Source organism: Hesperophylax consimilis, chromosome 28 (genome assembly GCF_061612785.1).
Source record: "Hesperophylax consimilis isolate HC1 chromosome 28, BYU_Hcon_1.0, whole genome shotgun sequence".
NCBI lineage: Eukaryota > Metazoa > Arthropoda > Insecta > Trichoptera > Limnephilidae > Hesperophylax > Hesperophylax consimilis.
Genome location: NC_142863.1, coordinates 21,473,363 through 21,539,100, shown reverse-complemented (window position 1 = coordinate 21,539,100; position 65,738 = coordinate 21,473,363). Strand labels below are relative to the sequence as shown.

General features: G+C 34.7%; 2 protein-coding genes and 1 long non-coding RNA gene across 3 annotated transcripts; all 3 read right to left on the bottom strand.

Moving 5' to 3' along the window:
* Positions 1-15,700: 15,700 nt before the first annotated feature.
* Positions 15,701-24,728, bottom strand: LOC149410363 (ionotropic receptor 75a-like). The gene is made up of 5 exons (XM_089649001.1): positions 24,512-24,728; positions 22,615-22,826; positions 18,279-18,414; positions 16,676-16,835; positions 15,701-15,899 (listed from the first exon to the last, which is right to left on the bottom strand). The coding sequence occupies exons 1-5, from the start codon at positions 24,726-24,728 to the stop codon at positions 15,701-15,703; spliced, it is 924 nt and encodes a 307-aa protein (XP_089505127.1).
* Positions 24,729-25,240: 512 nt separating this feature from the next.
* LOC149410362 (uncharacterized) lies at positions 25,241-27,439 on the bottom strand. The gene is made up of 3 exons (XR_016305060.1): positions 27,379-27,439; positions 26,584-26,641; positions 25,241-25,271 (listed from the first exon to the last, which is right to left on the bottom strand). It is a non-coding gene; the product is annotated as an uncharacterized LOC149410362 (long non-coding RNA).
* A 12,929-nt stretch (positions 27,440-40,368) lies between these two features.
* On the bottom strand, positions 40,369-53,866 carry LOC149410361 (trehalose transporter 1-like protein). The gene is made up of 6 exons (XM_089649000.1): positions 53,716-53,866; positions 52,462-52,691; positions 49,966-50,179; positions 43,883-44,100; positions 42,324-42,524; positions 40,369-40,719 (listed from the first exon to the last, which is right to left on the bottom strand). Exons 1-6 carry the CDS (start codon positions 53,864-53,866, stop codon positions 40,369-40,371), a joined length of 1,365 nt encoding a protein of 454 aa, XP_089505126.1.
* Positions 53,867-65,738: the final 11,872 nt, after the last annotated feature.

Genomic DNA, 65,738 nt, shown 5'->3' with positions numbered 1-65,738 from the left:
TTTTTTTTTGTCCGGGTTAAATCTTCCCCGCAGGAAAAACTAAACCCTTCCATACACTTTTCCACAAATGATCATCTAGTCAATCCACATTATGCAAGTGCATTATATAAGCATAATAATACAAGAACAACACGTCAAATAACCAAAGATTAAATGGGAAAATAATTCACCGAATCCAGATATTTTCATATCCAAGGGTTCGGCTCGGTAGAACTTCTAATTTGACCTGTAAATCCTACTGTTCCCTCAATATAAATATTTAAAAAATCTTTCGTAATCCTACATGTATATAAAACGAATGATTTTTGCATTTGTATGTATAAATTCTTTGACAGATCTACTAGCCCTAAATTTTGAATGAGAGAGCTAGGTATAATGCCAGTAGCCGAAATAAAAAAATGGTAATATTTTTATAGTCGGAGAATGTCAAATTCTTTTAATTTCATTTCTTAAATCTGTAGGATAATGTTTTATCAATAATAATTTAATAATTTTGTAATACATTATCACTTAAATTTAAAAATAAATTAAAAGTGCTCTGAGTGAAAAAAATGTTGTTTTGCATTCTCTAAGTTATGTAGATTCACGAGTTTTCCGCTTGTATTACGAGTTGCCGGATGCCGTGTATATTATTAGTGGGTGGTATGAAATGAAAAACATAATTCCTTCGCGTAGATACAGCATAGGTTGTACATCTAATAATATAATTTATCTCAAGAAATAAGGGTTCGTGATGATATGGGCAGAAGCGCATTTAGTTGCTAAAGCTGCTCACCAAGGAAGCTTATAATAATGCAACACTAGTATAGTAGCTATATATAACGATAATAATTGTTTTCTATTTATTTAACCCATCAAGCTAAATTGTTCGCTTTTGGGAACAGATCATACGGTCTCGTGGAAATCGCTTTGTCTCCCTTACTGACATTGTTAGAAATATTATCTAAGCATTGTTAGAAAGAAAAAATATCACGATTTTTATTCAATTAATAAATTTTAGAAGTTAACAACAGAATAATTAAAATTTACACCTATATAAAACCAAAGATTCCGACCGCAAATTGAGAAAAAGAAAAAAAATTAGGTGACAATAATGTTTTATAATACATTTGTATAATAAAATGTGTGTTTTTTCGTTATCAGTAATTGTAGTTGAGTGTTCAGACTAAAGATATTAGAGTTCAGACGAATAAAACAAGGTGAGCCATTATTAAAACTTTTTTATTTACATTCAAAATTTTAATATATTTCAAAATCTATGTTTATTTCTAATAATTAAATTTGAAAGGGTATTTCATCACCTTTCAAAAATTGTTTTTAGTTTTCGAAAACATTCAGAATTATTCCTTTATTTGGATTTTATAGCAAAGCGGAAATACTCCCATCTTCTGTTAAAATATGCCAGAGGCCATTAAGTTATTGCTATATATAATTTTATGTAAAATGTTCGATCGCCATAAATTTTGCCGTGGCCGTTAGTCAATGGCCGTGGCAAATAAAATAAATACTGATGTGGCCATTGATGTGTTGTATTTTTATATATATAGTCAATGGCCGTGGCAAATAAAAACACAATGTCTTCCTTGAGAGTCTCAATACACTGCGACAGTAATTTTAAATGTTAAATATATCGACCGTTTGGCATTCGTCTGTACATTAGTTTTGAACTTTCCGTTTAATTTTCAATAATCCAAACAGAAGTACAAACTATGAGAATTAATAAATTACAATATATATTAGATAGACACTCGTACGGATTGTATACAATAACATAATAACTTTTGAAACTACACGAGATTTTAAGTACCAAGTGTATCTACATTGTTGTGTACTCTCATTTCCCAAGAGATTCGTAAAGTGGTTCGTGAGAGTACCAACGTAACATTTTATCATTAAAATAAGATATGAATCTGATAATAAAACTGTGTAATAAAGTAATCCATTAAGCTATTTGATAACATTAATGTCACAATGCCTTGTCCAGTGTCTCCAGTTAAACCTGATGATGATTTACCTGGTGATGGTTAATGTGGTATTATAGAGAGCCAACGTTACGGTGAATGGAGATAAACCTTTTAGAAGATGGTACCGCGTGATTTCTACGTGATGATGTCCATCTCATGACGTCAAGACAGTCGATTCAAAGGGACTCACTCCATCCAGACATCAATAGCAGTTGATGGTATTTTTGGATTGGCGTAGTCTGTGGCATAAGCTTCCCATTTGGTGGAGAAGTGCTCAGAAAGAGTGCACTCATCCTCTGTGAAACATTTCAGGACAGGACTTGACATATTGCGGTCAATGAAGGTAGCTTTGTTTCATATAACACCCCCATACACACAAGCCCTGCTTATTTATGGGGGTACATCAAATACTAATATTATGTAATTAATAACTGTACTATATTGTGTAATTATATTATGTAATTGTTATATTATGTAATTCGTGTATCTTTTTTTACTAATAAAAAAAAAAAAAAAAAAAACATCTCTCAATGACCAGAATCAAAAAGTAAACTATAAATCTTTCTCACAATTTTACCGGTATTCATACTTCGTGTACCCTATTCCTTATTATTACGTAGAATCGTGTATAAAGTAGTTAATTTTAAGGTTAAGAACCATTCCACATCCTTAAGTAGAAACAGAATCGTTCCTAAGAATTGTGGAGATTGTTGCGAATTTAGTCCTGTCTCTTTTTCCTGATCCTCTTTACAGTCATTTTACAAAGTAAGGGATACCTTCAATGGCTGTGGTTGCGATTGAAAATTTGTGTCACAAATTTAAAACTTTCACAAACCAAATTACAATGCATTAATAATTTTGACAAAATTAAATTAATTAATTGAGCAAAAGCGTCTCTGGTGAGACTCACAATATCTGGAACAATGCAGATGAAGACAAGTGACCCTCAGCGCAGATTGTATGGGCCAATGTATCGCTTGCCGGTATCGGTAAGGAGTTGAGGAGAATAACACAAGGCAGACGTCACCACGGATACAACGTCACGTGCCATACTGGTTTTATCTTTTTTTAATGTTTTATTTATTATAGCGACTATTTAAACATTGTACATACAAAATATACATAATTTATAGTAAATTGTATTTCTTAATCCTCCTCACTGGGGTGATGTGTGCTAAGGCGGAATAAAGTTATTAATTTCTGTTTTATTAGTTTTCTGTATCGTTTTTAATGTTTTTTTTTTAGAGTTTTTTCATTTATCTCTTTCAGCCAGATTTTATTCTTAATTTAAAATCATTCAAATTTTCTATTCGCTTTATACCAGATAGAAGGATGTTGCGGATTTTCGTCGCAAAATAAATATATAATCCAAATATAATAAAATATCCTTGCCAAAGCATAAAGCAGGACGAGGCGTTCTATATTACCTGATGCCTGATGGAGGGAAGGAAATGGAATGTATTAATAATTCACGAAACTAATGCATAATTCCTTTAGTGTATTAATGTAATGTAACGTGTAAATTTATGAATGTATTTATGTAACATTTTTCTGCAATGCATATTCAACCATCTATCAGTCACTATCAGACACACTCTCTAACCAATAGGATCCATGAACTGAGCAATAAGTTTGGTGGTACTATTGATATATTTACTGACACCATTTATAGAAATAATTGCTGAATCTTACAAATTATAGTAGTTGTAGGTAATGTAGTTTAAGTGATTTGTCTTATAGTACATTTTTAGTTTACACTATATTTTATGTCACTTCGACATCTTTTGATAATATTATTTCATATTTAGTTTCATTGACATTTTTACATTACTGCATGCTTTAAAAAAAAATTGTATGATTTTCGGTAGCTCATTAGGTATATTCTGTTCTTATCTCTACGTAAAAGCACTGCTGAGCGTAAAATCACAAACCAATCAACAAAATAAAATGTTCAGTATTTATATAGTGGATATTGTTGAGTGAAAACTCAAATTGTAACTCAAACGAAAAAAGTCAAACTGAAAAATCAGAAAAGGATTCGATGGCATCTTGGAAATGAAGATGAATGTAGAATTAAAAACCTAGATGCAACCTATTTTGTTCTGATTTTTCGGTTTCACATGTTCTAAGTTATCTTCAATTAATAAATTAAATGTGTTAATGTATTTATGTGAATATATATTGTACTAATGCGTTAGTGCAGAGTTACTTTTTAAATTGTGTGGTTTATTTTTAATACTCATACACCACAATATATTATTGTGCTTTAATCAAGAAACGTAAATGAACAAAAAAAACATCTTCACGAGCGACTTAATTTTTTGCAACGTAATTAATTTTTCAAAGTTTTTTTTACGATTTGTAATTGTTCCATTATTCGTATGCTGTACGGACGAAACGACTATCGGTGGAGTCATCGATGTTGTCATGATCGTGTGTTTACGGATATGAAAAAGACCGCGTGCCTGAGGGAGACAGCATGAATGGCTGTATAAAAGGACGTACGTTGTCCATTGTGTATCTCTTGTCTTAGATTTCAACGGAACACCAACCTTACATTTTACACCTTGCAGAATAAACGAACGTAAAAAGGAGTAATTCGTCAGCCACGACTCACAATTTGTTTATTTATTGGACAATTTGTATAGCGCCGCTTTTGTGAGATATCACCTCGGGAGCGCTTTAAAGTTGATGTAGATTTGCAAAAAATATAAATATTTTAAAAATAAAGTAAAGTTAAGTTAAGTAAAATGAAGAACAGGAACAGGTGACACGAAGATAGAATATGGAGACTCTGCAGCAAGAATCCTAGGTGGTGAAGAAACTGGACCAGCTGCTGCAGAGAAAGAGTCCACCAACAGTGCCAGCACGAGGTTCGTCATCCATCCAGGTATGTGTCTGCTGTTAATAAAGCGCTGACACAATATCCTCTCATAGATACCAGACCTTGGCAGCATCGCTGTGACATTCGACGAAGATAGATGATGGAGACTCTGCAGTAGAATTATTACAGATGTTTCCAAAAAAACACCCAAAAAAGAAAAGAATGCTTTTAAATTGAAATATTTTATCTGGAAGAACAAAACTTCTGGTAAAAGTTTATTAAAGTAGGCAATTCATGTAAATAATATGTGTGTTTGAATGTACCGGTCTGATAATAATTACAAATCAAATCATTTATTATGTCTAATGGAAAAAATAAACCGGTCGCGATTTTGTTATCAATATAATGGTTGTTGTTATGAACAAAACTGTGACATTTTACAAAACATTTGTCATACAGTTTCAACAGCCTTTTCATTTTGTTAAAATAATTCACCTAAAAATAATAATAATAATAAATATTTTATTATCTTAATTTTTTGTGACAAATATAGAAAACGATATCCTCACTGGAATCTCCTGTTCTTGGTCCGGTGAATTCTGAGGTTCTCATTTACATATTATTAAAATGTAATTATTGAAGATAATATAGGTGATTCTAAAACTAAAATTTGAAAAAGAAAAAGATACGGTCGCATCTAGGACTTGAACCAAAACTACTCCTAGATCACAAGACTATTTAACAAAAAATATATAAATATTCATCCTAGACTTGCAGAAAAGACGATAGATGTCACACATTAACATAAAAATAGGATATGATTATCCAAGACACTATCTAGATTTCATTAGATTACATAAAGATAGCAGTCAGTAAATAATGTTAGTAGTTCTTATTCAAAGTATGATATAGTTAAATTTGACTGAAGGAAATAGGGTCCCACTAGCGCAGTTAGAAGAGCAGCACCCCGGAAAGGCGAAGGTCCTGTGAGATGTTGGATCATATCTATTGCTATGTACACACGTATATTCATGGTCAAAGGCTTGGCTTCGTCAAACATGTTAACTCGGAACTATGTTCGTCGTTGTCCACAAACATCGCTGTCCACACACATCATTGTCCACACAGGTCGTTGTATACACCCTCGAGCAGCTCGACAAAATATGCCAGGTATACCACCAAGACGCTCAATCAAATCTTTAATTTATTTTGACCATCGAGCAAGAATTACAAAGACAAAACAAAGCAAAAATAGGCAGAGAGACGTAGAATAATCTAGAAAAAGTAAGAAAATGCTAGAAGAGACAAGAAAAATCAGGACAAGGCAAAAAAGTCAAGATAAAGTAAGAAAATTCTTATACGTGTGTACAGTGACTAGCGAGAGCCAAGAAGAACCAAGAAGAGGCTAGTAGAAGCAAGAAGACGAAAACAGAGATTAAAATAGCCAAGAAGAGCCAAGACGGATCAAAAATTAGACGAAAAGGAAGATGAAGCCAGAAGAGCCAACTAGAAGGAAGAAGATACTAGTAAAAGCAAGGAGATGAAAGCAGAACCTAGGAGAGCCAAGAAGAGCCAAGAAGAAGCATACAGAGGTTAGCAGAAGCAAGAAGGTGCACGCAGAGACTAGAAGAGACTGAAATAGTCAAGCAAGAGCTAGAAGATCCAAGACTCCACAAGAAGATGCAAAAAAAACCAAGAAAAACCAAGACGAGGCGAGAAGCGATAAAAAGTGTTAAAAAGAGAGAAGAAGAGTTAAAAAGAACCAATAAAAAACAAGAAGAGCTAAGAAAAGACAAAAAGTGGGAAGAAAAGCAAATGAAAGCCAAAAATAGACAAGAAGGGCAGAGAAGAGGTAAGAAATAGGAAGACTTACAAAATACTTGCCATGGTTGCCATGCATACCGGTCGATTAAAGTCCAACCTCCTTGTGTTCCAAGTCCTAACAAATCAGGGGCCCCGGTGAACGGGTCGCACTGGGACAGAAATGCTCCTAACAGGGGTGTTACGAACATATTGTATCGTATGGTAACATCGAGCAAGAATCGAGCACTTTCAGACACGTTAGAATGCGCGTAAAACCATCTAGTGAGAGTACTAGAAGAATTTCATGATAAACATTTGTTAAAGACATAATGGAGAACACAAGTCTGCTGGGAGACTTATCTAAATGTCTCATGATACGCTTGGGTTCATTCGATTTTACATATGAAAATATTTCCACGCATTTACTCCTATGATAATTAGCTCTAATTGAATGGAAATTCATAAAAAAAGAAATAATGTTCACGTCACACACAGATGGATAGTGTAGAAAGGGGTTGGAGCAGAACAAAACTCAATATAAAAGAATGATCGTTTGTTATATTTCTAATAGAATTTAATTACTGTACATAAACATAAATACGTTGTTAAAAATTGTTTGTCACACACGCAAACTTGTAGGTATCGAGACTTCTTAAAATTCTGGTAAAATGTGTTTTATAAAAATCACTAACTTTCGATTATAGTATTTTAGGTTTTTGTTGCTCACATTTCTAAGGAGATATAATTTTCTATTTCTTATTATTATTTGTGGTAGTGTTCGTTGGATTATTATTATTCATTACATTCTTTACAATACTAAAGTGATCAACCAGATATAGAAGAGAAGAGAGTTACCTAAATCCATCTTTTGTATTAGTAACCTCGTGGGAATACTAATGTAGCGTGTTCTATTACACTTTGAGTGAACTGTAAAAAACGATAATTAGAAGCTCATTCAATTGGTTCTGAATATCACGGGAAAGTGGAAGAAGGAAAACAGCCTACCTGAACTCCCATGAATCCGGGCAAAATACGGGCTTTCGATGCACTTGCACTGGTGAATTTTCCTCCACAACGAGACGAACGAGTAATCAAGAATTTATTTTGGTATTTGCACATATGACACGACGACAAAACCAAGGTGGCACCTTCTTGTTGAACGACACGAATTCGACTGGTATTTGCGACAATTAGTGCAACATAAATGTTCATAATGTCCAATGTGGGTAGGGCTGTTTATAGGGAAGGAGATGGATAGTAGGAAAAATGGTAGGTAATTCAAAAGCTGTTTCAATACTAAACATTCCGCCCGCCTTGAGGAAATGTACAAATTTTCTCAACAATCGACATAAAAAAAGAAGATGAACAAAATATATATATATATATATATAAACTTAAGTTAATGTAACGAAAACTAAAATTAGAGACTAAACAGAACAAAATTTATTCGATAGGTAATCGATATAGTTTCACTACGGGGCGTTTAAAAACACCCTGTGGCGTACGAACTGAAACGACACGAACAATTTTATCAGCGCCAGGAAATAATTCAATAACTCGCCCAACGGGCCAACGCATGGGCGCAGAATGTGAGTCGTCAATCATTACTAGATCGTCGACTTTCAGATTGGGTGATGATGATGACCACTTGTTCCGTTGTTGAAGAGTGTGTAAATATTCTTTTCGCCAACGATTCCAAAAATGTTGAGACATTTGTTTCAATAATTGCCAGCGCGATAGACGGTTCATTGATACGTCCACAAAATCTTCTTCAACAACAAAAACTAGAGGGGCTCCAATCAAAAAATGCGCTGGAGTCAGGGCGTCCATTTCAGACGGATCCGTGGACATCGCGCCAATAGGACGAAAATTTAAGATTGCCTCAATACGAGTCAAAACAGTGGCTAGCTCTTCAAAAGTGAGTACTTGATTTCCCACCACCCTTTGCAAATGATGTTTAGTTGATTTAATTCCAGCCTCCGAAACTCCGTTAAAGTGTGGGTCGGAGGGAGGATTAAAGTGCCAGATAATTGAACGAGTGGCAGTAGCGTCTATAAGTGTGTTATTGTTTTCAGGTAATCTTAAAAATTTAGAAAGACCTATATGATATCTATTGGTACCGACAAAGTTGGTACCACAATCGCTATAAATATTTTGGCAAAGTCCACGACGAGAAATGAATCGATCTAATGCTGCTATAAATGCTTCAGTGGATAGATCTGACACTAATTCCAAATGAACGGCTTTAAAAGCATTATTAATTTTATATGTAAATTTATCGAGCGACGGGATCCATTGAATACCTAATATATTAATATTTTTCTTATCACCGTCAAATTCAAAACTTAATGGTACTTCCCGATAATTGAGAGGAATGTCTTCTAAAACTTCAGGATAGTTGCTAGTCCATTTTCGTAATTCAAAAACACCCTTTTGAAGTAATGCATTCAACTCCATGATGTAATATCGAGCGCTTTCCAAAGTTTGCGCACCACTGACAATGTCATCTACATATGTGTCATTAATTAATATGCTTGCAGCCTTTGAATAGTTAGATTTTTCATCAGCTGCTAATTGATGCAATGTTCGAATAGCTAAGAAAGGGGCACTTGCTGTCCCATATGTGACCGTTTGTAATTTAAATTCTTTTACGGGATGATTGCGCGACTCCCGCCATAATATATGTTGATAATTACACGAGTTTGAATCCATGAGGATTTGTCGATACATTTGACGTATGTCAGCTGTAAAAACGACTTTGTGTATACGAAAATTACACATCAATTCGACTTTGTCCTTTTGTAATTTTGGACCCACCAAAAGTATATCATTCAATACAATACCCGATGATGTTTTGGTACTTGGATCAAAAACGACTCTCAAACGAGTTGTAGAACTTGTCTCCTTGATTACGCCGTGATGTGGTATGAAATAGTTTCCCACTGGTGACTGAGATGGTATTTCAATCATGTGTTCCAAAGTTAAATACTCTCTCATAAAAGAAATATATTGGGATTTGAGATCAGGATTTGCATCCAGCCTCTTTTCTAAATGCATGAAGCGCGACAATGCGGTGTCATATGACTTTCCCAATTTCTCTGGGCTTTCCTTAAATGGTAAAGCTACGACATACCTCCCGTCTTTGTTATGGTAGGTATTTTCAATATACAACTTTTCACAACGAATTTCATCAGGGGATCGAATTTCTTTCAAAGAGGGGACATTTTCGATTTCCCAAAAACATTTAAGTTTATCCTCAATTGAGTCATCCATTGAAGTAAAAAATGAATTTATCGAATCATTTGACGATCCGACATTTCCCATTAAAACCCATCCTAATGTTGTTTCGATGGCAATAGGTTCATTTTTTTTGCCGACCAATTTACCTGGGCCTAATAATGATGCAAAAATATTACTTCCGAGTAAAATATCAATTGCTGATGGCAAATAGAAGGTTGGGTCTCCTAATTTGAGTCCTCTAATATGTTGCCAGTCATGTTCAACGATATGAGACGACGGCAAGTACGATGAAATGTTATTGATAATAAGGAAATCTGTAGTAATACCAGACTCCTTCGAGGCGACAGGACGAAAATTTGTTTTTACCAATCCGTTTGATCCAATTGTGCGAGTGCCACTAATACCGATGATAGAAAATGAATGTTTACTTGAACGAGAAAAGCCGAGGCGTTTTGCACACTCCTCCGAAATGAAATTAGCCTGACTCGCCGAGTCCAAAAGAATTCTTGCTTTTTCAAAAATGCCACTTTTTCCTAATATTTCCACGTAAGCTGTGGACAACAGTACCGATTTTCTATTTTTATTGTAGAACGTTGTTAACGCAAGCGGTTCCGAATTTTCTTGATTTTCAGAATTTTCCTGATTTTCAGAATTTTCAAACATTTTCTTTGGAAAATGCAAAAGGGTATGATGTCTAGCTTGACACTCCTTACAAGAGAAACGAGACTGACAATTTTTTGCATTATGTTTATTTTGTAAACAGTTGAGACAGAGCTTGTTCTCCTTGGCGAATGAAAACCTGTCTTTTGGTGACGTAAGAATTTGTCACATTTATTCAGATAATGTGACGATTTACAAACAAGGCATTTATTTTCGACATTTGATACAAAAGAATTAACATTATTATTATTTTTGTTGTTTGTTTTTGGGGTGTTATGCCGTGTTGCGCTAACTCCTTCTTTAGCCGACGTTTCGGACAGCGTTGCAGTGTCCATCATCAGGGCAGATCCGGTAGATCCGAAGATGTGATGCGCAACACGGCATAACACCCCAAAAACAAACAACAAAAATGCTTTTGGCCGTGAGAATCTAAAAACTTACATTATTATTATTATTCGAACGATTTTTTATGTTATATGATTTCGAGGGGTTTTTATTGAAGATTTCCTTTTGCGACAAATTTTCCGGAAAAATGCCTAAAGCGGTCTCTTTAGCTAGACATTGTTGTTCCAAAAAATTTAATAATTGGTCAAATGTAGGTATTTTTTCCAATTTATTTTGAATCTCAAATTCAATACGTAATTCTTTTGGTAATTTACGTAAAACAATATGAAATAATAGGAAACTCCATTCATGTACTGGAAAATGTAATGCCATTAAAGCCGCTACGTTTTCCTTCAATATTGAAATAAATTTTCTCAAGTTATCATTGGCTTTGACAATTTGAGATGACAATATTAACTCGATATGGGTATCTGCTATTAACCGAATGTTTTCGAATCTTGCCTTTAACAAATTGTAGGCAACAATATAATTTTCTTCTGAAATCGGAAGATGTTTAACACAAATAAATGCTTCTCCAGATAAACTACTAATTAATAATGCATTTTTTGCACAGGATTTAACGTATTATTTGAATGTGCTAAAGAATCAAAAGTATTTATGTAATTTACCCATTCTGTTGAAATTCCAGAAAAATTTATCATTTAATTTTAGGTAGTGAATTATTCGAATTCTTACTAACATTTTTATTTTCAAAATCATTTTCGAAGTTTTCCGGAAACAATTCACTGTGATGTGACTGTATTTCGTAATAAATATCTTGAAATTCAGAATATTTTGTTTGCAAAGTTGCAATTTCAGATTCCTCCTTTTTCGAAGTTTCCAAAAGCATATGACACTGTACGAAATTATCTCTAACTGTTGTTATATCCGAAAAACGTGCTTTAAAAATCTTCTTATCTGATAAATCCGATGTTTTTAAAGCCTTAACCGCCGACGCGCGAATACTTTCAAGATCTAAAATTGCCAATTTATATTTAATTGCATTCGATGCCATATTTGCAGATTTAAGAAAAGTATTTTAGTAAACAAAATTCCGAAAAACAACAACAGACTATTTTGACAGCTAGATAATTTGTAAACAATGTATTCCAATATGGCCGTCCAATTGACAGCTGACTACTCGGTAGTACCAACTTAAAAACCAGCCACTTTCTGAATATTGAAACAATCTGTTTTACCGACACGACAATGTTCAATAATAATTGCACCTACCTACTTCAAATTTCACAAATATGGAAAAATAGCTTTCTCACTCCTATATTCAAAAGCGGAGACAAGTCTTTAGTTGAAAATTACAGACCAATATGCATACAATCGTCAATACCAAAAATTTTTGAAAAATTAATTCTCCAAAAAATATGTTCTTGCATAAAATTTAATATCTCATCATTTCAACATGGTTTTATCTCTGGACGATCTACCTTAACTAACCTTACACTGTATGAACATTTTATCTCTGGTGCTCTTGCTAATAGAGAACAAGTTGATTCAATTTACACGGATTTTAGTAAAGCCTTTGATAAGGTTTGCATTAAAATTCTTATAAATAAATTGTCTAAATTAGGAATAAGTGGTAATTTATTATGTTGGATTAAGAATTATTTATCAAAACGTGTACTAACTGTCTGTATTAAAGAACACTTATCTTACGAATTTGAAGCCACTAGTGGTGTGCCTCAGGGTTCGCACCTTGGTCCAATATTGTTTATACTATTCATAAACGATGTCACTTCCATATTCACTGATGTTAACATATTATTATTTGCCGATGACATGAAAATATATAAAATCATAAAAAATATATACGACTGCTTGTCCCTCCAATCCAATTTTATAAAATTCGTAGAATGGTGTACCATTAACAAACTTACACTTAATATAAAAAAATGTCAAATCATGAGTTTCTTTAGAATTAAAAACCCTATCAAATATAGTTACTCTTTTAACAATCACAGTTTATTGTCAGTACCTGTAATAAGGGACCTTGGAATAACCCTCGACTCTAAACTACTATTTACCAATCACATTGATATAATAACGGGTAAAGCAATGAAAATTCTGGGCTTCATTGTAAGAATTTGTAAAGATTTTAAAAATATCCAAACATTTAAAACAACTCTGGTTAGGAGTCATTTAGAATACAATTCCCCCATATGGAACCCTTTCTACAAAAACCATGAAAACTCCATTGAAAGAATCCAACGCAAATTTCTCAGATCAATTAATTTCAAATTAGGTATTCCTGCGGTTGACATAAACTATGAATCTTTATTACAAAAAATGAGACTCTTATCGTTAAAAGATAGAAGAATACTCAATGATCTTATTTTCTTATTTAAAATAAACAATAACTGGTTTGACTCCCCTGAATTGGTCTCATTAATAAATTACCATGTACCTAGTAGACCGACTCGACTCAAAACACCTTTTCACTGTGACAATACTATGACGAACGCAGAACAAAACTCAACCATCAATCGCTTGCATATTTTAGGCAATGAATATGCTAATATTGATCACGCTGCCGGTAATCTGTCTTCATACAAAAGATGCGTTAAACTAAATTTGTTTGCTAGTACCACGTAAATACATCATGTAAACATAATATGCCTACCAGTACTTCTAAAACTATTAATGCACTTGAAATCATAAGTACTTGTAAAATTTATCATATCGGTTAACATAATCCAGGATTTATTACTTTTTATATTTAAATCATTGTCGGTACCTTGAGATAGGTATCTTATTGGTACATTTTATTGTTTTATTTCAATCTTTTAATTTTTATTTTTATTTATACTTTTTCCTAATAAATTATGGTTTGTACTTTAATACTTTATATTTTAAACTATTCACTTTACAATTTACTTTTATACATTATAGTTTTTATACACTACTTATTACCTTACTTTTTACCTATTTTCTTAAATTTTACTAACATTATACTGTTATTCTTCATGTTGTTGTACTATTATAAGTATGTCAATTATGTTAATGGCACGTGTTGTGCCGTATATGTGTAAATAAATAAATAAATAAATAAATAAATTTGAAGGTAACAAATTTAAGATTACCCACCGAATTTGCAAACAATATTGACAATATTCTAGGTACTAAATTTATGCTTCTATTATTTAATAATGATTCTAAATTGTTGAAACAGCTTTTAGACAGGAGAATGGATGACAAGGTTGTGATATTCAAAAAAACAATTGAATGGGTAACTGAACCGATGTTCAATATCCAACCAGATCGATATCCGGGGAGAGGACCAAACAATGTAGCGTGTTCTATTACACTTTGAGTGAGCTGTAAAAAACGATAATTAGAAGCTCATTCAATTGGTTCTGAATATCACGGGAAAGTGGAAGAAGGAAAACAGCCTACCTGAACTCCCATGAATCCGGGCAAAATACGGGCTTTCGATGCACTTGCACTGGTGAATTTTCCTCCACAACGAGACGAACGAGTAATCAAGAATTTATTTTGGTATTTGCACATATGACACGACGACAAAACCAAGGTGGCACCTTCTTGTTGAACGACACGAATTCGACTGGTATTTGCGACAATTAGTGCAACATAAATGTTCATAATGTCCAATGTGGGTAGGGCTGTTTATAGGGAAGGAGATGGATAGTAGGAAAAATGGTAGGTAATTCAAAAGCTGTTTCAATACTAAACAACTACAGTGATCAACAATATCTAGAAGAGTAGAGAGTTACCCAAATCCATCATCGTATTATTATCATTGTTAAAATGCTACAGTGATCAACCAGATATAGAAGAGAAAAAAGTTACCCAAATACATATTTTGTATTAGTAACCTCGTGACAATACTAAAGTTATCAACCAGATTTAGAAGAATAGAGAGTTACCCAAATCGATAAATTATATTAGTAGCTTCCTGACAGTGCTAAGGTGATCAATCAGATTTGAAGAAGCGGAGGCTTTTCCAAATCCATCTATTGCAATTAGTAACTTCACGACAGTAGGTACTATATTGATCAACCAGATTTTAATGAATAGATGAGTAGAGGGTTTTTCAAATCCTTCTATTGTATTAGGTAGTAGTTTCGTGACAGTACAACTACAGTGGTTCAGAGGGTTGTAGAGAGTTTTCCAAATACATCTTTTGTATCAGGTAGTATTTTGTGACAGTACAACTACAGTGGTTTAGTGGAGTAGGGGGTATTTCAAATCCATCTATTGTATTTTTTCTGCAGAATCTCGTTGCACCCACCTGAAAGAAAGATGTCATTAAAACTAATTGAATATGTGCACATTTTTGGTAGTTTTTTAAGTGTGATTATTGTGAATGTATCAGGCATATTACATAATTTATATGAAATTGCGAGGCAAGTAAAGAAAACACATTTAAAAATAATTGCCAGCAGTGAAATAGAAAAAAAATCCAAGGTCAGACGATTAAGCAAAAATGCGATTGATATGGTTTGGTCAGCCGCGAAAACTCGATCCCTTAATATTAGTATATGAGCATTAGTGACTATTTTGGTTTAGATTAGCAATGATAAAACTAGGAAAGGATAGATAAGATGAATAAAACATATTTGTAAGGTATGCAGAGGTAGTGCAATGCAATCAATTAAGAGTAATAAAATAAACAAAATAAAACAGAAAAGACGAAATTAGAAATGACGAAAATCATATCAAATAACGATTATCAACTATTACTATTCTGGTGATGGACACTGTAACGCTATCCGAAACGTTTGTTATAGATTGTATTTTTACTAAAAAAATAATCACTATTATTTTGGCCGTGAAAATCTTTAAATGAGGTTTACCGTTGCTGCAAGATCTCCAACCCGAGCACTATCAGCGAAATCACCATAGCCCAAAGTAGCAGTAACAGTGCCGGCGCTATACGCGTTATTGGAACCGGTTGCGGCTTCCCAGTTCCTCCGGAGCATTTTATGGAAGGTGCCTTGAATATTTTGAGCGACCGCCTGGCCAGGCCAGTCTCCATTATTCTAATGAGGCTGGAACATACAAACAAAGCAAGTAAGCTTCACCTTTCAGGCTGCATGGAACAACTCCCGTTGTTGCAAATATTAAGAGACCTAGAAATGAAATTAATTTAATATCCGCATTTCTCATTTCATACACCTACTTTGGTGAGATTGCGGTGTCGACTCTATCGGTAGTTGTTCGGTACTCGAATTTAAAGCATAGGTTTCCAGCGGGTTTTACAGTGGGTAGCGAGTCACAGATGATCGCCATACAATAAGTGGGTCAATACTCTTGTTAATTTGAAATCCAGAACAAGAAAAGAACTGGAAAATAAGGCTGTCATGCGAAATTCAAAACTTGTTGAAGAGGTAAAATTGAAAAATCTATTTTCTATATGTTTTCTTCGCACCTACGAAAATAATTTAACTGGGGGGAAAATTAAGGCAGATTATAAATTTCACCACCTCAACACCCTCCAACGTCTCCCATTACGGTAACTTGGCTTTTGTAAAATGGCGTCTCAACCCGAAGAAAGATAGAAAACCCTAATTTCAAGCATTCCTGGAGGCTGTCATCAAATAATATATTGTTTAAAACAGATTATAAACTTCATCAACCCAACACCCTCCAACGTCCCCCATTACGGTAACTTGGCTTTTGTAAAATGGGGTCTCAACCCGAAGAAAGATAGGAAACCCTAATTTCATGCATTCCTCGAGGCTGTCACCAAATAATATATTAGTTTTTAAGCCGTGATGAATGACAATATTGGAAACCTTTAGTTATGTATTTAAACAAATCTTACCCAACACCCCACTTTTCTGCAAAGGGCGAATATTTGTCAGTGGTTATAAATATCGGGGCCTGCAACATTGGTAAGGCCTGCACTTCACAGATCTCATCCTGGTTGAATGTGTCGGCTATCAGGGGGTTCGCTGTCTCCAGCTCCGTTTGATAAGCAAAACCTACAAATAATAAAGATACTAACTTAAGATATTGTAACTACTCCTGACTAACGATGGTATCAAATGATGATGATATTATCATTTACCATGTGACACCTGTTACATTGTTCAAATTGTGAAGGTATAATACTTCAATTTGTTTTAAATATTGAAACAAATGTTGGGAAATACCTGGATCTTGTCACTAAATACGATTAGATATTTTTCGTCTATGGTCATAATCACTCTGCATACACAGGTTATATCAGCGTGTACCCAAGGGATTTAAATGTAATGTATTTCTAATCATGAATATGTAGCGGTTACGTCACCGCTCCTAGGGTCATCATATCATAACCAGACCACACGAGTGAAAAAAGCTGAACCAACAATCAAACTTAAGAAACTTGAATTGAAATATCGGGACCGCGATACGTAAACTGCTGATAAGAGAATGATTGCATACAGGGTGATGCAAACGTTCATACAATGAACCGAGTCAGCGATCCTGTGGGTTTGACGTCCAGACGCTATTCCAACCCGTGGCAGACAATAACAAAGAAATCAGCAGCTATATAAGCGGTGGAGGACCTAAGTACATCATCATTCCAGTCAACAAGTCCGACTTAGAATAACGTGAGTCTGCGTCTCTGCCCCGTGGCATCTTCGCCGGTCAGCATCTTTTGCTCATCTGCAACCAGTCCATCGCACCTTCGCCTACCTCGTTCAAACTGGAGTACCCGGAAGACCCCCCGTCTTCATCAGTGCTAAACGCATCCACGAGGCTGGTCTCCACGACTCCATCGCCACCATCGACGTCTACACCTGATATCATCGTCATCGGACAAGAGCCATCTCCCAACTGCGCAATTATGCTGACTTAAAATGAACACTGTGACACAACACCATCATTATCTTTCATTGTCCCAGTAACAAGATCCTACAAATATACTCCAAGTGGAGTAAAAAATGTAGATGTCATTTTGCTATCCACTGATATTTTTTTCAATTAAAAACAAACAAAAAAAAATCTATTACACATTGCCACTAATCACGTGATTGGCGCTCTGCCTCGTATATTATCGTGCTGTTGGAACGAGACGGAGTGCGTAACACGTGACCCGCTAGACTGTACCCATTGGTGGAATCTTTTTGTTTTGTTTTTTATTGAAAAAAAATCATGTAATTAAATGACATCTACATTTATTTACCCCACTGTATAAGCACAAATGGGGTATTCTGAATTGTGTGACGGTGGACAGTGGACATATTGAAACGAGAGAACAAGTCGTAGAATACTGTCCCCTTCATCAGTGAACCAGTCCACCAACTCTTCTCGACCACAAGAAGAAGAGAAAAAAGAAGTAAACATAATTAAATTTAAACCAATTCTTTTGCTCTAGGGTGAAACTGTGAGTATGAAGACCAAAGATATCGAAGACCAAACTAACCATAAATACTCACCACCTTTTTTGACAAGTTTAACGCCTTCCATCGGGTCAGCAAACACTGGCGTCTTTCTGTTATTAGTCTTGACTTTTTGTGAGACCATTAATTTTTCCAGACGCTTTCTTGTGGGTTGAAATGAATAGTTTGGATTCTGCAGACAAAAAATAAATGCATAGGAGAATTTCTAGCTAAACGTAAAAACTGTTCGATTATTTTTGGGTGGGTACAGTAACAATTTATTATTCAAAATATTTATCTTTATTTCAATCGGTTTCTATTCGTATGTTTCCATCTGTTTTTATCGGTTTCTATCTGTCTTTGTCTGTTTATATCTGTCTTTATCTGTTTCTATCTGTTTTTTTCTGTCTTTATATGTTTCTATTAATCTTTATCTGTTTCTATTTGTATTTATCTATTTCTACCTCTTTCCTTCTGTTTCCCTATATTTATGTTTCTTCATGTATTTATCTGTTTCTATATTGTTTTATCTATCTTTATCTACTTCTATCTGTTTATATCTATTTCGATAGCTCTTGAAAACTGCAATCCGAGTGCGAAGTCAAATTGATTTCAGGAACCAACTGATGGAAGAAGGATATTTAGGAACAGAAAAATTTAGTGCTACAGCTGGGAGGATGACACCAGATTATTGAAATAGGCCTGCCTTGTGATGGATGTCCTCTTGTTTTCTCAAATTTTTTTTTTTTTTTTTTTTTTTTTTTTTTTAATTTAATTTTTATTTAATATTAAATTTACAATTACATGTTATTACATTACATTAAGATTATTTTCTTTTTATTACAGTACATCGTGATACACCTTTTTTTAGAGCAAATGCTCGTGTTAAAAAGGCGGAGAAAACGCGTGTAAATAGTAATTTAACATATTTTTTCAGAGAGTGTAATGATAATGAAAAGAATTTTTATTTTTTAATATAACAAAATAAAAATTTTATATGTAACAAAATTTTATCAAATAGAAAAGAGAAAAGGATGTAAAAGAAAGAAAGAGATAAGAATAAGAAATAAGAGAAAAGGATTTCAATATAATAATAATTGAGAGATTATATTGTCTTTTTAAGTATAAACGATTTTAATATGCTATTGATATAGTGCTTTTATTGAGCTTTTGAATTTTTTATAATTCATTTCCAATCTTAAGTTAAGAGGTAATTGGTTAAACCATTTGACACCAAAATATTTATAAAATTGTTGGGCTGTGGTGGTGTTACAGCGCGGGATAGTTATAGAGCCAAGAATACTTTGTCTATTGCTGTTCGAAAAAGTTATTAAGTTGTCAATGTTGAAACAATCTTTATGTATTTGAAAAAGAGTTATTTTTTTATAAATAATATGAAGTGAAGGGACTTTAAATTCTTGAAATAATCTAATTGTGGGGTAATCATACGGTTTTTTCAAAATTATTTTTACTAATATTCTTTGGATGATTTCTAAAGGTAAGAGAGAAGTTTTGAATGCTCCACCCCAACCAACAATTCCGTATTGTAATACTGATTGAATTAGTGAAAAATATATGGTTCTTAATAATTTAAAATTTAGTATGTTTCGTATTCTAAGAAAAATGTACAATAATTTTCTTAATCTTTCTACTATTGCATTGATTTGTAATTTCCACTTTATGTTACTATCTATAATTACACCTAGATATTTTACATTAGTTTTAACAGTAAGTACAGAGCAGTCAGGTTTACATAAATTTGAAATTCTATTACAATTACATGAGTGTATACTTATCTTTAAATTATCAGGGAATGAATTTTTATTAATGGTGAAAGGTATTATAAAAGTTTTTTCAGTATTAAGTGTTAACAAATTATTATCGAACCATTTTTTTAGTATGTTTATATCTAACTCTGCTGTTTTTTGGGTTTCATTCCAAGTTAATCCCTCAGTTAAAATTGCTGTGTCGTCAGCGTATGAAATAAGTTTAGACATAATTGAGAGATTAAAAATATCGTTGACATAAATGATGAAAAGAATTGGACCTAGAACAGTTCCCTGCGGGATGCCAAAATTTGTGGTCTGCGAATCACTCAGAGAGCCATTTAACTTTACAAATTGCTCTCTATTAAAAAGGTAATTTTCAATCCACGTTAAAGCATTGTTAGTTATACCAATTTTCGCTAGTTTCGAGATAAGATTAGAGTGTGATATACTATCAAATGCTTTTCTTAAGTCGACAAATGTTCCAATGCATTTTTTTTTATTATCTAAAGATTTATAAATTTCAGATGTTAAGTCAACGATAGCATCTTGAGTGCTCATATTTTCTCTAAAACCATATTGATGTGCATTTAAAATATTATTTTCTTTAACAAATTTAAATATTTGTTTTTTTACAATTTTTTCAAATATTTTGGCAATGTTTGAGGTGAGAGAAATTGGCCTATAGTTACTACTTAGATTGGGGTCCCCAGATTTAAAAATTGGGGAAATAATAGTTTTTTTGTAGGTAAAGGGAAAGTTGCCATTTTCAAAACTTGTATTTATGATGTGAGCCAATGGTTTACAGAGTGAGTCAGAATTTTTTTTAAGTATTTCTACAGAAATATTGTCAAAACCAGGGGAAGAATTACCTTTTAATTCATTAACAATTTGTTTAATTTCATCAACATTAGTTCGTTGAAATTGACTCAAGTTGTTACAATTATTGGATGGTGACGGTAGATCTTTATTATCAGTGTTATTTATTTTAAGTGCTAATTTTTCATTATTATCAGTGTTTTTTATTTTGAGTGCTAATTTTTCACCAACTGACCCAAAATAACTATTAAAAATATTTGCACATTTCGTTGGATCCGTGTTTACATCGTAAAGTTTGTTATCAATATCTGTGATTTTGTTTATGTTAGATTTTTTTGGTTTTTTATTGATAATTTCATTTATAGTTTGCCATATCTTTTTATTATTGTTGCCAGCAATATTGATTTTTTCTTTATAGAAATCTTCTTTGGTTTTCCGAATAATGTGGCATAGTTTATTTCTGAATTTTTTAAAGTATTCGTATAGTTTATAGTTTTCTGGAAACTTTTTATGTTCTTTATAAATTTTTTCTTTATGTCTAATTGAAATTATGATTCCTTGAGTGATCCATGGTTTTAATTTTTTAAATTTAGTTTTTGGAGAGTATTTTATAATGGAAGAGGAAGATTTGATGTGCTTATTCAAGATTGCTTCAAAATTTAGTGAACATAAGTCGGTGTTATTAGAGGATAGAACAGTTTCCCAATTTTCAATATTAAGGTTTTGTTGTAATTTTTCGTAATTAATAATAGTTTTTGGGAAATTATTGCGGGAGTAATTATTCACATCTATTTTGTCAGTTTTAAAAGCTACAATACATGTGTGATGATCAGTAATGTTATTTTTCCAAATAATTGTTTTTATTTTTTCAGTTTCATTAGAATTACACCAGATATGATCTATGCATGATGGCCTTTGTCCATGAAATTCTCTCGTATATTTTTTTATACATGGTTTAAAATTTAGTTCCGTTAATGTGTTGATATATTCAGTTTTTTCATTATTTCTATTATTTTCAAATTCGTTAGATATATCAATATTAACATCGCCTACAACAAATGCATTTTGAGAACAATTAGTATTTATAATAGATTTCAGATTCTCGGTGAAATTACTAATGCTCGAGTTATGTGTTCTATATAATGCTATTATATCATAAAACGTGTGTTTTATAATAATTCGAATATGAAGACAATTTACAAGATCGATATGAATTTCATTAACGGAAATATTCTCATGAATAGATTTTACAAAAACAATGATTCCGCTGTTTTGATTTATTTTGTAAGTTGTGACAAAGTATTTGTAACCAGGTAAATTATAGGTACCTGAGTAGCCGCTAATTCTGGCTTCAGACAACACAATACAATCCGGTTTATGAGTGAGTTCATTTAATGCAAGTGTAAAATGATCAAAATTTTTCGAGACACTTCGAATATTTAGGTGAAGGATTGTTAATGCTTTTAGAGAATCTAATGCATTAAAACTCCACGAAAAATTAGTGGTGTTGAACTTGTCACTTGTCACGATTAAAATTGTACTAATTACTGGCACTATAACTTCTTCCGGTGACAAAAGGATCGTAAAGGGGGTATATCTGCGGTGCCTAAAAAAATATCTGTTTATGTCTGTTTCTGTCGGTATTAGAACTGATGATATCGTTGCATATTCTATCTGTTTAAATATTTATTTAAACATGTTTATAACTATTCTCATTTGTGTTATCTGCACAAAACCATTGCTTGGCGTAAAACAATACATCCAAAATTGCAGTAGGTATTACATTAATTTTTTTAAAGATTTTTTACCTCAAATAAAGTCCTCGTATAGCCAATATCTTCAAACACCAGCTCCAGTGGTCCCGAGATGAGGTCCTGAAGACCCCCTAGTACTGGCGGGGGAGCACTGAGAAGAGAGGATACCACGCTGGAGGTATAGTAGTTGTAGATCAGTAGGGAGAAGAGGAATGTCATGAAGCAGACAAGACGGCCAGAGAAGAATCGAGGATCTATGAAAACAGCTGAAGACAAATAATCAATTAGACTTAAAACGGATAAAAGAGACGATGATCTCTAGTTGCGCTTTGAAGCAACAATCAACATTGGATCTATTCTTGCTCTATTGGATCAGAATGAGAATTTTTTGTGTTGTTATTTTATTAAAGGACAGTTATATGATCCCCGGTCACCGTTGGTCAATCAAAGCCAATCGATGTATATATTTGCTTTATAGCGCATTTGCGAGATTTTTGGCATTGCATATACACTGCATAAATGGTACAATTATAACGTCTTAGGCTTTATTACCTGTAATTGTTATAAATAAATGTACAAATTATATATAAATAAATATTGGTAGTTGTATTTTTTCGTTTGCGTTTACATCTACATATTTAGGTTAATGTTTAAATATTTTTTCTAATGGTACGTTTCAGGAATCTTACTAATGGGTAGGAATGGTAGCAGAAGTCGGGGATGCCCGAGGAAGATATGGCACGACCAAGTGAATCAGATACTTGAGTCGGGCCATGTCAAGAATCAGAATAATAGAAGAGTATGTATGAGACGATGTATGAATGTGAATGAGGTAAGGAGTGTGTGCCAAAACCGAGTTGTTTGCCGGCCCGTCCTCTCTGCCTACCCCTGCGGAGAAACGGCGTATTAGTTAGTTAGTTACTCTACCTTCAGGAATGTCTTCTCTTTTAGACGAGGCAATTGTATCTCTATTCCGTGGCTGCGGCCCAGCTTCTAACACTGAAATAAATTAAGGAAAAATATATTATTTAATTAATTGATATTCAATCAATCAAACACACCTCTTGAACTTCAATATGCTTCGTAAGTCACTAATATTACTACATCTATTCAGGTTCACTCTATAGATTTTTTACGGGAATATATAAATCTCAATTTGGGAAGCGGGTATGGGACCGCCACCCCGGGAATCATTTATTGGATAACCAAAATCCCTGCCATAGGTCACCCCAAGTGGTTTACTATTTTTGGTGACTTAGCAAGGGTGTCCAGGAGCATGCGGTGAGGTTTTTCTAGGTCTTGGCAGCGGGAGGATGCATTTGCCCACCTACCTATTTGGGAGAGACTGGTTGAGGGATACCTTTGACATCAGCAGCAGGACTCATGCAGTGGGAAGAATGGATTCATAAGTCCGTCGCTCCTGGACACATTGAACCCCAGTTTCCTACCAACACCTCATACCTTTTACCTTCCTAGAAATTCCTCTCCTTCATTTTCTTAAAAAGACCCTCCACAAAGAATCCCCAATCCCTGATATAAGCTCTGAGGGAAATTATTTTCCTCAGGGCCTCCTGTGTGGAGCTAATGTAAAAAAAGTAAATGATTTTGAATATCATTTTGTCCAGTCTTAGAAAGAGTTGCTTGCTCACACAGTAAATTCAAAACCTACGATTATCTTTTCTACTAATTATTAATTACTATATGATTTTTTTATAAACTTTTATCTTCAACGGCCATATACTAATATATGAGGAAACAAAACAGGTTCGAGATGTGATCCTTGGGGAATTCCTGGTGTTTCATAATAGCGTTAAATGCAAGAGTTCTGTTAGAAGCATTAGATTCGATACAATTAGTAAGGTGAACCGAAATAGTATAATAATTATTAGAAATACATGTGTACAATTATGTTTTCTGTTTTTACTTGAATAATTAAATTCCACCAATTTACCTTGTTGGCAAAAAGCAGCAAATACAGAAAAGAATGCAAATATGATGGAGCTTTCTGTTTTCTCTTCCCTCCAGTCGCTGTGCCTAGCAATGGTGTGAGAGATCATGGAAACTGCCAGCAGGGTGGCCAGGAGCAGGAAGCAGGTGGCAGTGGCCAGCCAACTACTCCAGGATAGGGGCTCTGTGAACCTCCCTCCCGACAGTCCACCAGAGTCCATATCAGTGGGTACGCGGAAGAAGAAAGACACGCTAAAATTATGTGCGAAGTTATAGTGAACAGAATATTTTAGCTGTAAAAAGACTTGAAAGTTGACTACATGCGATATCTGTCAATGAGAATGGAAACTAGACATCTGAATTCAACTGCAGTTGAGATAAATATTGTTAAGATTATATTTATAGTTGAAAACTGGATTATTAAAAAAAAATCTTAAAAGATAGTGTCTACTAATGTTTGTTATGACTAAACTTGTAATTTATTTAAGATTCCTTGAATTCAAGTACAGCTGGGAGAACGGGTTAAGTTAGGTTAAGAACGACCAGATGGAGAAGGCCCAGGACCTTATGGGATATTAGCAACGATTACGAGTAGTATATATAAAATACTTAATTTAAGAATTTAGAAAATAAGATAAATAAAAATACCCTTACTCTATCTCCCAAGTTTTGGCGAGGAATTTGGTGTACGGAGTTCTTTCTTCCAGGTATCTGAGGCCTGTTGAAATCTCAGCTTCTCTCCTCTGGAAGGCTCCCATCATTCCCTCAAAAAAAAATATTTTAGTTTGTTAGTAATAATAATCACCAATAATAAATAACTCCAAAAGTTCAATAACGACGTACAACAATATGTACAATATAAAAAAAATCACCTGCAAACGAAAATAAAAGGCAATAAAAAGTAAATTTTTCCTTTTAAATTATATAGAACCCATGGAGAAGAAAGATATTATGCTACCTTTAATTGTAATTATTATTATTATAGCCTTCTTGTAACGATATTAAGGGCAGCTGAACACATCTACAATTTCTGAGAGAATTGTTGCCAACTGCATGCAAGGTTAAGTTGGTTTTACGACATACATTCCAGTTAAAATACGATCGGAATTAATCATAACGTTGCTGGTATTGTACGAATTAAACACCTTGCCAATTAAAGAGATTATTTTTGGTGCGCGTAAGCTAGAAAATCTAATTCTTTAACCTTCCTGTACCCCAAAGCAAAAAATGTGTATGGCTGATTTATTACAATCCTATTAACGTGATTGCACTCCATTTTCTAATAAAATATTAGTCTTTTCCGAATATATCGGAACACGTGTTCATGCAGGTGTCCTTTCTCTGATAAAAAATAATGAGAAAATGTTACAATATTAGATTTGTAGCAATGCTACGAGAATTTTCTAGAACGCTCGCCAATACAAAACGCATTGTAGCGGGAACACTCTAGTCGCAATGCGAGTGTTCGGCGTTCCTACCTATAGTTATGAACTGTTCTCGGATGCACCCAGGCGGCTATATAATGAGCCGTGCCCAGATGTACTAAGTCAGTCATTAATTAGCAGTTTTACGAGTGTCCAACTAGCGAGCGCTGCGACTGCTTGCTGCATACTGAAGCTGCCGACCACCGACCGCCTTTTCCCCTGCGTCGCGTCCCGCTCTTTCTTCACCACACCGCTACAGGACCTACTCACCTACACCCGGCTCTGCACAGACTACAATTAATTATGGACTCCTTGGGATCACATCAGCGCCCTGGCTCCATCGGTCCAGAGCTGACCTCACTAGGCGCGTGAGGTCTTTAACACAGAATCACGTTCATTGGTCAAACGCAGTTTACATTTTATTTTTTTACTGATTGATGGATGCAATCTGTCAGCCATAAGTTGTTATAACGGATTTTCTATCTATAGTAAGTAATTAAGTAGAGCATTTTTTTGAAAATATTTATACAGCCCCCTTGAGGTTATTTTTTAATGCTATCATTCAAATATTATGCATTAAGGTGACATTCGACGTCTCCGTTACCACAACACCAGCCTTAATTTACTGGAAAAATAGTTTTGATGTACTTACAGCTTGGTGTCCATCGCCCGTGATTCCCCCCCAAACTTTGGTAATAACATAAGTAACCCTTGAAAAAAAATAACAATAAGTCAACAAATATAAATAGTCGAAACCCACAAAAAAGATTGCCACACACGAACAAAGTTTTAATTTACTAACTTAAAAATAAAAAATGTCTCTATATTTCTTCTGAGTTTCTGTTCACTCTGCAATATAATAGGTAGCCGACAGGAATCAAATATTGTGTACCTATTACCAATTTCTGCAAATACTCCTACACACATCACACATCCAGTTATCTAACACGGTAGATAGATAAAACCCTATATCAATACGATATTGACGAAATCTGTCATCTAGGGTCTGCGATATTTGCGAGCACGGTCAGAATATGATTCCGACATTCGGTAGACAAAAGCCGCTGCTTTTAGCGCGACCTCCAAGGTATCGGATAAGCTGTCAAAATTCACAACTTATTGAATAATATCGTAAGTTAAGCAAAATAATTGGCTTATTAATGAATGTAGGTGAACTAACGAAACTCTTAGAATTGAAAGAAATCGTATACACAATCCATAGAGGTAATTAATTCATTTAAGTCGAGATCAATTGATTCTGATCTAGATTAAAGAACAAAAGTTGTTAGTTATGACTCAAGTCCTTATTAACTAATTAAGTGTTTTAGTATCAAAAAGTATATGCGGAATGCCAATATATAGAAAAGTTAATATTTCAATTCTACATTGTCAATTTATTAATTGAAAAAATGCGTTGTATAAAACGCCCATAAATCATCAAAGTTACCTGAAGTTATAAAGTTCCATCAAAAGATCGAGAAGTGCAGAGTTGTACTTTGTCATGCCGTTTACTCCAAAGGCATAGCCCGGGTCCCTCAGAACTTCTTCAGCGAGACCGTCTGGCTCCACTGACATCTAAACAAAACCAACAACAACAAAACCACTTCATATTTACTTTACAAAAGAATTGTTTAAGATGTCCGACAGGATTATATATCCGATATAGCTAAAAGTGAACTAGTGTGGAGAATATTTTCAGAAGCCCTTGATTTTACCAACATTCGGAATCTAAATGTTGCTTTAAGTTACTGTAGCCAAGTTTGGTAACCAGATCTGAACAGCCTGCTACTTTCCAACCTTTCTAGTTCATCACCAACCCTCCCCCACTCCTTCCATTCGCCACTTCTACCCTTCACCGATCTCTTCACCCTTACAACATACCTACCCCAATCGGAGACTTAGTCCTATGGAAAGTGACAATTTCACTACGTACGAAAATGACCTTAAAATATTGAACCATGTACAAAAATGATCACTTTAAAGTTTAAACGCTCGATATTCAACGAGCAATTTGCCCGCCATTGTAAAGAGGATTAGTTACCCGTAAGTAGATTTTATTCACTAAATAGTCACTCTATAATGTGAGTTACCTGTATATTTTCAGATTAATTTATTAACAAATCACTGAAAGAGATACGCTCACACCACCTCCTCGCTGCGCTAAAGTTGGTTCGTTCCCCTCACCCTTATGGGCAGGTCTATCTTTGTTCTGTGGTCCAATGCGATTTTATTCTGGGTTACAAATTTCACACAACATCTCTAATAAAGCTTCTTACCACTGTTACAGCCCTCAATGTTATTCCTCTGAAATCGTTTCTTTCGGCGTATTTGAAACTTTTCCTACAAATTTGTAATCCTACAAACAAAAACAACATTTTATTTGGTACAACCGAAACTAATAATAAAATCACAAATCCCTTTCTGATCACAAATCGGCGTATGATCTTATATATATCCAATTTTTCTTCAGTTAGTACAAAAAAATTACCTCCCCACATTAAACCCGCGTTCTATACTGATGTAAATTATTAAAAAACACTAAAGATAAAGATCATAAATTGAGCCACTCAGGTATTTACCAACTATGTTACAACGATTGTCCATTATTCTACATAGGTAAGACAACAAGAAATATAAATATTAGAATCACGGAACATTTAAGATGTTTAAATAACAATAATTTTTCCGAGTTTGCCAATCATCTTATTTCCACCAAACATACTTTTAATAGGGACACAGGGGTTAGAATCCTTCACCGTAATAATAAAAGCAAAAGATTAGATAACTTAGAAGCTCTTGAAATTATGCCGCTCTGTTATTGCCGGAAGTCCCGCAATTACCCCTCCCCCTTTGTTAACCTCCCACTCAAACACTGAAATTATATTTATTTGTATATATCTGTCAATATTTTGTATCATAGGTTAGTTTTAATATTCTCCTGACGAAAGAAGGGTGCTTCCGAAACCTGTAGAGTGTAATTAAAATTAAAGTGGTCTAAAACAAATTTATATCTCATATATATCAGTAATATAATCAATGCTATCATCAGTGGTACAATCAACGGTATAATATTTGGTTTACTCGGTGGTTTTATCAGTGGTAACAATAATTGGTTTACTCAGTGGTTTTATCAGTGGTAAATAACAATGCGTATAATGAGATGGGCTATACGATAGACGGCTCATGAAGAAGCAGAATAATTGTTTTTTATGGAATCAATTTATTACCTGACTGCTGATGGTTCCATTGTCCTGATTCGTGTACTTCAAGGGTTCCTCCTAGTCTGTAGTGAACATTATACACGTCACACAAAGTAAAGACAAACTCATTCTCTGAAGGTTTACATGTTTTTACGGAAAATTCTGTTCCGTTCTCTAGTTGGGCGCTTGCTTCATCGGTCTGGTGTGTTTGGATACCAATCAAATTCTTAGGAAAACCTGGACGAAATACCAACGAATTTGAGTGATTTTTGATGAAATTATGAGGATTTAATGAACGTATTATTAGTTACTTAATTAAAAAATTCCTTAACCGTTTTTCATCCTTACCTTTAGTACCGTATCTGCAACATTCGCGGACAGTATATCATTATTTACCAGAGCAAAACCTTTTGGAGTAGGTCCATCTAATAATTCCAAACTAACATTTATTAAGCATGTACGCACAAAAGAAAATTGGAAAGTAGGTCTCTTTTTGTGAAGAATTCATCAAACAATTGCCAGAAAAAACTACAATCGTTATATTATACAACTTCTATATTGCCTCACACTACTGCTCGACGATTATTTTCTTGTGTAAGGACAGAAAACAAAATAAATTGCGAATACCTTAAAATAGAGCAACGAGAATAATAATAATATGAAATAGATTTCCAAAAGTAACTAAATGGTACTAAATTGTCTAACACTGAAATGGATACAGACCTTGGACGTGATGATATTTATACATGCAATAATAAACAACAAGGATATTCACAGACGACATAACGATGTACAATGAAATCAGACTACCAAGAATGGACATATCCACTACGAAAAACTATTTACTCTACAAGTGATGAAAAATTGGTATATTCAAAATGGATTGTAGGAGATTGTAGGACGCATTGTAGAATGTAATATTACATAAGTTATTATAAATTTGTCATTTGTAAACTTTGATGTACATATTTGTAATTAATTAAAATTGATAAATAACAATAACATATTGATAACAGTTAACATAAGAATTAGCTATTCATTATTAAATTATATATATATATATAATACGGACAGTGTGTTATTACAAATTATCTTCACAATTTTCCTTCCGTTCCAATATTGAAAATGACACTTAAATTCAAATCAAATTTGAGTTCGTTAAATGTGAATAATTTCGCGCAGGAATAACGAAAATCACTGGCAATTAGTATGTTTAATTATAAGAACCTTAATTTTTAGTTACTTACGTTTTCTTACAGCGACAGTTAAATCGACGTCTATGCTAATATTTTTAGTAGTTAAAGATTCCAATACACGTGCCTTACACGTGGGGTCAATCGAAGTTATGTTTTGTGCAGAATTAGATGCAATGTTGTATTCACTATCGCAGGGAGCTGATTCGAAGATCAACCACTTGTAGGAAGCGTTAAAAATTTCCATTGCTGATGCCTGTAAAATAAAAATGTATACACTATATGGAATATATGTAATCTGCCATGGGATACACATGTCAAAGATTGAGGCACTACTGAAAATCAGCTGCATTCCCGTAGAGATCCGGAATGCATAGCTGAGCAGTGACCAGTTAAAAATACAGTTTAAAATAAATAAATTTTACATATTTTTTAACACAAATTCTATTGACAAAAAGGTAAAAAAAAGTAAAATTTATTTATTTGCCAATAGATAAATTTTACATTATTTTATTGTTTATTATTATTATATACTCACGGACACAAATACTTCCTTTTAAGATTCTGCCGAAGTATATCATCAGAACTGCCATTGTACAAATTATTCACCCATCCTCACACAACAACACTTAACCAGTCATTAATTCCGCCATACACTAGCACAAAACACGAACACAAAATTAAATACACTTATTGTCATCTACTTGCACGACTAGTAATATAACGCATTACCTAGTAATCTAAAACTTCCGGCAACGAACAAAAAAACATAGGCAAAAGCTCTTAAAAGTTATTTCCTCAGCAATTTTTTTTTAAACTTTAAGTATTTATGTATTTATTATTTATTTATTAATACGCCCATTGGGCTTTTACATAATAATGACTGACACATTCTTTCTTTGGAAATCCAAAATAACTTCTGCGTTTATTTATTTTAATGTATCTATGTTGTCTTTAATATAATGTTGTCTTTCCTGAAATGAGTTTTGTAAACTCACTGGAAATAATACATTATAACTTATTATTTTGTAATAAATAAAATATAATGGCGTAGCTATAGCATTCACATGGTGGGGGTTCTACCCTAAGGTGGGGGTTTGGCAAGGGAGAAGTGGGTGAGGATGGAAAATTTATTAAAAAGATTTTTTGGACCTCTACTTCACAAGGTCTTTACATTACATTGTTAAAGAGGTAGTGCACATAATATTGTTGTGTTATCTAGGAATGTAATCTATGGATGCTATTATCTTTTTTCCTATGCAAAATTGAGGCTAATGGGTAGGGGGGTGTAGAATCCCCTAACCTCCCAACCCCCTTATGTACGCCCTTGATAATAAATAAATATAATTAATTTCACTGGAACAAATTTTGAAGTTGATGCACATCAATGTAATACACCATTGAAGAAGAAAATAATACCAATAAATCTAAACAAAATATTAAATAGAACAAGACGCAGAAAAACGAAAAAGGTAACGGTCTCAACTGGGAATCGAACCCAGGATTAAAAAAGGAAAACCAATCGGCCATTAGGACCACATTATTTTACGTTATTTTGGTCGTACTCAAATTTCAAATTCCGAACTAATTTCTCCAATATTTTTCACTGCTATCTTTTTGAATGATTACAAAGTTAGAGTGATTAGAGGCGTTGTCTCGTTAAAACAGAGATCCAGGGGTTGGATTCCCAGTTGACCCAAACACCTTTTTATTTTTCTGTTACTTGTTCTATTTCATGTTTAGTTTAGATTTATTGGTATTATATTCTTCTTTAATGATCCTAGCACATATATTTAGAATGTTTGGGACAGCAAAAGACTTGATGATTTCTTTTGTTGGCGTCCTCGAGGAAGCTTTCAGAACAGAAAGGTCACATTTGAAATTTTATGAATGTTGTTACCTTTTCCAGAATCAAATCGCCATTGGGGCAATCGTGGTCAACCACTATTCCAGAGTCGCTATATGTTAGTAGAAGCATTTGCGATATCTCTACTTGTAGGTCTGCTGCACTTCTCAAACTCTCGTTCAAATTCTTCGCTGTGATCCTGATTCCGTTGTTGGAAAACAGCGTTGATAAATAGACCACATCTACAATTTTGCAAGAATTATTCACAAATTATTCATTAACAGCGCAAGATTCTTTATTTTTTCAAATGTGCCTGGCTTTCACCCTTTGAGGGTATTTTAGGTCATCCTTTCTAATTATGGAGAAGGTGAATTTATATATTCATTTTATTTTAATGGATGAATTTCGAAATTATATGGAATATTCTAGTCGAGTTTAGACTTAAAGAGACGAGTTGTTGATTGCAGTGGAGGCAATTTTAGATAAAGCTTGATAGAAGAGAAAAACAATACGTGATATAAAGTTCCCACTTCTAGACCACAGAATGTACAATCTGGGGAGTTAAGCACGTGAATTTTAATAGGGTGGGAAGGGACGGAATAATGTCCAAATACCCTTCTTATCAAAACCAGTAGACGCCTAGGTAGGTCATCTCTACATCAATAATATTCGGATGATTTGTATTTTTGTTTAAACAAATCTCAATCGTGATGTGTCAGGATGGTTAGGTGTTAGGCATTACCAGCGCATTAGCGCCTTGATACCTTGGCAATATGGAGACTGGGGATAGTCCTTTGAAGCAAAGCAGGCTCAGTGGGATTAACATTTTTAACATTTTGGAAGATAGATTAATTTAAAGAGTATTAAAAAATATATCTACTGTTTTAGAAATTTCTTTCGAAAGCGCCATTCTTCTTGTCATGCCAGGCTGTGCTAAAACATGTGTTCTACTGTAGGTGTCTTGAACAAGTAGTGGAGACAATAGCTGAAGTTTTCAGGCGGGTATAAGTCCTAGAATTCCAAGAGAAATGGGCTATTGTCTCTAGCGCTAGCGCTATATCAGTTTAGGAATGTAAACCAACTTGTTTCAGAAAAAAACTAACTTCACAAATATTTAAAGCACGCCTTTACTACAGTGCTGTCTTTGATTGACAGAATAAGGGCGCATTTCACAATCCTCCATCCATTTTAAAGAACATTTAACTCGCAATAGGTAGACAATTCGGTTAACTAATTTTCTTGAAATTGTATTTATAAGAGGAAGTATAATAGTTGTAACACCTTTAATAGATTACGCATCGATTTGTTTAACACGAAACTCACTAAATTAGTAATATTTATTATTGAATAGCTGTACCCCGTCACGCGTTGCTGTGGCTCAGTATGTCTGTGCAGATAGAGAAACAATAGCACGTTTTGCATTTACGTCCAACAGATGGCGCTGTTTTATAAAAAAAATCATGTATACCTGTCACAGGTGACATCTATATAATAAAGGTATATAAAAATAGACGTGTATTCGAATCCAACGTTGTGTCAAAATTACAAAGCAATCGGTGAAGAATTTTCGGAGATTTAAGATTTTGAACAAACGAACACTTACATTTTTATTTATATAGATTAGATTAAATATGTCAGAAAACTTTCGTCACATTTCCTCCTTTTTCTCCGTTCTGCTGTCAGTCTGAATAGAAAAAAATGCTTAAATAACAGTTTAATGTAATAACAGCAGTTTGAATTGAAAAACATTACTCTCCGTGCTTAAATGTAAATCAAAAAAAATATTTCAAAAAACTCTTTTTGTGCTTTTAAGTAGTTGCGCTTTATCAGAACTGATATGATTTTTTTGTATTTATTTATTTAACTCCCAGAGTACTTTTACATGTAGGTGGTACAATTTTGATGACAGACAATTTTGAAACATGAGAAAGAAATAATAAAAATAAAATTACATTAAAAAATTACAATAAAAAGAACAAGAACATAAATTAAAAATACAGCGATTTGACTGGTTTACAAAAATACAACTTCCATTTAGGAATAGTGTTGAAATAAGTCTTTTACGTGATCCACAAAATTCGCAAAGTTAATATTAAATATATCGACATCACCTAAGTATTGGTTTCCCATAGTGTGAAACCGTTGTATTGGGGAGTTCGCAATGTAATTGCGCTTATGTGTGTTGCAGTGGAATGTGTATTTTGTCGTGTTGTTATTGTAGGTATTCGTAAGTTTATGAGTTGCAGAAGTTCGTAACTGTCGAATTTAGAGTTTAGATTTGTTAAGTATTTCTCTATTTTAATTTAGTCTTAATTTTCAATGTCGTTATTTTAATGGTCAGTTATATAATATAATTCCTAACACAGTAAAATATGAATTTATAAAGACTGTTTATAACGCAAGTAAATAAAATAAAAAATCTGATCCGATGATGTATGTAGCAACCATTGACTCACGTGTTAAAGAATCCAATAACTAAAATTGGAGTTAACAAATAAATAAATTGTTTAATAACACAATAGTAATCACCATCTCATGAACATTGTTTTTGACGGCTTGTCGATAGGACGGTAAAATACCCCCTAACTCAGATTACAAATGCGAATAACGTAAGATTTATATAGGTACTAGGGTTTTCCAATAAGAGGTGTTATTTTAATATTCAATCGTAAAATATCAATGGTGTCGTTGCTTGTGTGGCACGTAACGCCGTTTTTTTTAAAGTAAACGTTGTCCAGATCAATACCATCCAATTCCGGCCATAAAAAATCATTAATCATCTCTCAATAGCGCAATCCATTCACCGTAACTGTTGCTCCAGCCTCATTTTAGAAAAAGTAAGGTCCAATGACTCCGCCGGAACATAAACGGCACCAAACAGTCACAAATTGAGGATAGAAGGGCTTTTCAATAATAACTCTTGGGTTTTCCGAGCCCCAGATGCGAAAATTTTGCTTGTTGACGAAGCCACCGAGGTGGAAATGGGCCTCATCACTCAAGATGATTTGCATTTGATTCACTCAAGTGAATTTTAATAATTTCAATGCGTTGTTGAAGCGTGTATCGTTCCATTTTTATTAATGGCGTAGTTTCTACTTGTCAAATGTCAAAAAATGACAGCTTCAAAAGTAACATCTACCGAAATAGCGAGCTATTCAAAATAACACCTCTTATTAGAAAACCCTGTATATGATTTCACAAAAAAAAGGAATTTTCAACTCAAAAAGCTTCGGTTACAAACCTTGTATTGGCCAACAGATAAAGAATGTTACAAAGTCTGTTTTCTTATCAATAAAGTAATCTTTTGACATCAAAGACTTCGCTCTCAAATTCTGAATTTTCCCCAATACCAAATGTTGACAATCCGCTGCAAATAATATCAGCGCCAAATACGGCAATATTCGTATCCTTGTGTGAATCATCTTTATTTAATGTTCTGCAAAACATATATCTATTATTATTACGTACTACAAACCTTGATTATGTTGGTTGGTTTAACCTTAGAAGACTAACAAAACAAAACTAGTTACATAAATCAATTTAACTAACAAAACTATCAATCCTCACAAAGTACCTACATGCTTGTTTACGAAAGTCTCAAACGTGTACGTTATTTTACTAAACAACTTTATGCAAAGACAAAAAATATTAATAAAACACGTGCTCATCTCGATACATGAATTCCCTAATGAAATGAGCAGCGAAGGAAAAATAAATAATTTATATATGTGTCAAACAAAGTTTGTGCCAAAAAATACAGGTGTGGTTTTTATTACAAATTTGTAGGTTCCATAACAACTCAGGACAGTGGCAATTGAACACACTTTTGAAAAGTGATAAAAAGTCATTAAGAAAGTGACTTTTCAAGAGTATTTTGAGGTGTGTTCAATTTCCACTATCCCTAGTTGCCCGGTCAACAAATTCGTGCAAGTTTTGTATTAGAAAACGAAAGTCTTACGAGAAGTGTCCACTTTACTTGTTCATTTCATCAAAGGTAGATTCTCTCTAAAACAAAAACATGTATTTAATGGTATCTACCAGCGTTACTTAAGCTCAAGCTGTTATTATTTTCTAAGTGAAAAAACTTGTATTTATATGGAGAGAAATGCATGCAAAAATACACGAAAAGTTCTTTAGTATTCTCTTTGATTATTTATTCCTTTTATTTGCAAAAAATTACCTCTCTCCCGTCTGGTACACTTTAATCAATTATTCTGTTTCAAATAGAAACATTCTTAAATCTAATATTCGCGTTTCTGTCTTCTAGAATGTCTCAATATGATGGATGTAGTTATTTAACTGTCACAAGGAATCAATTCTCTTTATGCCGATTACGAACTTATATACTATATTCCGTACCAAAAAGGATAATACGGACTAATACGGATATTCTGAGATGATTGATATATTGTATTTGCATAGAAATACACCAGCCAAAAATCATTATATTCTTAATGAGCCTCATATAACCACAAGTGGATGAAATAGGCATAAAAATCGCGTGGCGAACGGAGACTAGGAACAGCCGATCTTTGTGCAAAAGTGGTTTATATGGTAAATAATTTTATAAAAAAGAAAAAAAATAATCAAGGGAAACAGATATCACAGATAATCTTGGTCATAAAATTTTGATTTTTTAAAGTTGTTTTTTAAATGTGTTGACACATTTTTTAGTAGTTTACGCTAATATATTTTATACAAGCTTCAATTTACCAAAAGCATATTTTTGGGATTCATATTGTAAACCTCAATTTATCCGAGGCATATTTTTGTGATTCATAAACCTCAATATATCCAAAGCATATTTTTTGGGATTCATAACGTAAACCTCAATTTATCCAAAGCATATTTTTGGGATTCATAATGTGAACCTCAATTTATCCGAGGCATATTTTTGGGATTCATAATGTAAGCCTCAATTTATCCGATTCATATTTTTGTGATTCATAAACCTCAATGTATCCAAAGCATATTTTTGGATTCATAATGTAAACCTCAATTTACCCAAAGCATATTTTTGGGATTCATAATGTTAACCTCAATTTATCAAAAGCATATTAATGGGATTCGTAATAAAATTAATCAAAAATGTTAATTTCACATTAAGCTTCGCCCGAAGCCCCCGGCCTTGCCGAGGTTTTACACAAAGATGTTCAAACACAGATATAGACAGTGACTTTGATTGTCAAGTGTGCATAATTTCACCAAGAACTATCAAAATTCTATTTTAAGTGGCGGGAAAAGGGAATATGGGTGATTGATTATCTGATCATGCAATCGCCTTATTTTGAAGGTGAAGTGTGCTAAATTTCATCAATCGAATTTAACTTCAGATTTTAATAGAAATTAAATCCATGCCGCTCGCCCCATACACTCTTCTTTTACATATAAAATAGATATATACAATATTAGGTATACCTACGTAGAGAAACCCATTCGTAGCATTAAAGATGCGAATTAAAGCGATAAATGGTGTTTTTAGCGATAGTAAAAAAGATATTTTAGTCGGTTTAATCTTGCATTGACAGATCGTAGAACGAACATGACACACTCTTCTGTAGAAACATGTGCCATGTTGAGATTCTATCAATAATACAATAAACATGTTTCAAGTGATTTTGCTAATTTAATTGTTTTTCCCCTCTTGCCGACTCCCATTCCTTGACGTTATCCTATTTAGCTATAAATGCTATGAAAACGCAAAATTAAAGCTATTTTTTTCAATAATTGATGTTACATTTCATAATAATTAAAGCTATGAATGGGTGTCTCTAGGTATACGTATCTCTGTCTACTATTCGGTGAGGTAATTTATTTGTCATCGTATTAATTATTGTCGTATAATATATGATATATACCCATAAAGGGTAATTATTGAAGACAATCTTAGCGTTTTCTAAACGAAAATCTGAAACAGAAAAATCAGAAAAGGATACGGTCACATCTAGGACTCGAACCCAGGACCATTGCCTTGCCGGGGCACCACTCTACCTCATACCTCATACCTCATAAAATTGTTTTGATGATATTATTATAAAATATTTAAGTTATTGCCATCTGTGAACGCGTGGATTATAACGTACGTTGCGTTTAATCTTAAGTATACGCCTGCACTTAAACGAAGCGCCTATATATAGGCAATATTTATTACACCTCATTATGGGTTTTCCAATAAGAGGTGTTATTTTTAATAGCCCGTTATTTCGGTAGATGTTACTTTTTAAGCTGTCATTTTTTAATATTTGGCAAGAAAAAGCTACATTATTAATAAAAATGGTACACGCTTCAACAACGCATTTAAATTATTAAAATTCACTTGAGTGAATCAAATGCAAATCATCTTGAGTGATGAGGCCCATTTCCACCTCGGTGGCTTCGTCAACAAGCAAAATTGTCGCATCTGGGGCTCGGAAAACCCAATAGTTATTGTTGAAAAGTCTCTCTATCTTCAAAGTGTGACCTGTTTGGTGCGATTTATGGTCCGGCGGAGTCATTGGACCTTACTTTTTCGAAAATGAGGCTGGAGCAACAGTTACGGTGAATGGATTGCGCTATCGAGAGATGATTAATGATTTTTTATGGCCGGAATTGGATGGTATTGATCTGGACAACATTTAATTTCAATAAGACGGCGTTACGTGCCACACAATCAACGAAACCATTGATCTTTTACGGGAAAAATTTCTTTGAATATCAAACTAACACCTCTTATTGGAAAACCCTGTAAATGCGCTAACATTTTATAAATCACTTTAGGTACATCATATTTATTTATCAAGTTACTACCCGGCTTCACACGAGATTTAACACACTTTAGGTACATCATATTTATCTAGTTACTACCCGGCTTCACAAGAGTTTTAATACACTTTAGGTACATCATATTTATCTAGTTACTACCCGGCTTCACAAGAGTTTTAACACACTTTAGGTACATCATATTTATCTAGTTACTACCCGGCTTCACAAGAGTTTTAACACACTTTAGGTACATCATATTTATCTAGTTACTACCCGGCTTCACAAGAGTTTTAATACACTTTAGGTACATCATATTTATCTAGTTACTACCCGGCTTCACAAGAGTTTTAACATACTTTAGGTTCATCATACATCATATTTATCTAATTACTACCCGGCTTCACAAGAGTTTTAATACACTTATTTTTCTTATTGATCCAGAACAAATAATTTGAAAAAAGGAGAGGGAAGACTGAATATGGGTATTGAAGAGACAGTTTGGTCTCTAAATTGTGAAGTTCATGAAGTTCACCATGAAAATATTCACAATTATCGTACGAAAAGACGCAGAGATTTTAGGCTTCCCAAAACTAAACTTACATGCACACAAAACAGCGCGTTTTATAAAGGGCCAAAACTTTATAATAACCTACCAAATGTCATAAAGGAAGCCCCAAGCCTTAGCACTTTTCGTAGGACATGTGCTTAATATGCAAAAAAATAATTTTTGATTGTTGAACATATTCACCAATATTATTTTAATCAACTAAATAACTTATATAATATAATTTTGTATATTTATCTTTTTAACTTAAAATGTAATTGTTATTTTTTGTATATTTTATATTTTCCTAATAGATGTATTAAAAAAATTGCGTACATCTAAATAAAGATTCAAAAACAAATACACACCATTGAAAGAATCCTAAATAAATTCTTATGATATGTATTTTTTTCTTTTTACAGTGTTTTATTTTATATTTCATCGTATTAATGCAGTAGGAAGAGTATGATTAAGTATTTCTAATAATTACCATAAACTCACAAAAAACTATCAAATTTGCTTCTAAAATCATGAAAAATAAAATTAATAATGGCGTGTATTTTTTAAATTTAAAATATAAATAAACAAAATTGTTCTCATCCATAGGTACTAGATGTTTTCCATACCTTTGATTTAAAAAACATAAATCAATTTGGTTAAGTATTTTGGCCTCAAAACCAAAATTAAATTTTGCTTGAAATAGTTCACGCAGCTCTTAAGGAGTAAATTATTATTTTTTTTGTTAAATGAAGAAAACATATTATAACCAAAAATTAGACAAATAAATAATAATAAGGGTAAAATCAATCAGTTTAAAAATAATGACTATCGAGTATTTATTACAAACAAAATTTTACAAGAAAAACAACGCACTGGAAGTAATGGTGTTGTTGTTTCGTGACGTATAGTCTTATTAATTACTAGCACTGTCAATCGGGGTCTCGTCATCGTTTTTCAATTGAACCCTTTCATCGAACACCTTCCTGACTTTCAAAAATAGTTTTCTCTCTTTTTCAGTGTTTCTCCTTCGGGAAGTCTTGTACCGCTTTCCGCCGAAGTAGGCCGTAATCTCTGCAATAGACCTTCCTTTCGTCTCCGGGACGAAAATAGCCGTGATGATGACACCAACACAGCCAAAGGCAGCAAAAGCCCAAAAGACGGTGTAACTGCCGAAGAGGTGGACGGTTTTGGTGAAGAACAAGGTGATCAAGAAGACGGTTACCCAAAACCAGATTAAAACGATACTAGTTGCTAAGCCACGGACCTAAAATGATAGAAGGATACTGTTTAGATAACTAGGAATTGAGGGATCAAGGGATTTCCCATAGGTATATCTTATTAATTAGGACAAACATACGATAGGGTACCCAAAAGAAACCGAACTGATGTTGCGGGGGGCGTAGTTTTGTCGTACCGGATCCTGCTGGTAGAACCGTGTACTAGCTAACTAACTAACCGTGTAACTAGCTTTCCCCAGTCAGTCTGCCAAGCACTGCGCTGAAGAAGTCGTCCTTTCAGCTGGTGTGATTGATTTTGGTGACTGGTGTTGTTTTGTGTGCTCTTCGTTTATGAGATGGCTGATTTTCGTACGGTTTCTTTTGAGTACCCCCTCCTACACCCACACAACATAATGCGGGACATCACAATATATATATGTTCCATGACGACAAAACTGCCTTCCGGAAACTTTCAAAAACCCTCCACCATAATAAGTCCCCTTACGGGCCCAAAAGGCACATTTTATTCCTCTAGAGACAAAGCCGAGACTTTTGCAGACAATCTCAAAGAACAATTTTCACCGACCACGACCTACGACGACCCCAAATTCGTTTCCACCGTTGACAAAAAAGTCTCAACCATCATGCCCAAAATCCCCACAGGCAATCCAATCCCATTCACAACGTGTCCCTATGCAAATAATTTTTCACAAATAAACTATTTTTTTAACAACCACTATTTTAAAATCATGATGAAAGAGAAAGGGGCCTTTTTGGTCCGGAGCTCTGTATGCTAATATTTTAAAAAGTCAAAAAAGTCCTCCATAATAAGGTATTCTATTTCTAATAAGTTATTCCTTATTTCCAACACAAAGAGTCAAAGTACACGGAGAGAAATCGATTTTCGCCCTCTCGACAAATTAACAGGCCTTATTAATAAAACATCAATTTTTTTTTATTTATGGATTTCATTCAAATGAAAAATATTCGGATTGTCATGTATACGTGCCCCGACAACATGATAATATATTTCGTTATTTACTAAAAGTTTATCAGTAAACATATTAATTCATTTTTAAGGCCTACAACCCCGTGTTTAACTGGAATTACCAATCGTTATTTTTTTCCGTGTATGTAGGTACATATAATCAAGGTTACTTGCTTGCGGATTGCAGTACAATGAAAACTTGCAATTTCGTATGGTTAAAAAAATCCCCACTCAGAAATAGATTACCTCTTAGGGCCAGTGGATTGAAATTTGAACAATTCATCAATTTTCAAGTTCTTTAAAAGTTCTATTCAAGTTCTGTTAACATATGAATTGTGTGAAACAGTTCATCAAAAATGATATAATAACAGAACACGAATAAAACCTTTACAGAACTTGAAAAATATCTTCGGTATTTGATAAATTTTTCAAATTCATTGAAACAACCCATCCTCAGTCTATAATAGCAATGTAGCACTTTCAATGCCAAGGTAAAAATTGTGATGAAGCTTTCTTTTGCATAAATAAAAAGTCGAGTTAAATTCAGTAAATTTAAATGATTTATTTGCCACATCATGGCAAATAAGAATCTAGAAAATAAATAACATAATTTAAACAAATAAAAGAGAAGTCTGATCAAAGTGTAAATAGTAAATTCATTACCTGAACCAAAAACATTTCCGATATGAGGACATAGGGAACTGGGCCGATGCCCATACAGAAAGTGCTGACAGCTACAGACAGGGAAGTCACCGGGATCCAACCAAGAGATGACACGTCGTGACCGTTGTCGCGCATATAGAAGTAAGTTCCGAGGGAAGCCATTGACAATATAACCGTACAGCAGGAAGAAAGTATCAGGATCTGTATATAAAACAATTTATTCAGAAATAATTTCAAATGCATCTGTCTTTCTTGTCTGCCATACGTTTACAGATGAATGGTGAAAGCATGACAACGAACTACAGGTTTTCCAATGAGAGGTGTTATTTTGAATAGCCCGCTATTTCGGTAGATTTTACTTTTGAAGCTGTAATTTTTTTAACATTTGTCAAGTAAAAACTACGCCATTAATAAAAATGGAACGATACACGCTTTGACAATGCATTGAAATTATTAAAATTCACTTGAGTGAATCAAATGCAAATCATCTTGAGTGAAGAGGCCCATTTCCACCTCGGTGGCTTCGTCAACAAGAAAACCCAAGAGTTATTGTTGAAAAGCCTCTCTATCCTCAACGTGTGACTGTTTGGTGCGGTTTATGGTCCGGCGGAGTCATTGGACCTTACTTTTTTGAAAATGAGGCTTGAGCAACAGTTACGGTGACTGGATTGCGCTATTGAGAGATGATTCATGATTTTTTATGGCCGGAGTTAAATGGTATTGATCTGGATAACGTTTACTTTCAACAAGACGGCGCTACGTGCCACATAAACAACGAAACCATTGATATTTTACGATTGAATATGAAAATAACACCTCTTATTGGAAAACCCTGTATTTTAATTTATTCTTAGATTATTTAAATTCATTCACAGAATAGTTTTTTTCATACAGTAAGTGGAATACCCAAACCAAAAATGTGAATATACTTAATATGCCTTATGTAATTACGTAATTATGGAACATATATAAAGGTACAGTAAAAGAAAAATTGTTGTGGGGCTGTTTTATTGTTTCGTGACATGGGTTAAACGTTACTTAACTGACTGTAAGTGACGTTGAAAATGACAATGGCCTGATTGGCACGTTCTGACAGGCAGAAGTCTTCTCTTTCAGAGCATAAACATGTGCATGGGATCTCCCACGAAAGTACTTGTTGGGCAAATATAAATTACCCTATTTCAACAAATATAGGTGGATTGAGTGGTAGGTCCAGGGATAAACTTACCTAAACACATTTTTCAGCAGGTTTCTAAGGCGTTTGGCATAAACTTCGTTCTATTTCAAGGATATGGTTTTGTTCAGAAGGGGCCCAAATAATAGAGCTATATTGCAGGATAATGCGAACAAGTGATTCATAGTATTCTCAATATTGCGAACAAGTGATTCATAGTATTCTCAATATTGCGAACAAGTGATTCATAGTATCTCAATATTGCGAACAAGTGATTCATAGTATTCTCAATATTGCGAACAAGTGATTCATAGTATCTCAATATTGCGAACAAGTGATTCATAGTATTCTCAATACTGCGAACTATAATAAGTAATATATGAACCTTTCTTCCGACTCTTTCGATGAGAGACGAGGCCAACACGGAGCCCCCCAGCTGAAGACAGCCGATGATAAGGCTGGACATAGAGGGGGACAACGTGCTGCGGGCCTCTTGGAAGATGCTGTGGGCATATGTCAACACCACAAAATTGCCCGTGAAGGTCTGGACTGTAAACAGCGCCAGGGTCAGTGCGAGGATTCTCAACGAAGGTGGAGACTTCACTGTAAGTAAATAATCATCAAATATGTGAAATAGGCAGTTACAGATGCAACTGGGACTCGAACTCATGTCCTCAATGGTGCTCTACCAAAGATATTAGAAGAACGAGATATGCTATGTTGGCCGCCGGACCGTAGCCGGAGTACTACCTAATTAGGGTACTTTGAACGGTATCGGGACGTGTACGTACAGAAATCTGTTCTATGTATTAGTGCGGATACCTTAGCGCAAGCGAAGGTGTGCAGTAGTATTGGTGAACAAAACCGGCGACACTCGGCAAAACAATTCCACTCAGTACGAACTGCGCATAGCACATCTCGTTCTTCTAATATCTTTGTGCTCTACCAACTGAGCTACTGCCAAATTATTACATTCCGTCATTTTTCTTCTTCTTTCGTATGGTGGGGGGGTCAGAGGGGGACATCTAGGTCTGCGAGCCAGTCTAGGGCCTCAGGCGTCGCCATGTGGACCTCATCAATCCCACCGGGGAATGAATGGAGCGGGCATTCGTTGACCACATGTTCGGTGGTCTGCACCGCACCACATTCACACATCGCTGACTCTTTAAGGTCCCATCTGTGCATCATGTGGGCACAGTGGCCATGGGAGCACCTTAACCTATTTATGGCGGACCAGGTTTTGCGAGGCAATGAGAACCCAGGCTGTCTCTCGGTGGGATCCTGTATGAGATGGGCATTTCCCACGTTGGCCGTTTGCCACTCGAGTTTCCACCTATCTTCTGAGGTGAGAGGTAGTCGGAGGAGCCTCTCTCCTTCCGCCCAGAAGGGCTTTTGGGACTTCAAGCGGCATGCCGGGTGGGAGACGACATCTTCGTGCAAAGGTATTGCGCTTTTTTGAAGCGTCTTCTTGTATTCCTTCAGTGTTGCAATTTTTCGCCTGATGTTTGGTGGGGTTATGTTTGCAAGTCCGGAGAGCCAAGCGAGAGGAGTTTAAAGTTCCGCTGATGGTTCGCATTGTGGCATTAAGCTGAACGTCTACCATGGAAGCGTGGGCTTTTAGGTACTAAGTTTCAGTTACGCTAAATCATCCTTAATAAAAATGGAATTAGTCAATTTTATTTATTATAATTAATTTCACAACTAGACACAGAAAATAGAAAGGTAACTGAGAATCGAACCCAGGATCTCTGTCTAACTGGGACAACGCCTATAAGCACTCGGCTAGTGTGACCAGATTTTACGCCATTTTCGTCGTTCTCATTTTCATTTTCGTCGTTCTCATCATTTTCAGTATCTGATAGTATTATTACGCTAGCGTCTGGACTATCTAGGCCCTCTGATTGGTCGAATTCAAATCGTATGTTTCGGGTAAAACCCGAATAGGGGGTCTGCGGACGAAATTCGACCACTCTGCCCCACTGGCGGTATAAGAACGAACCAAATGACTAGAGCGAATATTTAAATATGCAGCTAACAATACGCATAGTTACGGAAAATTACTTGACCATTAACAAGCTTTTAATAAGAAGATTTCTTGTGGAAGCTTATCACTTTGTGACGGCATTATTTATTTTATTAAAACATTAATAACTTTGTTTACATCACTTAATTACATAAAACCTCTACATTTTTCATGAACGAAGTTCACCTCATCAGGAGTAAGTATACATTGAAGTCAAAAATTAAATACAGATAGGAGAAAAAAACCCGCGGAGCGGGTTTTTGTATTAATTGCTAGTTTACAATATTATCCTCAACTAATTTTCTCATATTTTTAAGTGCTATCTTTTTGTAAGTACTAATTCCCAGACGAACGATGCGATTTTATCAAATTTATTTCGAAATTCCCACAAACAGCGCAGTTATCAAACCTACAAATATGGAATAAACGATGAAAAATAGTTGGATTCATTGGCTTTAAACCACAGTAAGCACTTTATATGTTTCAGTATTAATATTCGGAGGCATGTTTTTTTTAATCCAAAACGGAAATATCATATTTATAGGAAATATCATAAAGCATTTATTTTGTAACTACCCCATCGCGCGAGTGTTAATAAAGTTGTATGCAGGACCGTCCTGAGTCAAACGGTGCCTGGCGCGAGTACAGTTTTGGCACCCATATCAAAACCAATGGACGCCTATGTAGGTAATCCTTGTAATCAGTTATATTTTGATGATTAATATTACTGTGCTGTGCTGTTATTATGAAAAATAATCTCAAGGCAATGTCTTACAACTGTGTTAGGTGTTAGGTATTATGAGCGCCTTGGCAATTCAGCCCTCGAAGCGGAGTGTTCCAATTGCGCCCGCATAAGGCCGGCCCTGGTTGTATGCGAATTTATCTGTAACCTAGATAGCGTCTATTAAATACCTATCTTATTTTTATTTAAGTGATAATGTATTACAAAATAACAACAATACTATTTATAATCCACCAGGTGTGCCCCGCCACGCGTTTCTGTGGCTCCTTCCAGATCTTTCAAGAGCATTCTCGAACCTTCCGGAACCCTCTAGACTCACCGACATACTCCGCCACTCAGTTTGGAACCTTCATGAATTTTCTTCTTCCAGAACCTTCTAGAGCATTTGAAAACCTTCATGAACTTCATTCTGAAGTAATCTGAAACATTCGCGGCATTCCCATAACACAGCACATCTTCGTCACCCATAAAACTCTCTTACTTTCGATGTGACACCAAGGGCTATCTACCACCATAACCTCCGATGGGTGGCAGTGGCTGGTTGTTTATATAATTAGGCGGGTAGGGAAACACGGGTTTCTTTTTACGACCCTTTTTTCCTATAAAAAAATCGTAAAATAGCATTAAAAAAATATTGATGGGGAGGGGGTGTAGAGAATTTGAAAAGTTTAGTTGTATGTATTTTTGCTTGATAAAGACGAAAAAAAAGAAATTTTAATTTTGATCTCGACAACAGCGCACCTATCGGGTCCAAAACTATCATAAGTTTCAAGTTGGAACCAAAAATACACATTAACAAAATTTTATTGAAATCGGTTGGGCGGTTTTGGAGATTAGCGTCTGCGAACACAGTGATTTTTATTTATTAAGATTATTCGCAATGAGTTAAATTAAACTCATTTCAGGAAAGACAACATTATACAATTAAAAGAAAATTATTTTTACTTAATGATACGAATTTAAAAGAGAGTTCAATGAAGAGTATACATAGATTTTATAACAGATAAGGCAGACTTAATTAACACAGTTGATTATAATATTACAATTACAATTTTATAAGAAAAATTTCCGTGTGAAAATGTTCCAAAGAGAGATTGTGTCACTGGTTAATAAAGCTGTTACGAAAATATACTTTATGAGCTTTTGGTATTGTTTTTTTGTTTGTTACTGGAAGTCATTAATAAAACTGCTGAGGAAATAGCTTTTAATAGCTTTTGCCAATGTTTTTTTGTTCGTTGCCGGAAGTTTTAGATTACTAGGTAATATCGTTATATTGCTTATGTGCAATGTATTGTAAGGAGTTAATTCCAAATTTAGTCGTGTAAGTAGACGATGATAAGTGTATTTGATTTTATGGTCGTGTTTTGTGCTGGTGTGTGTCGGAATTAAAGACTGGTTAACTTTGGTAATATGAATCAAACTCGTAACAATAACCAATTTAATTAAATGAACATTTTAATTCAGTCAACTCTGTAAAGTAGTACGGAATCTTTTCTTAGTTAGACATTTATAATTTATAAGGAATGATTTTATTTAGGTTTTCAATACGATTCCGGATTATATGTAAAGCAGAACAGAGATCGATTATTTTCACACAAATGTGCTTTGTTCTTAATATTAAGTACTCACAGAGGAACTTCCAAAGTGACACGCTATCCTCACCTGAAAAAATATTATTCCAAGTAAGCTGATTCAATTAAAAAAACACTCACATACACTTTCCGTAGGCAATGTCATACTAAAATACCTTTACACAGCCTTGTTTGTCATTTCAAGTAGTGCTATTAATTCATTTTGAAATTGTATATATTAATAATATTACACATACAACGTGCTCCACGCTCATACCGTGAAACTTTTATTCATGATAATCTAAGAAAAATAAAACAAAGTGTTTTAAGCACTTCTAATTGTCAAGTTTTTATTATTAAAATTTGCCTAGTGTAATCTTAGCTTTACATTTGCGAGTCGTATTTCAAGGGTTCGGATAACATCTGAGAGGCGTCAGGTACATGTCAAGGACAGGGGCTCCAATTATTGCTAATCAGTGTAATTTTTTTACATGAGGCACGAAACAAGGGCCTGTGAAATCTTAGGGGATGCTGTGTAGAGTGTATTTTTTAAGGAAATAAAGGAAAGGAAGTTCTGGGTCGGAAACAAGTATGAGGGGTGAGTCGGAATCTGTGGGGTTCAGTGTCCAGAAGTGAATATTTCTCCAACTGCGATGCAAGACGATGGGTCGATAAAGTCCTGCTGGAGAGATCAAAGGGTCTCACGATCTGGCCCGCCACGCAGTAGGTGGGCAGACTCATCCGCCGCCAAGACTTCAACAAACCTCACCTCACGAATCCGTACACATCTGCTAAGTCAAAAGCATAGCGAACCACTTGGGGTGACCTATGATAGAGGTGGTGTTTATCCAATAAATGGTTCCCGGGGAGGCAGTACCTATACCCGCCTCACAAATTGAATTTTATATTTTCAACAGGATAGTTTTTTTTTTCTTATTATTTATCTAATTACTTATTTTTGTTATTTCAAAATATGGAATGTATTGCATTGCACGGGAATATATCGTAACATTTATTTGTGCACTAGTAAAAAACAAAGTTTCGCGGTATGAGCTTGAGATCCGGTGTGTAAAATCTTTTTTCACGTATTTTTACTGCGCTTGTTTCACTAGGGATATTCTGTGTCGAGACAAGCAAGCAAATTGGAACCAAATAAGCTTATATAATACCTTTCGTCTTTAATCCGGGATATTGACCATATTCGTAAGAAAATTGTCTATTTTACCTACAACGTATATTAAAATGTAAGGTTGTCGAAGATTTTGATGAATTTTTAACCCGACAAGCTACAGATGTCTATTGATGTCTTACCAATATTATCTTCGTTTCCATTGTGCGATGTGTTAGCTTCATGAATAAGTTGATTCAGATCTTTTTTAACCAGATGACTGTGGACCGGAACTCTTCTTAACCACGCTAGAGCTTCACTGGCTTCCTAACAAATACTTTAAAATTAATAATTTATAGACATAAGAAATTCTACCGATGTACATTAAATTTTGTTAAGCCACGAGCGGCGTACATCATGGTTCCGTTTTTGGACCGGTGCTGTTAGGACACCGTGCAAAGGTTGTAGTTATTGTTATTTCCAGATGACCTCAAACTATTTGGAACCGTTAATAATCTTCTTTTAGGCTTAGTTATTAGCATTTAAAACCTTATCACTTAACCAACTAGTTCGTGGTCAATTAAACTGCGTTAAGTTTAAGAAAATATCAAAGATTTCTAAACCAACACATTTTCCTTAAATTTTCATGAAATGCATTCATGACATATTGGTGAAAAGAACATTTTTAAAAGCCTGAAACACTTCTATAAATTGAAAAAATCTTCTGAGCAAAACAAATGCCGCCGACAGGAATTAAACGCGCAGCATTTTTCAATTTATGTAAGTGTTTCAGGCCTATAATTATTGTTTATAATAATGTGTTATCCTCTGTGCCTTGCATAAAAACTTTGTCTTGTTGAGTACATACATTTATTTTAAAAAAAAATTTAAACATTTATTTTTTTCATACCTACCTTCAGTTGATTAGTTTTAATCAAATACGACGGTGATTCTGGCATTCTTGACATCAAGATAAAGAATAAGAAAGGTATGCTCAACAGCACGGCCAAAGAGTTGAAGTAACTCAAATAGCCTCCGAGGATATATCCTCCAATAATTCCAAAGCTTCCGAAGGCCATCATCAGGCTTCCTAATATTCCCTTGTTTTCCAGACTGGCCACTTCTGAGCTGTATATCGGGGTCAACAACGAATTACCAGCTGCCCCGATCCCAGCCACAAACCTGGCGCAAATGAGTGCTGTGGGATGGAGCCACACCAGCTTTAGGGTCCAACCGATCTGTTGGAATAAAATATCACAACTTACTCAAGTCTCTCTTTCTTTGTATAATATTTACGTGAGAAACGGAATGAAAAATACTAACTAAAAAAATACAATCAAAACTTACCTCTCCGAGCAATTGTTCCATGAAAGTGATATTTTGGACTTAAGACAAACCTATAGCATTCAATGAAACAAATACACAAAAAAATATAACCGTTCTAGCCAAATACACGGCATTTGTGTATATGCAGTACTCCATTTCAAAACTAGATAAGCCAAGAGGCACATTAATTTTATTGCCCCTAAAATTTACAACACACGTATTTTTTTAATCTTTATTCAGTGTTTTTATTGTTTTTTTACAGTTTTTAGGTGTGTTAAAACTACCAAGCTAGGCAAATGCCCGTGTTATGGTGGTTACAACTTTTAATGAGACCATATTTCGTTAAAACGTTAACTATTATAAAAAAATACATCAAATTTTTGGTTGAAATTTATCGAAACAGGTACGTTTTTTTTATAAATCAACTGTATATGTAAATCTGTAGTATTTACTTACACCGGTTGTGTAATTCCATACATTCATACCATTGTTATTGTTTTGATTGCACAATATTTATACACTTTTATAAAACTTTTTCTTTCTAAAACGTAAGTACCCTATTTTTATGTTTAATTTAAAACTTCCAATGAAAATGTCACGTTTTATTTTATTTTTTGCTTACACTGAAATAAATTTATAATTTATAATTTATATAGGTATAATTTGAATAACCAAATTAATTTATCGTTTAGTCCCATTCTAGATATATTTCCAGTAAACCGCTCTGTTATTGCCGGAATTCCCGCAATTACCCGTCCCCCTTTGTAAACCTCCCACTCATACACCTAAATTATATTTTTTGTGTATATATCTGTCAATATTTTGTATCATAGGTTAGTTTTAATATTCTCCTGATGAAGGAAGGGTGCTTCCGAAACCGGTAGAGTACAATTAAAATTCAAGTGGTCTAAAACAAATTTATATCTTTTATTGTAAATTATGACGAGCCACAAAGTAAATTCTTATTACAAATATGAAAAACTTTGTTTTTTACGGGTTTTTTTAATTGTCTCATTTAACATAATATTTTATGTATCGATGTATATGTTTTTACGTATTTACGGTCAATATTTTCTGACATATTATATCAAAAGATAATATCGGTGTGCAGTTTGTATGTGACGTTTAAAATGTCTGTTTAACTCAATCGTCTGATAAGAAGTGATGCTTGAAGTTTTTATTAAATGTAACAGTCCGTTCAACCTCCAACATTGACCCAAGGGTCTGGAAGTGAAAGTCTCTTCAACCGAGGCCAGAGTTGTCGTTTTAACTACCAACAACTTATATAATGTCATAATTTAAATAATTATTGGTAATTTAGCGGAAATTTACAGTTTTGCAAACCTTTGCCTTACCTCAGCGACCTCTTCGGAGGTCAATGTTCATAGTTTATTCAAAGCATTCTTGAACTATCCTGCCAAAAATATGGTAACGTTGTTTTCCTAAAGCTCGTCAAAATGACCCAGATTTCATGTTAGGGTAAGTAACTTCACACACGTCTTTGGGGATGCTGTGTAGATGATTTTATGAGGAAAGGAAGAAGTGAATATGGGCCTTGGAAAGACCCATATTGTAGGAGGGAGAAAACAGAAAAAAGTCAGGATGCCACACGGAGGAAGATGTTCCTGTTAAAAAAGTGAATAAGTCCTGCTAATATATTAGTCATTCAAAATTACTTTTATGTACCATTTTCGATTTGCCGCCAAAATGACATGACCGTTTTTAACTGGTTAATTTCACGCTGGACGACATTGGTGACAGCCTTCTTACAAGAAATCGGCTGTTTCTATATCGTAATGACGTTGTAGCCAATTGGAACCATTTCGAAGTGCGAAGCTCCAGATCACTTTTGAAATTAAATATTAAAATTACATACTTTTGTATGATAATCATTTAAATCTTCCACACATTTTTAGCGGTATTCATAGTTTTTGAAAATACCCCATTGGTTTTTGTAATTTTATGTACCTATTTGTATGAACACGTGTTTCGCTGTCCTCAAAAACATTCGCTTTTGACTGATACTTTGTTAAGAACTCTTGCTTTAGGCCAACAGTCCCATTTTTGACAGGAAAACGGATAAAATGACCAGATTGTTAATAAACAGTATTTCATATCAGTAAGTTTTCTCCGTGTGGCTCCAGATGACAGCGATGATGCACAGCGGTGCGTGCGATATTAAGAGTAAATTTACTATGAATGGTACAGCATTGGCCATAGCAGTTTTCTTCCTCCCGATCCTGTCGACCAGCCAGCCGGACACGGGAGTGCCCAGGATGGCCCCAACGCAGAAGGACGAGGCCACCAGCGAGGTCTGCAGCTCTGTCAGAGGCACTCCTAGGGGAGAGTGTTCTCCGGTGAGAATTGTCAGTGACGGAGATGGCCATGATATGGCACTACCGTGGATGAAGCTCAGAATGTTAACTAAAATTTCAAAGATATCTTTAACCGTTGGATGCCAAGCTCCCGTAACTTATAATACTACTTTAGTGCGCCTGACACTATTTTCTACTTTAGTGCGCCAAATTCCGAGCTGACACTATTTTCTACTTTAGTGCGCCAAATTCCGAGCTGACACTATTTTCTACTTTAGTGCGCCAGGGTAAAATGCCGAGCTGACACTATTTTTTACTTTAGTGCGCCAGGGTACAATTCCGAGCTGACACTATTTTCTAATTTAGTGCGCCAAATTCCGAGCTGACACTATTTTCTACTTTAGTGCGCCAAATTCCGAGCTGACACTATTTTCTACTTTAGTGCGTCGAATTCCGAGCTGACACCATTTTCTACTTTAGTGCGCCAAATTCCGAGCTGACACTTTTTTCTACTTTAGTGCGGCAAATTCCGAGCTGACACTATTTTCTACTTTAGTGCGCCAAATTCCGAGCTGACACTATTTTCTACTTTATTACACCAAATTCCGAGCTGACACGAGTTTCTAATTTAGTGCGCCAGGGTAAAATACTGAGCTCACACTATTTTCGTAATAACTTACTTGTTTTTTTTTGCAAATTTATATTTTTGTAAGTTGTATCGTCTTATCAGATAACGTGCTACGTAGAGTAGTTGCTATGGTTACCTGCTACGTGCAACCTACAACACTCACCAGACATTTCAGGTTATAATAATGAATGTGGAATCACAAACTTTATCCAGTACTGGAAGCGCCAATTCTTGAGGGTCAGATACCCACAAGAATGTTTGTGATCCCAGGGTTCTCAGGGGGTTGGGTTCGAAACCAGAAATGTGTCAGGTTACAATGTGTAATTTAGAGTCAAGGAAAGAAGGTTTAGAGTAACATTAATGTATATTATTTCGAATACAATACAAGTCTATACACTCCACCGTGTGAGTTATAACGAAAACAATATAATAAAAGCCAGATACAAGCTTACCCCCAAGGTTCCGACCACGCTTTATCTATCTAGCTAATTAAGTAACATCCCACTCGAGCTGGAGCAGCACCTCATCAGGCTGAGCTCCAGGGGGCTCCAGACGGAGCAAGAGGAAGAGTCAGTTCCGCCTCCTGGCGACTGTCCGTGGCAGGAAACTGGCAATCTGGCGACTGAGGAAGAGGAATCTGGTGCCCGCGGTCTCATCCGTGTATCCTGGCGAGGATTCCCTCTATGCAAGGAAAAATAGGCCTCCCTACGGCCCTGGTGAAAATGCGGTCGGCGTAGTGCCAAACCGCGAGAAAGAATACCATCCTTAGGCTTCCGGTAACCGGGCACAACATTTCAAGCCACTGGCTTCTTCATCCCATAAAGGATGGGTTGGATTCAAGCAGATCACACGTCTGACTCCGTTTGCGATTCATGATGCCGCGTGGTTACAATATTCGAACGAGCCACGGAACCAATTCCACTATGGAACCTCGTATTTTACTCCATTTATACGACTCTATAAAACTAGACTTCGCCACTCCGATTAAAGGGAAACCATTCCCAAACAATTTCACTCCGGAAAACTGTGACTGTCGTCTGCCGAGAGATCAGGCCCACTCTTTGGTTTCTCTGCAGGCAAGGAAGTGTTTTTTTTGTTTTTTTTCTGTTTCCGCCCGGTACAGATTTTAAATTTTAAATTATGATTCGAAATTTTACCAAAACCAATACCCGCGACAATCGCCCAGTTCCTAACTAGGTTAGAGAATCGGCGAGGATAAATGTGATGATGCAGAATAAATTAATGAATAAAATATTAAAACAAAAGGAGTCTAGCCCTGCATCATAACAAACGTGTTTATATATTTACTAAAAATGTAAGTAAGCACTTTTTCGGAGATAAATTAAATATAAAACGAACAAAAAAAAGATTTGAAAGAAGTGTTTAAACTAATTATATGGGAGTAATACTGGACTCCAAACTGACTTTTCTCAAGACAAAACATATTATTCAAAAAATCTCACCGTTGGGAAAAATAGGAAGATTACTAAACACTTTTCTTCACGTATACTACGCAATCATTGTAACACACATTAATTACTGAAGTAGCATTGTTTTCTTTACCAATGATGTATTAATTAAATAAAAAAATACATTCTACAAAATAGAGCTGTGAGAAAATTAGAAATATGAAAATTAAGAATATTGAAGGAGTTAATATTTTGTGGTTTAAACAAATTATTTACTTCAATACTATGTTTTAAATCTACAAACTAATTAATGGCCATACATCATTTGAATTTTGTACAAAAAAAATGAAAACCTGCAACACAAACACAAACATGAGACGAGGAAAATAAATTATTAAAGACTCCAATAATTATAAGAAATATACCAATAATTCGAGGACATAAACTTTAACGTAGTTTGCCATATTAATGATATTTTTTTTTATATTTAAATATTATATCATAATTTTAGCATTTTAAGAAGATATACATTTATAAAAGAGATGGTAATTGATATGTCTTTTTGTATAAAACTTTGTTTGAGTTTAAGACATAAAATTATTTGTGTGTGTTTTTGTACATAACTTTGTTTGACATTAAACTCCATATCCCCACTGTCTCCAAACAGTTGGGAGCAGTTCGGTCTCTTGCGCGGTATGCACAAAAAACAACAGAAAAATAACACAAAAGTAGGTACTTACCGATTATAACCGCAAGGTATTGATTTCTGATTCCGCCCTTCGGGGAACTGTTACATTCGGCCATGTTTCCAGTTCGCAGGTTGGTAATAATTAAATATTTCTGTCCTCACAGCGATCGATACCCACATGTTTGTATGGAAAGTACTATCTCACTATTTTTGCAACAATTTTCATGATGGTCATAAGTGTCGCGTCCAGGCGATTGATTTTCCAATAGCGATCAAGAGTTATTCGTTACGCGCCATTTATCAACGAAAAATTACCGTAGAATGAGGCGACTTCGATCGGTACACCCGAGAAACCACATACATGCTTCCCTAGTAGATCACATAGCTGCTTTTAAAAAAAAATCTCATTTGTTCAAGTTCATAAATAAAAACCATTTGTGAATGCCTACTTAATATATTTGTCATTTAACTTCGTTCATGAAATTCACTGGAGGAATGAAAACTAATTTCTACTAAGTACTCCCATTAACTAAGAAATGTACCGCCAATCAGTACTCAAGAACAAATAATTATAAGCAATAATTAGTCGCCTGAAATATCAATACAAATTGAAAATATCTCCCGAGTAAAAATAAACGCCGCCAACGGGAATTGAACCAGTGCCTTCTGTTGTCCGATCAAGTGCTCTGAAACCACTGAGCTATGTCGGTTTATTTCCAACCCGCCAAATGATTACTAAAAGACCACTGATGAAGTGGTAGAACGTCCAAACAACAATAACACCTGTATATATTAATATGAGAGTATGGAATGTATCGGGAGCATCTCCTATCCTCCTATTTTCCTCTTACTCTCTCCTTCCTTTAACACCAAATTAATTTTAATATATTAAAACTTCATTTCCAATGAACTTTAGCATAAGAAACTTCTGTGGCTTGACTTCAGTTAACTTGTATATTTATATCTATCATTGTATATTATATAAAAGCTGTTTGTTTCTTACAAAATAAATAAATAAATCATTTTTATTTTGTTTTTTAAGAAATCCTAATTTAATTTCAGAAAAAAAAACATTTATCCTTTTGTTATTACATGAAGTATGAAAATTTTCCATGCTGGGAAATTTTTCTTTTTCTGAAGAAAAAATCTTTATTGAAAATCGGTGCTAGGAAAATGATTTTTTGGGGGAAAATTTGGAAATATTCCGTTGTAAGAATAATTTATATTTTTGTAAAAAAATTTTTTTCAGAATATCACAAAATTTAAGGTCGGAAAAAAAATATTTGTCTTTTGTTATTACATAAAGTTTGGAAATTTTCAATGTGAGTATATTTACTTTTTCTGAAAAAATCTTCCTGGAAAATTTGTGCCGGGAAAACGGTCGGGAATTTTTTACAGACCCATTTTTTTTTGATATTATGTGAATTTTAGAATTTTTCCATTTTGGGAAATTTTATTTTTCTGAACAAAAAATCTTCTTGAAAATATGGAATATCGGAAAATGGGTCCAAAAATTTTTATGAAAACTTTTCCTTTTTATATTATGAGAAGTTTGGGAATTTTCCACATTGGAAAGTTTTTTATTTTCCTAAAAAAATTTGCTCGGAAAATGGATCAGGAAGTTTTTGAAACTGAAAAAGTTTGGTAAATTTATTTTTGACAATTTCTCAGCGGGAATGCTTTCAACGGTTCTTTCAACAATCAAAATCGAACGGGCATTCAGATACTCCTATCAGATGAGGAGCAACCATTCTTTTATAAATCAGCTCTGTACTAATCTCTATTTAGTTTATCTCTTAGTCTTATGTATCCCTTATATAATTGTAAATACCAAAGGAATGGAATGATTTTTAAGTACGAGATTTTCTTTTATTTAATTACCCGTCAATACTTTTCCCCAATGTACGATTACCTATGTTTTTTTCACTTCAGTCTGTATTTAGCATAATATCATCACATATTTTGCCATAATTTAAAGAAATTACATTATTTAATCCATAATCATCAGACTTTAGCGGCGGCCATCTTGATTCAGTGTCCTGGCCTTGGATATCTAGAAGGTAGTGCTTCGATAGGGCGAGTGACTCCGGACATGTGCATCGTGCATGACATTCATGTATCGTGTACCCTTGAAGAGAAAGGATTCACGGTTATCAATTATCAGTTTGATGCCGGAATCCGTGTGTTGTTAATTTGAGGCCAGTCATAATTAATTATTTTTAAAGATAAACCAATTTTTACGAGACAAGGTTTTTATGAATAGCATAAAGGATAACATAATATTTTTCAGCTGTAATTATTAGCCTGAAACACCTTAATAAATTGAAAAATCTCTTTTCAACTAGAAAACGATCATCTTTTTTTAGGAAAGGCTAAATAATAATTCTAAATCTTTAAATAGGTATAGTCGACGTACATTATATAATAACTAATTATGTTAAAACGGTTTTTAAATAGTTAGCAAATTATGATTCTTATAAAAAAAAATATATCGTATCAAAATACAAATACGGTGATCTCAGACGTGTCACAAAAGTGTATAAAGAAGATTGGAGGAAGGACTTATCAATGTTATTCTCCAGAACTAACTAACCATCACGCCGTTTCTCGGAGGGGTAGGCAGAGAGGACGGACCGCCAAACAACTCGGTCTTGGCACACACTTCTTGCCTCATTCACATTCATCCATCGTCTCATACATACTCTTCTATTATTCTGACTCTTGACTCTTGATTGGCCCGACTTGAGTATCTGATTCACTTGATCGTGCCATGTCTTCCTCGGGCGTCCCCGATTTCTGCTACCATTCGCATTTGAATCATATATCCTTTTTTCACTCCTATCTTCGCTCATTCGCTCTACATGCCCAAACCATCTATGCGTCCCTTTCTTAATCTTACTCATTACGCTTACATCGGCCTTGCAATCTTTGCGGGTCTCCACATTGGTTTGCCTATCAAACATGGTTTTACCACACATACACCTCAGGGATCTCATTTCAACAGCATTCAATCTACTTTCATCCTTTTTTGCCAGTTCCATGCCTCACTTCCATACATCAAGGTAGGTACCAGCACTCCGTTGTTGATCTGCTAACTTCGCTTCTTTGGTCAATTTTTTTGCTAGCGCCAGCTGCGTTCAGTCCTCCATTAACGGAATTACCTGCATTTACCCTTCTTTCAATATCTCTGTCAGCCTTCCCATCTCTCGTAAACATACTTCCTGAATACACAAACTCATCCACCTGCTCCAAGTATTCCTCATTCACAACTAGATTGCACACTGTTTTCGTACTCTCTCTTTCAAACACCATTACTTTAGACTTACTTACATTCATCATTAACTCATTCTTCATGCATACTTCGTTCATCATAGACACGAGAGACTGTAGATCATCCATACTATTAGCAATCAGCACCGCATCATCAGCTTACAATGTACTGTTTCTACATATTGTTTCTTGTTTGTTCTCCAGAAAATGAAAGGAAATAAGAATTAATTAGATGCATCAAAATTTTGTTGTACGTATAAAAATTATTAAATGTATGGTTAGGTTTAACTTTTTCTGCAGCACAATAGAACGGATTAGCATTATGGGACATCGCATATAGAAGCTATCCAAAGAATAATTTTACATCATTTGAACGTCTTTTTAAAGAAGAACACTAAAAGTGCCTTCAATATAAATTTGAATTGAAACAAGTGTGCCACTAACTTAGTATCTTCTGGTTCTAAACCAATTAGCACGCGGTCTGTCTCTCTTACACTCGCCTGAAATTGTACGTCACCATTCCATTTGGATTTCGTAATCATTTCGTGATCACTCCCACAAAGCACTTCTTGTTTTATTATTTATCCGCTTCTTTTTAACTTGTTTATAAACGACATTATTAGTATTTTTTCTCATACACGCTTTTGGCTTTTTGCGGACGACAATAAGATTCTAAAAATAATAAAAATTCACGATGATTGCCTTCTTTTCCAATCGAATATCGACTCTTTCAATGATTGGTGTAAAATTAATTGTTTGAAACTAAATGTCGATAAATGCGAAATTATGTCCTTCTATAGATCAAAAAAACCGATTGTCTTCGAATACAAACTTAATAATATTTGCTTAACAACTGTTACATCTATTAAAGACCTTGGTGTTGTAATGATCTGCCCTTTCTACTTCAAACTTTTCCTTCTCTTCTTTCTACGATAATTTTCCTTAAGTCCCGTAGGTAACTTTTCCATAAGGCTTTGGTTATATATATCCGGGGTAGGAAGGTCCTCCCTGCCGTCTTTTCTTTATTACACACCCCTTCAAGTGTGTACATCCTAGTTTGTCTGCGTGACGTACGACCTTGAACGTACTCATTTCACGTGACGGTTCAGTATAAAAAGGCTTCACCGAACGTTGTGTTGGGTTTTTGTTTCTCGGTTTAGAAACCTAGTTATTTATGTATGTGTGGTATCCCTTGGTTCTTTTGAGATAGAGTGAGTTGAATCCATTACCGCTGTGTTTTAAAACCATTTTATAAACCTTATCTTCTAAGTCGCCTGCTCCCCCCCCACTAGCTACTCGATTCTACCTATCGTAGGGTAATGTGAATATAATAAAGTGTTAGATTTTATATATGTGATATACATACGATAAGTTTATGGTGTTAGTTGTCGGCGCCATCCATGTATATATTTTGGGAGGGGAAGGAGAGGAAAGGAAATGAATTTTTTTCAAGCTAAGATTGACTCCTCCTCTTACCAAACAAAACTGATGGATGATAATTTGAGCAAGGCGATCGATATCTGCGTGTCTGGATATCACAACCGGCCGGGTCTCCCCTTGTTCCAAATCGGCAACCTTCACGCCAGAATAAAGAAAACCAGGTCTCATCACCAATTTCAGAATTGCCCCAATCTCAAACACCTCCAGGAAAATCTACTTTACTGAGTGTAGAAGGGGAAAACCATGACATCCCTTGTCACGAATCTAGTCGCGAAAATGTGACACGCAAGGTCCTAAGTTACGTGCCACCTCCAGAAAACGTTGTAACTCCCACGCCGTCGGGGATATACATCCCTTTCTAGGTCAATACATAGATAACACACGACGATCTTGTCGACATTTAGCCCGCTTTTTAACGATAGGTTGTGTGCCTACCCATTCAGCCAATTATCATGTGAGATATATGTAAGGTCTACTCGAAATGCCAAATTTAGGATGAGGACTGTCTGTATTTTAATATTCGGTTCTAGTAATTATTTTATGAGGTTACTAGCATCCTCGTGTATTAGGTATGGGTAACTCCTACTGAATACCTATCCTCTCAGGTAGGTATAAACGGATAATTGGTTTGATTTTTGCATTTAATTTAAAGAGGCTGCCTACCTCTCGAAAGGTACCTGTTGAGAAAAGTTGTTCGGTTGGTAGTTTTATTTCGGAGATTACCATCTCCCTCTTTTGACTTTAGATTTGTTTTTGTGCATCCCAATTCGTAACTTAGAAAGTCAAACAATAGATGAAAAGTATTAAATTAGAAAGTCAAATAACAGAAGAAAAGTTTTCATTTTGTTCCGTCTGGTTGCATCCGATCGCTTTCAATTTGGGACGGCATACGCTAGCAAAACTTCCCCTTTGACTGACTGTACACCGCGCCTTGTCCTATATATGAAAAAGGTCGTTGACTCGTCTCTCGCTCACAGCTGATTGACGGTTCGCCTAGCACATCCCTGTTAATGATAACATTATTTGGGCGGCAGGTGTCGTAAACTTAGTTCCTGTACCTCGGTTGTATCCGTCTTTTAAAAAGGTCCTCTGAAATTTAATAAATAATATAAAAAACTCACCCAGTTAGGCACCTCTCATTCTCAGCGTGAAGCTTACCTGGTTACACTATATAGCTAAATCACTTTAATTTTCGACCTCCTCCCTACGCTTATAAAAGGGTAATTAAATATTCCTGTAAATAAAATTGTACCTCCCTAATCTGTTAGGATTCGAACCCACAGTTAATAATCTATTTGATTCTCTGGTTTTCGGTCTCCGTGGATAGAATGCCATCTCGTCAAATCAATAACTTAGCCCGATTAAACACTTCCTGCCTTTAAGTACATTCACTCTGTTTTAAAAACGCAATCATTATTTTATTATTTTCATGTTTTTAAGACAAGCAATCTAGTTCGAACTGTATACGAAATCACGTTTAAATCAACACAACTTTATAACACAATCGCGATTGCACAACACCTGGCGCCCCTGAGGTGGGTTTTTACAAAACGGCGCTCTACAAATTATCCAATTATTATTATTGTCATTATTATTAATTGTTTTCCCACTGACTCGAACCACTTTCACTTCACACAAACACCGGATCAATAATCTTTCACTTTAATTCAATATTCCACAATATTCTCTAATACCATTTGAATTCAATAATTAACTGTAATTTCAAACAACACTTCTGATTTGTATCCATTTCTCGGGGCTGTCAATGCAGCCAAGTTCAAAACTCGACTGTCCCTCCGGTCTCTCCTTTCCCGTGGGAATCTGTTTACTCCAGGCCTGTCTGTCAATAAATCTTCCGTCGTTGTCTAAACAAAAAAATTTTTTGAGCACGTTCGTTTATTATTTATCGTTTATTTTTGTGGATATTCAAAACATCACAGTGTCTCTCTTGATAGCAAGCTTTCTCTTCGGGATCACATAACTGCAATCGTTAATAAATCCCTCAAACTACTTGGTTTCATCAATAGAATCACTTCGGACTTCAAAAACGTAAATACCCTTAGAACTCTTTACTGCTCCTTGGTTCGCCCCCATCTTGAATATGCTTGTGTTATTTGGTCTCCTTTTTATGCTGTTCACATTCGACGCATTGAATCTGTTCAACATCGGTTCTTGCGAGGGATTGCTAGGAGGCTAGGTTTAGTAAAAGGCAAATACTCATATGATGAAATTGAACTAACTATAAACCTCTCTCTTTTGGAAGTCCGTCGGGAAAGAAATGACCTCATTTGCTTCTTCAAAATTATAAATGGTATTATTGATTCACCTACTCTACTGCAACTCATTCCCTTCAATATCCCCTCGCAAAGACTCGGAAATAATGAACTGCTCTTCCTCAACCATCATTCGACAAATTATGGATATTATTCACTATTGTCCAGAATGTGTAGACTGGTCAACTCAAGTCAAAACCTTAACTTTTTTGGGATAAGTCTAAATGATTTTTGCCAGTCGCTAAACAAGTGACGGAATATTATAAGTGTCCTGTGTTCCTGACCCACGGCGTAGTCTTGACTTGATTCGACTTGTCACTTTACTCTCTTATAATATTATATCTGCCTTATGTCTTTGCTTTCATGTACTTTTGTCTAATTCTGTATTTTTTATTTAACTGTATTCGTGTTATTATTTTATAATTTGGACGATTTCCGTTAATAAATAAATAAATTATTTATCCTATGTCGTCAACCTTCTTAGCAAACCGGACTCCACGTTCATCAGGGAATCAAATAAACTAAGCATACTTAGTCGTTGTGAACTGTTGTTTGTTCGTTAGCGAACTGCAATCATGCTCGAGAACTATAAAAAGCTACTGACATAGTCGATAAAACCTTCATCGAACGACCGAGCTAGATACCCACGCATTAATTTTTAGACTTGATCCCGGGATGTCTCCCCAGTTGATTGGGATTACATCTCCCCATGGTCAATTATAATAACCTATAAATATCATATGCAATTTTCGTTTTTGTGCAAAATCACCTAGATAATCATAAAGATATCTAGTAAAATATTTTGTGAATAAAACGAAACACTTGACAAAGGTTCAGTGTTGAAGTCGAAAAGTATACGATTGAAAATAACAGAAATATAGATAACCATAAGTCACCTCTATTATTGATTTATTATCTTCCTATTTATTTCATCATCTTGCGTTACATGTGTAATAGGTAAAAATTAATCTTGATAATCATAACTAATGACCTAGTCATTTACACTTGCGTGTTACCTTATTATGTGACCTTACATAAATATAATAAAATTTTGATTATATTTAACGCGGAATATTTATTACAAGCAGTAGTTAAAATGACACCAGGCCTGCTCAAACTTTTTTACAGCCGCTTTATGGATTTTTTAAGACAGGATAACTTTTATTTATGTTGATTTCAAACTACTTCATACAATATAATATTAGTATTAAGTCTTAACCTTCATAATAGGGCTTTCAATGCCGGGAATAATTTTCAGAACCGGGATTATTACGGTGCTAGTATATTTCTATCCCGGGATTTTAATAATTTTTAATACTTATCTATAAAACCGTATTAATCACATCACAAAATTACGGAGATTACGATTGTTGAGTAGTGGAATCTATCGAAAAAGAGTAGACAATACAGCAGAGCAGCTATCTCAACTTTATCTACTGTAAGTACTTGTACCTTTCCTTCACAGAAAAATTGATGCTTATTAACGATCTAGAGAAACTATTAATTATTTTGAGATTTCAAACCTCGCCTAATCAATGGAAGTTGCAACTAATGTTTTATTTTTCATGTGTTATGCATAGATTGTGTAAGATACCTTATTAAATTTCAAAAATACAAAACATAATGAAAAAAACCCATTCAATATTTTTAGACTTAAGAGGAAGCTACAGGCCAAAAATGTGTATATTCTAGGTATATATCGTAGGTAATAGGCATTAAAATCGCTTGACAAACGGAGTTTAGAAACGTTCGATTTCAAGCAAGAAACTGTTTTTTTTATTTATTTTGTAAATAATTTTACAAGAAAGCAAAAAAGTTAATCAAGTGAAGCTGTCACAGATAATCTTAGCTATAATGCTATATTTTTTATAAGTTGTTTCCTTCACGCGTTCATACATTTCTATTGAAAAAAAATTTTTTGTAGTTTACATGTATATTGAGTAATTGATATATTTATTTGTATTCTACTCAAGCGAAGCGATAGGAAAACCTTCAATTTATCTAAAGCATATTTTTGTATTCATAATGTACACCAATTCGTTATAAAGATTAATCAAAATAGTGATTTGGCATTAAGCTTCGCCTTAAAATGCGACCTCAGTCGGATCAATAGGTTTTCATCATTTGGTGCCACGATGGCAGGTGGTATCGATTTTACAACCTCGTAGCATTTTTTAGATTTACTCAAAGCCGAAAAGCGAATTAAATTTTTTATATATCCCTAACTAAACTTATTTTTTTAGAAATTTTGGTTATTTTGGGAATGATTAATAACTTTATCGATATTTTATTTTATACAGGCTTAACTCGACTTCCTCTACAATTTCAAAGTCTATATTATGAAGTATGTATCCATCTTTCTTAAATAAACAATTAGTTTTCTATAGCAATGAGTGAGTATTTTAAATAGGAAATCCACCTTTGATAGGTTCCCTCAATATTTTTAATTGTTCCCCGATATTTATCGAATCCCTTTGGCCGGGAGACCTATCGGTCTTCGGCCCCTTAAATAGTAGTAATTGTGGTTGGAGGCCCACTTAATTTGGTATCCGCTTCACTCACTGCACTACCTACACGCGCGGTAACAATAACGTGCCGGTGACATCGCGAACAGCGCGGCGAACACAACCGTTGCGTGTGGCAGTTGGCACCCTACTGCTCTATCAATAATAACCTATGAAAACTTTTGATCAATTCAAAGAATAAAAAAAATAATTTAAGCCATTTTGGCATCATCTACAACCTGAAATGTAACGACTTCCCAGCATTTTACATAGGTAAAACTACAAGAAATGTTCTGACGAGGGTGGTTGAACACTTGAGGTTGAGACTTGTCAAATAGCCCCATTTTAAACATATTCCCCTCCCCTCCACCTACTTTCACTCATACCTCATCCTCCCCTCCACTTACTTTCACCATACCTCATCCTCCCCTCCACCTACTTTCACCCATACCTCATCCTCCCCTCCACCTACTTCCACCCATACCTCATCCTCCCGTCAACCTATTTTCACCTATACCTCAACCTCTCCTCTACCTACTTACACCCATACCTCATCCTCCCCTCAACCTATTTTCACCCATGCCTCATCCTCCCCTCCACCTACTTTCAGCTATACCTCATCCTCCCCTCCACCTACTTTCACCCATACCTCATCCTCCCCTCCACCTACTTTCACCTATACCTCATCCTCCCCTCCACCTACTTTCACCCATACCTCATCCTCCCCTCAACCTATTTTCACCCATACCTCATCCTCCTCTCCACCTACTTTCACCCATACCTCATCCTCCCCTCCACCTACTTTCACCTATACCTCATCCTCCCCTCCACCTACTTTCACCTATACCTCATCCTCCCCTCCACCTACTTTCACCTATACCTCATCCTCCCCTCCACCTACTTTCACCCATACCTCATCCTGTCCTCCACCTACTTTCACCCAT

Bases quoted from the DNA above. Each gene is read 5' to 3' on its own strand.
- LOC149410363 (XM_089649001.1), bottom strand. From the start codon at position 24,728: ATGGACTCTGGTGGACTGTCGGGAGGGAGGTTCACAGAGCCCCTATCC. The intron at 22,827-24,511 runs GTAAATTGGTGG...ATTTGTCTTCAG, and splicing joins TGCTGCTTTTTGCCAACAAG to CTGTTTTCATAGATCCTCGA. The intron at 18,415-22,614 runs GTAAAAAATCTT...TTTTGTCTGCAG, and splicing joins ATACGAGGACTTTATTTGAG to AATCCAAACTATTCATTTCA.
- LOC149410361 (XM_089649000.1), bottom strand. From the start codon at position 53,866: ATGAGACCGCGGGCACCAGATTCCTCTTCCTCAGTCGCCAGATTGCCA. The intron at 52,692-53,715 runs GTGGGATGTTAC...TTGAAATTTTAG, and splicing joins GAGGTGCTGCTCCAGCTCGA to TTAACATTCTGAGCTTCATC. The intron at 40,720-42,323 runs GTAATGAATTTA...CTATCATTTTAG, and splicing joins CGGAAATGTTTTTGGTTCAG to GTCCGTGGCTTAGCAACTAG.